The sequence below is a fragment of the Pelobates fuscus genome, chromosome 6, assembly GCF_036172605.1.
Source record: "Pelobates fuscus isolate aPelFus1 chromosome 6, aPelFus1.pri, whole genome shotgun sequence".
Classification (NCBI taxonomy): domain Eukaryota; kingdom Metazoa; phylum Chordata; class Amphibia; order Anura; family Pelobatidae; genus Pelobates; species Pelobates fuscus.
Window position 1 is genome coordinate 128,917,494 of NC_086322.1, and position 72,089 is coordinate 128,989,582.

A 72,089-nucleotide genomic window follows, 5' to 3' on the forward strand; every position below is an offset into this window, starting at 1 on the left:
AGCAGAGAGAGTTTATGATAATTTGAAGTCACATTAAATGGCATTACATCTTGTTTAATTGCTGTATGAGAACAGCTTGGATAATAAACATAACATGCATTTATGGAAAAACACAGAGATATAAATAGGATAACAATTTGCCCTCATGGAATTGCTTTTTGTGCCAAAACGACAGACAGACACACATTAATACATTGCTAAACACAAATACACACACCAGTCAAGCCAAAAGACTTGCTTTTCCCACAGAAATCCAACTTTAATAGTGCTCTCACTACTGCAAGGGATTCTTGGTAGGCATATGCAAATTAGCTCAACAAAGAACCATGAGTGGTTCACTGGCTTTGCTCCTCTTCCTGAGTTGTGTTTCAAAGCTGTTGTATACAGCAGACACATACTCCAATAATTCCATGTATAAAGTGGAATTATGAGGCATATGCCTACCCAGAATCCCTTGCCGTAGTGAGAGCACTATTAAAGATTTCTGTGGGAAAAGCAAGTCTTTTGGCTTGACTGGTGTGTGTATTTGTGTTTAGCAATGTATTAACTATCCACTTCAGGTAGAAGGGGTTTTCAACCACACTTTTTTGGTATATATAATATATATATATATATATATATATATACGCAAGGTCAGGAGGGCTGCACTCACCTAAACATGCATTTATTCATGGATTTATTACAGGGTGCTACTGGGACCAAAATACAAAATACACAAACCAGTGCACTCGCTTATTAACTAAACAGTGATTTCAAATCCTACATAGTACTATTTAAAAACACCTCACCTCACCAGCCGAGCAAGCCAGACGCACATGGCGGGAGCTCCCACATCTGACGCCTTGATCCTGGGCATAACGCCCGGCCACCGGATCGTGCAGACAGCGGACAAACACCCTCACATACAGGAGGGAATGCGGAGCCTGGAGATACCCGATTCGGGTCTCTCCGCCGCGGAAAAACCCACATTTCGACCCGCGGCCTGCACGGGTGGGAGCCGTGGAGAGACGGCCGCTCTCCCGGGTCTCAGGCTGAGGAGGGGACACACCGCTTTCCCCCCCCCCCCTCTGGACCGGTGGGGGATATCCCGGTCCCCACCAGCACGAGCAACAACAAGCAGAGACATAGCGGCAGAAGCCACTAAACTTTCAAGCAGGAGGGAAACGGCGGCGCCCAAGATGGCGGACGATCCCAGCTTCACTACACGTGGCCTGATACAGCCCCGTTACAGCAAAGACAGACACTCTGCAGAAGGGAGAAAAATGGCGAACCGAGGTACCAACAAAGCCCTTGCCACTCCACCTAGACACATCCAGGAGTTCTTTGACCGGCTCTGCTGCTACTTATGGTCACAACTCCATCATAAGGTTCGGCCTTTTCAACAAGCGGTCCACGCAATAGCAGCATGGATCCGACCAGCTACCCGGCGGCTACTGAGTAAATGCCCACAACGAGCCCCCAGGGAAACCGTCAGAAGGGGACGGAGGCAGAGAACAAAGCAACGAGAGGCGACAGATCGCCCCCCAGGCGCCAACGCTCCCCCTCTCAAGCGCCCACACTTGCCGGTGAAAGCTCCGGAACAAACTACTACCCAGCCCCAGCGAAACCACACCGCACACGGCCAAGCTGGACACCCAGCCCAAACGACTGCTCACAGCCGAAACCACACAGTAGCAGCGCAGGAGATAGCCCCCACACAGGAAGCCTCGGACTGCTTGCAGACCTATGCCAGAGGCCTGCCGACCTCAGGTATAGGGTAAAAGGGGACACTCACGACAAGATGGCGGACTGACAAGACACTATACATGATCAACCGACCACCTAGCACCCTTAATACAGCTCATACTCAAACCTGGACTTTCCCCTGCTGTCACTGCTGACCAGGTCATACCTAACACGCACCCCTCAGATGAATCTGAACTGATGCCACTTCATGTTATATTTTAATTTCCTATTTAAAGTCTGCTTTGCTTTGAATTCATGTCCAGTTAATGACAGTAGGTCGCTGACTGACTGCCTTGCCTACAGGGAACCGTGTTAAACAATCTCTTGTTAAGCAGGGTAAACCTGTGCCTAATTGCTTGTTAGAATTGAGAGCATGTTGTAAACTAGCATAGTTATATCATCAGACCTCTAGGTAGGATTGAGAGTATACAACGCTGGCATTTCTTTATAATTGTACTAGCATGTTGATTTCACCGTGTCTCCTCGCATTAGTTACACTAAAAAGCTTACAATTTACGATATAATAAGTGCATATAGTTTTGCCGTTCTCGTTACCACTATGCATGGCACCCTGCTGTCTCTTACTCTATAACACTCTTGGGCTCGGATAATTATCCTCATGATGATTAAGATTTTCTTGTTATTAAGCCTGACGCAAATTCCCAGCGTGTTTTTACCCATGTTTTACTAGACCAATTATTAGCCTGTTACTGCCAAGATTCTGCGCTATTAAGCCGTGTATATCATCTATATTGATCATCACCCTGACATCTTTACCTTAATTTGTACCACTTAAGTTAAGCTTGTCCTGTTAATCCTAAATTGAGCGTATACTGTTTAACCGGGTTTCTCCAGATGTCTGGTTATAATAATTCTGCGACTTACCAATCGGATCTTATGGTCCATAGCCTGTATTTTCAAGCTAAAGTTTAACAACAAAAATTTTAAAAAAAGAGGCATCGTAATCCTGGAAACATTATCTACTCTCTGATTGATGTAACAACTCTATGCTGTAAATCTCTTGAATGTTTCCCCCAATTTTTCTTCTGTACCCCATTCTACATGCCTTAATAAAAGAAAGATTGACAAAAAACACCTCACCTAGGTAACAAATAATGGGGGTTTGGTTACATTATATGATCATACATTGCATAAGCCTGCCAACTGCATCAAAGTACCCCATTCTTGGCAGGTCCTACTCTAGCAGCCTAATGCTTGCTCTTATAATGTATAATGTAACCAAACCCCCATTATTTGTTACCTAGGTGAGGTGTTTTTAAATAGTACTATGTAGGATTAAACATTATTCTTTAAATAATCTACAAGTGCCCCAGTAGCCAGCAAGTGAGCCAGCCCACAGGCCGACCAGCCAGCCCACAGGCCGACCAGCCAGCCCACAGGCTGGCCAGTAGCCAGCCAGCCAGCCAGCCTACAGGCCACCAGTTAGCCCACAGGCCAGTAGCCGGCCTACAGCAAGCCACAGGCTTACAGCCAGCAAGCCCACAGCCTGCTAGCCGCAGCCAGCAAGCTACAGCCTGCCAGCCAGCAAGCCCACAGCCTACCAGCCTGCCAGCCAGCAAGCCCACAGCCTACCAGCCGCAGCCAGCAAGCCCACAGCCTGCCAGCCACAGCCAGCAAGCCCACAGCCTGCCAGCAGTAGCCAGCAAGCCCACAGCCTGCCAGCAAGCCCACAGCCTGCCAGCCGCAGCCAGTAAGCCCACAGCCTTCCAGCAAGCCCACAGACTGCCAGCCAGCAACAGTAATTAAGGTAAGAGGAGCCAACTTGGCCTAGGTATCAGCGAGCTATGTTGTGTTGCTTTATTGTGAATAAGAACCAGAGTGTTGGAGAGACCCCCCTCCAGGCCCCATTAGACTCCATTGTAGTCTCTAATGGGACCTGGAGGAAATTCTTTCTAACACACTCTCTAAAGGACAATGAGATAGTCTCTGCTAGAATGACCCCCCCCCCCCCATCCATGGCCCATTAGCCCTCAATTGTAGTCTCTACTGGGGCCTGGAGGCGACTGTTTCCAGCAGGGACGCTGAGATGGCCTCTTTTAGAAAGATCCCCTTTCAAGCCTATTAGACTCCATTGTAGTCTCTAATGGGTCCTGGAGGGGATTCTTTCTAACACACTCTCTAAAGGACACTGAGATAGCCTCTGCTAGAAAGACCCCCCTCCATGGCCCATTAGCCCTCAATTGTAGCCTCTACTGGGGCCTCGAAGGGATTATTGCACTTTTGTTCCTTGTGTCTAAAGATTGTGTAGGGTGTGGCTGGAGGCGGTTCATGGAGGCGGGACATGGGTGGCGCTTGCTGCGGAGTATGGGTGGGGCCTGTAAGGGGGCCCTTGATTTATTTTGCCCGGGGGCCCTGAGGGTTCTCAGTCCGCCCCTGCTCTGAGCCACTTCAGAACTTTAAATCTAGCCTTGTGTATCCGGCATTGCCTGCAGCAATAGGGGGCTGGACTTGACCAGTGGCTCTCACCTGTCAATCTAAAACCATCTGAGGCAGATGGGTCATTATCCATGGTATCTAACACTGCCTCTCCCTGAGAGCAGTGTCACTTTGTTGTATCCTGTTTCCTTAGACTGACTTGGCTTGTGACCCTTTCTTTTTGGATTATTCATTATTGCCTGTTTGCTGCCTGCCCTGACTTTTGAAACCGTGTCTGACTACTCTACTGGATTTGCCCTTGTCTGTTTCCATGTACCCGGTTACTATTCCTGCCTAAGCCCTGTGCACGGATTCACAATCCTGGTGGTTTCTAACCGTATCACCTTGGACTGTGTATATCTGCATGGGTGAGCAAATATCTCTGCCTACCCTGACAGAAACCCCCACAAGACTTGCCATTTTGGAGGTGCTCTGACCCAACTGTTTAGCCATCACTATTTGGCCCTTGTCAGAGTCACTTAAATATTTTTGCTTGCCTATTTTTCCTGCTTCTAACACATGAAATTCAAGAACTGACTCTTCACTTGCTGCTGAATATATGTCACCCCTTGACAAGTGCCATTGTAGTGATATAATCAATGGTATTCCCTTCACTTGTCAGTACTGCTTGTATAGTTATTTTGAATTATAAGGGGTTGATATAAAAAGGGTGGTTTCTTGTTATTGTCTCTTTATTTATTATGTACACTTGTGATGTTTTTATGTATTACCTCACCAGTTGGCAGAATGATTTTAACTTCCACATATATGGAACAAGATGTTTGCTTTCATGGTCTCTTCTAGTCTTTCTATGTGTTACCACTACTTGGAGCCTCAAAGCTGAGGGTTATTCCAGCCTGAATTGCTACCTCTGCTTTTAGAAGGGGTTATTGAGCAATCAATCTGTATGTGCAGCATTTCAGTTTAGAGTTTTCATTTTAATCTGCAATCTCACCATTCCATATAAGAAATGCTCTGTCTGATTTCGCCGGAGCTCTTCAATGACTGTAGAACTCCTATATCCATTATCATCTTAAGGTTCATATAGGTCTACTGGTGCAAATAGCTACGTGCTACGCTTGTATGTCCTCTCCCCTGATAAAAGGTAAAGAGCAGAATAAATGTATATTTCCGAAACTGTTCTGTACTACTACTTTATGCTGACCAATTCAGAGGTTCTTGGCAGGGAAAGGAACTGCGAAACAATAATTGTTCTCATCAGTATTTTTAAATCCATTCTTACTGAAGTTTTAAAGTTTAACCTTTACTGAGGTAAAACAAGTGCAATTTAGAAGCAAACAGTTCAAGATGATAATCAGTATCAGCAGAACATGAACATTGAGTTACAACAACAAATAGTTGAATGTTTTTTCAGGTTTTTTTTTTTGTAGAAACATCACATTTTTATTAAATTAGAATGATTATAAAGGCAACTTTTAAAACCAATGTACCTGGAAAAGAAGTTTAACAAAATCGGCTTTGAAATTAAAGTTGATAGGAAAATGTATTTTATTTCAAGACACTGAGTCTCATATTGTGCATTAATTCTTGGTTTACTTCCCAATAGCAGCAAAGAACAACCAGATTCCATTTGTCTAATTGATTATTGTTTGGTTTGCAAATCCTTGTAAAAAGTACTTGATTTGATCCAGCACCTACCATTTACCTTTTTCCATACATTGGGTTGTGTGGTTTAGTACACAATATCTACATATTGTTTTTCAATAGCAAAATATATCAAGTACACATTGCTTAACATACTCTACCCCTTCATGATGTCACCCCCGCATTATAAAACAGACACCTATACTTTCTCTTTCGTTGATGCTCCCTGAAGTATCAGATGAGTATTGCATGTACATAGCTTTTTGTTCATTGCATTGTGTATTTCATATTATATTTGCTTCTTTTGTGATTTTTTTTCTCTCCTTGACTTCTTCTTTCTTCTATTTCTCCTAGCACATATCCCTGACTTCTCTCTTCTATTTCCCCTAGCATTTGTCCTCTTTTACGTCCTCTAGCATGTCACTGTCTTCCACGCCTTGATTTTGTGATAGACACCATCTTGGATTTGGCTGACAGTTTTTTAGGCATCCAATGGTTCTACAATGTTTCCTTTAAGGGCCACTCATTTTAGTGTTTCAGCTAGTTCTCATGTTTTTAACTGCATTTTCACCTCTGCTTGTCACGAACCTGTTCTTTCCCTATAAATATAGTTGGCTGCACCCTTGTTCTGGACTGCGTCCCCTTCTCGGTCTTGCCCCTTAAGCACATTTTCTGAGCTATTTATGTATGCTTTCCTAGATCCTGATTTTTGTGTGTGCCCTGTTCATCGCTAAGAGCATTTCTAATAAATGCAGAGAGCCTTGCCACGTCAGATTAAAAAGACACGTAAATATGATATAAAACAGAGAATAATCCCCAAGAAAAATACTGCCACTCAAAACCATCAAAAAGTTAGACAGCAGAAAATGGTTACTTGATATAATGTTGTTGCTTGTCAGATAAACATTGTGGTGCTTTCATACAGGTGCTGAACTGATCCTAAAAAAAACATATGCAGTACACCAATGTTTCCATTGATATCTGCACACGGTAGTAGCTCCAAAATAATGACACAGGTAGGTAATGAAAAAGTGAACAATTTATTAAAAAATAGATCAAGGAAAAAAACAACCAAAATGTGCACCAAAAGCCAGTGTGAAACTGATATGCACAATCAGATAGGTGGAAAAATTAATCCCCCTTTTTCCTTTTGGATACAGGGTGTTTCATTTCCACCTATCTGAATGTGCATATCAGTTGCACACTAGCTTTTAATGCACATATAGAGGTAACATCTTTTCAGGTGGACTACTAGTTGCTGCCATTTTGGTTATAATTTTTTCCTCTCTGTATTTTTTAATAAAGTTTTCACTTTTTCATTATCTACCTGTGGCATTATTTTGAAACTACTACAGTGTTCTCCAGATAAATCCATCATACTACCCATTCTCTTTTTTTGTTTTTGGTACTCATCCAGATATTGAAGTAGGGTGGTGCCAAAAACGGAGCCCATAACTCCAGGGTACCCTAGCACCTGATTAATACAATCATTATCTATCACCTAAGAGGACAGGGCTATTAATCTGCTTTTGGCACCTGTGTGTCTAGTATAAAGGTGTTTTTGATGAACAAAACACAAACTGACAAAAATCTTTTGGGACAATCAATAAGGTTATCAGGATAGTTTGATATTACAAATTCAGTAATGATAACTAACTACAATAAGCAGTCTTGTACAAAATAATACTCCTCTGCTCTAGCACAAGGGTCAGTTAAGGCACTGTTTGATGGAAGACATGAATCAGGATTTGATTAGTATAATTTTGTTGGGTTCCCTTCATGTAAGATGTAACAAGTGCTTTTTTGCATAGTCTCATATCACATAATCTTCATGAACGATCGCAAACAAGATTTTACTTTTGCCAGCTGTACAGCATTTGACCTGTTTTAAAAACACTAAAAACAAGGCTTGCATTAATGACATGCAAATATTCTTTGTTTTACTATTTAAACTCATAGACAATGGACCTAAACACATAGCAGGCCAATTCATTACAAAACATAGAAATCATGCTCAACAAACATTGCAATATATCTCTTGTTCTCGTTCCATAAAACAGAAATCAAAAGCCGTAGGGGATACCCAGCAGAGGTGGCAAACAAACACATTCATGGATGTTCAAATAAACCACAACTAATCCAAAATAAGTTAATAAAATAAGCAAATACATTTCCTACTCTGTCCTTTAGAGGAAAAAATGGAACACTACAATTAGACAACATTTAGGTTTCTATGCTTAGGGCATTTTTTTTTTCACAAAAGGTAATTAATATAGATTAATCACACTGAAACTAAAAAGAAATAGGAAATTCACCGATTTTACTATTACCATGACGTAAAATCATGATTTTATTAACGACACAGAGGCGAGTATTATGCGCTTTCTTTATTTCCCTCAGCAGCAAAGAAAATTTTTCAAAACGTAACCAGTATATAACATTATAGTCTGAGAGTAGTATCTCCTTAGCAACAGGAACAGCCAATCAGGTTCCTCTCTCCAGCATAATAGGCTCTGTCAACCAATCCTATTCCTCTTTATTTGCGATCCCGAATAACAATAACCGTCCAACCGAAAAATGATCCGAGTACAAAGGGAATATCCGTAACGACATGCAGATTAGGCTGTAAAAGAGGAGAAATATGGTAATATTCTAGTATGAAACTGGGTGTATGCATGAATCACCGGTCATTGTGGATAGAGTTTAATTATTTTAAGCTATTGTGAATAAGTATTAAGGATTGAGAAACATCACCGGAAGAAAAAAACTACTTACCCTTAATCCGTCCCTTGTGGTTAAGATCAAATAATGACAAACATAGCATGAAGAGAAAAACTCTGTAAATCAGGACTTACCATGAGATCAACTTACCCATATTCCCTCCTTCTTCGGGATGGGAGGGAGGGATAATATTTGCCTCCATGTTGTTAATAAAATCATGACTTTACGTCATGGTAATAGTAAAATCTGTGAATTTTATTAAGACACGAGGCTCCTATTATGCTGGTTTAAAGCTGGGAGACTACCGTTCCCGCAAAGTGTTGAATGGGTTTAAAATAAAAATCCCGAAAGGTAGATTCTGATGAACAATCGGCCGCTTTCATAATGTCTTCAAGTCGACAACCAATCGAAGAGGCCTTGGAAGCCATCGCTCCCCATACAGAGTGAGGTGAGAATGATGAAGTGTCAATGCCCGCTAAGGACATAATCCATTTAACCCAGCTAGGGTAGCAGTAGATACTGGAAGGTGTGGTTTTTGGAATGAAACGAAGAGTTCATGTTTCGTTATGTCTCGTAGTGCGGAGGTGCGAAATTTGTAAGTTTGTAAGCATTTGACAGGGCATAGGAGCGGCCTGTTAGGAAACACTGGGTATGATACTCTCTTTGATGACGTCTTTGTTCTTCGAGAAATATCGAAAGTGACCCCTTCGGGGGTGTAGGAACATGCGGTAATGTCCAGGGCTCTGACATCGGAAACCCTCTTGCAGGATACGAGGCAAAGGAGCATAACCAGTTTAGCAGACAGCTGTTTCAGGGACAGAGATGCATTGTCTGGCCATGATTCTAGAAAATTAAAGATGATGGAGACGTCCCACAGTACCGAATATCGTGGTAGCAGGGGACGTGCAAATTTGATGCAGCGTAAGAGTCTACATATCAGCAGATGGCGTCCTATCGGGGTTCCATATAAACCTCGGTGTGTAGCCGAAATGGACAATCGGTACAGGTTCACTGTACGGTAGGCTTTGCCATCTTCAAACAGTGAAGTTAGGAATTGGAGGATCGAAGTCAGAGGAGCCGATATGGGATCCAAATCTTGATCCAGGCACCAATCACGCCATCTGTTCCATGAAGACTTATAAGCCTCTCTCGTGCCGGGTGCCCATGCGCCCTCGAGAAGCTGGAGAGTTGCCTCCGAAACTCCCTTGATTGCCCAAGGTCCCCTGAAATCAGCCATGCTGTGAGATGGAGAAGGCCTTGTTGTATCAAGGGATGAGGGGATCCGTCCGGGTCCTGAAGGAGGTACTCGAAGTGTGGGAGAATGCGAGGTATGTCTATCGCCATCTCTAAGAGGGGGGGAAACCATGGTTGGGAGGGCCATAACGGCGTCACAATCACCAGGGTTCCCGTCTGGCGTCGCAGCTGCAATAGCCAACATGGGATCATTGCAAAAGGTGGAAAGGCATAGTTCCTTGTGGACGCCCAATCTTGGGTGAACTCATTTGTTGCTAGTGCTGATGGGTCCGGTCTCCAGCTGACAAATCTAGGTAGTTGTGCATTCAAGCGGGAGGCAAAGAGATCTTTGTCCATAGGGCCCCATAATGACCGGATATCTTCGAAGACCCTGGGGTCCAGTCGCCAGTCGCTGGGGTCCCTGAGGTGTCGTGAACACCAAACCGCCTTGGTGTTGCTGAGACCGGGGATATATTCTGCTGTGACTGAGATGCCTTGTGTCAGGCAGAATTGCCAGAAATCTCGTGCCGTGTTCGCCAGGACCCTCAATTTCGTGCCCCCTAGGTGGTTGATATATCGGACTGCTGATATATTGTCCAGCTTCAGAAGGATAGAGCATTGGGCTTGAGTTGGTGAAAAACTGTGGATTGCAAAGGATCCAGCCAGTAGCAAAAAAATGGGTCGCAAGAGAATACTGAGAACGGGCAGCAGCTGAAATAGCCTGCCCTTCGGTGGGTCCCCGCTCAATTCTCAAGCTGGTTTTTGCTCATCTTGTGCCATTACAGAGAGAACATCTCTGAAACATATCAGACTGGTCCCACCCATACGAGCAGTCCAGATCCGAAATGCCAGCAAGTTCCCTCTGTACGAGAGACACAGCAACCCCAGATGATCGTTTCAGCTTTGTTAGACCTTGTTGTAATTCGGTAACATTTCCGCCACTTTCTTCTTATACCAGGGGTCTAGTAGCGTTGACACTCAGTACAGGTCGTTCTCCTTCAGCCTTTTTATACGAGGGTCCCTCAACAGGCACGACAGCATGAAAGACCCCATTTGCACAAGGTTGGATGCCGAGCTACTCATTTCCTGTTCCTCCTCCTCAGTGATCTCAATGAAGGTATGTTCTTCCCCGCAGCCACGTACAACACCACGGGCACCAAATAGGTGACAACGAGAACCCTGGGATGTCTGTTGTGGTTGGTCTTCCTCCTCCTCCTCAAAGCCGCATTCCTCCTCTGACTCCTCTTCCTCACAATCCTCTTCCAGCATTGCCGCAGGTCCAGCAAGCGATGCTGATAAGGCTATTTCTGGTGGTGATGGTGACCACAACTCTTCCTCTTCCTCTTCACGCTCATCTACGGCCTGATCCAGCACTCTTCGCAGGGCACACTCCAGGAAGAAAACAAATGGTATGATGTCGCTGATGGTGCCTTCGGTGCGACTGACTAGGTTTGTCACCTCCTCAAAAGGACGCATGAGCCTACAGGCATTGCGCATGAGCGTCCAGTAACGTGGCAAAAAATATCCCAGCTCCCCAGAGGCTGTCCTAGCACCCCGGTCATACAAATAGTCATTAACGGCTTTTTCTTGTTGGAGCAGGCGGTCGAACATTAGCAGTGTTGAATTCCAATGTGTCAGGCTGTCGCAAATCAAGCGCCTCACTGGCATGTTGTTTCGCCACTGGATATCTGCAAAGTGCGCCATGGCCGTGTAGGAACGCCTGAAATTGCCACACACCTTCCTGGCCTGCTTCAGGACATCCTGTAAGCCTGTGTACTTATGCACAAAGCGTTGTACGATCAGATTACACACATGTGCCATGCACGGCACATGTGTCAACTTGCCCAACTTCAATGCCGCCAACAAATTTGTTCCGTTGTCACAAACCACTTTGCTGATATCCAGTTGCTGCGGAGTCAGCCACTGATCCACCTGTGCGTTCAGGGCGGACAGGAGTGCTTGTCCGGTCTGACTCTCTGCTTTCAAGCAAGTCAAACCCAAGACGGCGTGACACTGCCGTATCCGGGATGTGGAATAGTACCTGGGGAGCTGGGGGGGTGCCGTTGATGTGGAGCAAGACGCAGCAGCACAAGAGGACTCAGACGAGGAGGTTATGGAAGAGGATGGAGTAGGAGGAGTAGAGGAGGTGGCAGCAGGACTGCCTGCAATTCGTGGCGGTGTCACCAACTCCTCTGCAATGCCACGCATTCCATGCTTGGCAGCCGTCAGCAGGTTTGCCCAATGCGCAGTGTAGATGATATACCTGCCCTGACCATGCTTTGCAGACCAGGTATCAGTGGTCAGATGGACCCTTGCCCCAACACTGTGTGCCAGACATGCCATTACTTCCTTTTGCACAATCGAGTACAGGTTGGGGATTGCCTTTTGTGCAAAGAAATTTCGTCCGGGTACCTTCCACTGCGGTGTCCCAATAGCCACAAATTTTTTGAACGCCTCAGACTCCACCAGCTTGTATGGTAAAAGCTGGCGGGCTAATAGTTCAGACAAGCCAGCTGTCAGACGCTGGGCAAGGGGGTGACTTTCTGACATTGGGCTCAAACATGTCCTTGACAGACACCTGACTGTGGGCAGATGAGCAGGAACTGCTCAAGGCGAGAGACGGAGTGGCAGATGGTTGAGAGGGGGCAAGGAGGACAGCAGTGGTTGACGTGGCTGAAGATGCTGGACCAGGAGGAGGATGGCGGCTTTGAGTTTGTGTGCTGCTTGTACTCATGTGTTGATCCCATCGGCGTTTGTGATGTGCGATCATGTGCCTACGCAAAGCAGTTGTACCTAGGTGGGTGTTGGACTTCCCACGACTCAGTTTCTTTTGGCACAGGTTGCAAATGGCATCGCTGTTGTCAGAGGCAGACACACAAAAAAAATGCCACACTGCTGAGCTCTGCAATGACGGCATTCTGGTGGTGGACACAGCATGCGTTGATTGGCGTGCTGTCGGGCTGACCCCTGGTGCCGATGCATGCTGTCTGACTGTGCCACTAGCTCCTTGCGACGACCTCCCCCTGCTTCCAACTCATAGTTACATAGTTACATAGCTGAAAAGAGACTTGCGTCCATCAAGTTCAGCCTTCCTCACATATGTTTTTTGCTGTTGACTCATCTCCTCCTCCTCCTCTCTGTCTCCCCATCTGAACTTTCGCCCTGTTCTTCTTCTTGCCGAGTGGGCACCCACGTGACATCCATGGACGCATCGTCATCATCAACCGCTTCACTTGTATCTGACAACTCAGCAAAGGAAGCAGCAGCGGGTACAACATCATCATCATCACACCGTACGTCCATGTGTGTAATGCTGCCTGCCTGAGACATATCCCTGTTATCTACATCCTCTGGCAATAATGGTTGCGCATCACTCATTTCTTCAAACGGATGTGTGAATAACTCCTCTGACATACCAAGTGAAGCGGCTGTGGTGCTAGTGTTGGTGGTGGCGGCAGGCGGGTGAGTGGTATCTTGAGAGGTGCCCGAAGCTAAGCTGGAGGAGGATGGTGCGTCAAGGTTCCGAGAAGATTAGGTGCCCTGTGTTAGCCAGTCAACTATGTCCTCAGAACTTTTCAAGTTCAGGGCACGTGGCCTCTGAAAACTGGGCATTATTCTAGGGCAAAAGGGAATCACAGCACCACGACCACGATGGCCCCTGCGGGGTGGCCTGCCTCTGCCTGTCATTTATTTTTTAATTAGTGGTACTATGCGTGCAAGCTACTGTGAGGCCAGATATGAGTGGCACTGTGCAGTGGCAGAGGTTGGCAGAGTACACGCTGTAGGCCTGACACACCCGCTTCAAGACAACTAACTGCTATTCAATCTATAACAGTGTAAAAAGTTTTTTGTTTTTAAATGCACGCTGTTGTGACACCAGATATGAGTGGCAATGTGCACTGGCAGAGGTTGGCAGAGTACACGTTGTTGGCCTGACACACCCGCTTGAAGACAAGTAACTGCTATTCAATCTATAACAGTGAAAAAAGTTTTTTGATTTTAAATGCACGCTATTGTGCCACCAGATATGAGTGGCACTGTGCACTGGCAGAGTACACGCTGTTGGCCTGACACACAGACGCTTGCAGACAACTAATGGCTATTCAATCTATAACAGTGAAAAAAGTTTTTTGTTTTTAAATGCATGCTATTGTGACACCAGATATGAGTGGTGGCACTGGGCAAGTGGGCACAGTATCCACTGTGAGCCTGACACACAGACGCTTGCAGACAACTAACTGCTATTCAATCTATAACAGTGAAAAACATTTTTTTTCTCTATTTAAATGCACGCTATTGTGACACCAGATATGAGTGGCAATGTGCACTGGCAGAGGTTGGCAGAGTGCACGCTGAAGGCCTGACACCCACTTGAAGGACACTGACTGCTATTAGCTTACAGTGAAAAACTTTTTTGCTTTTTAAAGACACGCTATTGTGACACCAGATATGAGTGGCAAAGTGCACTTGCAGAGGTTGGCAGAGTACACGCTGAAGGCCTGACACCTAGACGCTTGCAGACAACTAACTGCTATTCAATCTATTACAGTGAAAAAAAAAATATTGTTTTTAAATGCAAGCTTAAGCTATTGTGATACCAGATATGAGTGGTGGCACTGGGCAAGAGGGCACAGTATCCACTGTGAGCCTGACACAGAAGCTGGCAGACAACTAACTGCTATTCAATCTATTACAGTGAAAAAAAAATGTTGTTTTTAAATGCAAGCTTAAGCTATTGTGACACCAGATATGAGTGGTGGCACTGGACAAGTGGGCAAAATGCAATTACATTACACAGAAACATTACATTACACAGAAAAAAAAGAAAAAAAAAGAAAAGAAAAAGCAGACTGATGTTTTAGCCCTAAAAATGGCTTTTTGGGGTGCTGTCCTTACAGCAGAGATCAGATGAGTCCTTCAGGACTGTAGTGGACACTGAATACCCGAGCCTAGCTATCAATTTCCCTATCAAATGAGCAGCAGCTACACTTTCCCTCCTCTATCTAAGAATGCAGCTTCAGAATGAATCGAAAATGGATGCTGTACAGGAGGTGGGAGGGTCTGGAAGGGAGGGTCTGCTGCTAATTTGCTGGAATGTGTCTGCTGACCGTGAGGCACAGGGTCAAAGTTTACTCAATGATGACGAATAGGGGGCGGGTCGAACCGCGCATGTGTTCGCCCGCCGTGGCGAACGCGAACACGCTATGTTCGCTGGGAACTATTCGCCGGCGAACAGTTCGGTACATCACTATTGTTCATGTGCCAGAAGGACATTGAGCTATATCACTGATAGCATGGTTTGTATTTGGTTAGACTTTACAGACTATTGTAAAGAAACACAATAAGTTAAGTTTTTGAAACAAGGAATGCATTGCTAGCACGTAAACACAAAAGAAAATTTTGAATACTTGACATAAAAAAAATCTAATTGTGTAAATTTTGTTGATTTGTCGTTTGTAGAAAAATGTAGCTACTCACATGTCTCCGTTTATAAAAGCAATGAGTTTCTATTGAAAAAGCTGTCCAATTTAACAACCATGAAAAAAAAAAAAGTCACTTGAAAAACCTGCTGACTTCATCTTTGGATCAATAACCTCCTCCTTCTAATCATACAATTGATAGCAAAGTATCGAACATATCTCAATACACACCGAAATTACTGTATGTAATCGCTTTTTGCTACAGAGTCACAGTTAAAATCCTGATCATTGCAAAGTAATTTCAAAACTATAGGGAAAGCAGAGACATGTCTAATCAAAAGAAGATCAAAATAATTGCCTACTCTTTTTTGAGACTTGTTATCTCAGTTAAGATGGATGTTTAACCATATCATTGATTTCAATACAGAAAAATGCTAACTTATTCAGTGTGAAATCAGCGACTTTATGAATCACTGTGTAATTTACTATATAATTTTGTCTTCATCTCGGTGGTTCTACATTTTCAATTATCCTGTTATTTGTAATGCATTTAAATATTGTTACCTGTGTCTTCCTGATTCTGTTCAGTTCTATATGTAACACTATGTATATCAAAAAATTAAATTAATTTATTTTTGAATTTGTTTTAATTTTTTTCATTATATTGTCAGTAACTTTGTAGACTCATTGTTAAAATAAATATATATATATATATATATATATATATATATATATATATATATATATATCAATAAAAATATTTGAAACAAAATATTTCAAATAATAAGTGAAAATTTTGCCCTGGTGAGTATAAATTCAACCCAGGAGGGGGTAAATAACTTTAAAGACCTGGCTAGTAGCCAGTATGTCAACCTCCCAACTCTGAAGCAATATTCTCCTTTTGCTGTAATTCAGTTCAGTTTACAATGGAAACTGTAAGGTATTGTTGATCTGAAATTTTTTTTTATCTTGCACATTTTAGGAACCATTGCAATTCATTTGTATTTTTTTTTAATCTTATCTTCTACTGGATAAACCAATATGGGACCTGAAAATTGTATACTTGAAGGACTTTGTGTAATATTAGTTTTTTTTTGCATAGTGGTATGTTATGATTCTCATGGCTACAAACTTTAGGAACACACGTACACACAGATGCATGCACACACCCTCCCCCAATCCACCACAGTCAGCCACATACTTACACACCACATATCTAGCAACACAGTCAAACCAGTCTCACCCAAGACTTGGAAACAATGTGTACGCCAACAATTCAGTTTACTTGAATTCAATAGTTGCCTAGAACGCTCACCTGGTGCTTAGATATGTTTTATACCTTAAAAACATTTCAGATTCATCCTTTTATCATTGCATGAGATGCACCAAAATCTAGCATTATTATTCTGCTCTGCCATTACCATGATGCCTCCTGGAAACCAAGCCCTCTGTAGCAAAGCATTGGAAATTCTGAACTGTTTTAACTGCCGGGCCAATGCTGCAATGTGACACTAAAATGGATACATAAAGCAAACTAAACTACAGTGTTGAAGGTCTCAATACTCCTGTGAATCAAGAGGTGGACTGAAGAATAAGTAGAACAAAAGTTGTTCTAGGACGTCCTATGAACCCACTGAGTTTTCATCTGCATTATCACTATAAACAGGTGCAGAAAAAAAACTGAAGTTGTTAGGATTCCCCTGTAACAAAAATACATGGTAAATAGTTTCCCTCTTTTTCATCCACTGTATACCTGGGTGACACCACAGTAGTTCTGATATTCCCTATGCAATGGTGCAATCTGATGAGGGATTGTGTGTACAAAAAAAAAATATGGACTAGTAAATTCACAAGGCCTCAGGCTTACACAGTTGTTCCTAATTATGCCACATTAAGTACAATGTATCATCAAACTCCTGGTCTCAATTGTCTCCCTAGTCACCAAATATAACCATTCAAGCCACAATGCTTTAAACTATGAATATGAACAAAAGCCCCAACATACAAAATGACCTATTTCCAGTCCTATGACTGGAAGAACAATATGGGGTTTGCATAAACAGAAAGGCCAATATAATGTTATAGGTAAATGGGGAGAAGGAGAGTCTGATCTCATTGCCTATAATAGGATAATGTAAACAATTTAAAAACTGAACTAGGCTTTAATCATTGGTTTAAAGATGCCAATAGAAAAAGAGACTCGGCCGTCGCTGTCTTACTAGACCACAAGTCAATAGTGGCAGCTACGGTAGAGGGCATGAAGAGAAAAAATTCAAATAGTAAAAGTATAGTAAGTGGTACAAGGGTATGTACAATACAGAGGAAGAAAGAGAGAGAAGGTTAAATAGTAACAAAACCCTCACAAATCATGAGGGATGAAACTAAAGATAGGATGCCTGGGCAATTCTCGTCAACTGACGGCGAGAAGCCCACGCAATTTCTTAGTTGGATCTAGTTGGTAGGTTCCTGTGTATTGACAGGAGTATAATCTGTCGCATGTCCCGGGTAGTTGAACAACGTTAATATAGTACACCGTACTTATGTCAATGTATCGGGGTCTAGGATACAGTGCAGTGTTAACGTCAGTGATTCAACTGAGGGGGATGCTGCTGCAGATTAGGTTTTGAAAACCCCATTTACCTCTAATTGTCTGTGGGTTACCCCCCGTCCTTTACTCTGCTCTCATATGATTAATCAACTTTGACCCCTTTTTGGCCATCTCCTATCAATATAATGTTATGGCTATTTAGTGTCCAAAGTGCAGAAGTGCAGAGTTGTATGCTCTCCCTTGCAGATAAAGAGAGCCCACGGTAACCAGGTAAGAAGCTACCTGGGCTGTGAATCTGTGCACGGGGTCTTAGGCAGGAACAGTAACTGGGTACGAAGAAACAGACAAGGTCAAATCCAGAAGAGTAGTCAGACACTGTATCAAAAAAGTCAGGGCAGGCAGCAAACCGGCAATAACGTAGATTCCACAAGCAGGGAGTCACAAGCCAAGTCAGTCTTAGGCAACAGGACACATGAAACAATGAACTGACACTGCCCTCAGGGAGAGGCAGTGTTATATACATTGGATAATGATCCATCTACCTCAGGTGGACATAGATTGACAGGTAGAAGCCACTTGTGAAGTCCAGCCCCCTATTTCTGTAGGCAATGCCGGATAAACAAAGCTTGATCCACAAGTAGAGAAGTGGCTCAGATGCAGGAATGCAGGCTTAGGATGCAGAAGTACCCAGGTTCAAAACCCCTGTCTGGCACCTGTGGGGGTGACCACGCCTGGGTGGCACGGTGAGAACCTTAACCTGATTTTAATTTAGGGCCCCCACCTGCCCCTCATGGGTGGGCCTGTTATTTAGGGCCCCCACCTGCCAAAAAATGGTGTGGTCACACTTGATAAAGCCTGTTTTGGCAAAACGCGTTGTGTTTTTATAAGAGTCCAATAAAAGTATGCACACTTACTTTTATTTGTTGCTGTTTTATCCTGGCTGATTTTTTATCATTTTAAAGATCCAGTACTACAAAAGAAATCCCTGGTGGGGATTATTCCACCTACGCCTGGTTCATCGAGCAGTGTGGCTGCTCTGAACACTGTAAGAACGTTTCATTTTACCTTTTACTGCTATTTTTTATACGGTAAACACTATGGGCCCTCTCTTGTGATTTTATTTTCATAGGACCGGCACTGCAAGCATCGCTAGAAGGATATCATACATGTGGGGAGTTTAAATACCACTGTATGCTGTTTTACTCAGAGCTGGTTATAGCTCTCCCAGTTGTAAGTTTTTCCCCCTTTTATGTATTTTATATGCTGACGCTTATCTGGAATGCTGTAAGAAGTCTTGAGGATACACCTCCAAGTGTCCAGTTATATCCTACATGTGGGGAGTATTAAATACCACTGTATGCTGTTTTACCTAGAGCTGGGCATAGCTCTTTAAATTGTGAGTTGGCACTTCTCTACTTCTATGTTGTTCGTGATCCAGCTTTCCTAAAACGGTTTTGCACTATTGGTCTCTATTTTTGCTTTTGTATTTATATTTACCACTGAGGATTCAAAGCAAGAACTGAAGAATATACACTCCAGGTCTTCGCTGTACTTTAAGAGACTCTTGACTGCTGACCCATAATCCATGTCCCCACCGTTGCCCCCCAATAACACACCAGACACCTTCTTAGTGGATAAGGGCAACGGCCACAGCTTTATTAAATGTATATCCAATCTGTCAGCTGTTGAGCGGTTGCCCAACAGACAGTTCCCCCAACATTTTTCCATGAGACTAAACAGCCGGCACTCCGCCATCAGCTCCCGTGCGGGCTGTCATCTCCCCAAAGTGACTCTTCGTCTTAACCTTTTCTTTGCGCTGTCCAGGATACTGCCAAGCTGTGACAAAACAGAAAAGCAAAGCCAGACACCAAACAACCAACAGGGTGGGTGGGAGGGAAAGTCAGTATTCTCCTCTCCCTTGTCTCTGCTGACTGGTGAGTCTCCTCCCCCAGCCTCCTACCAAACTGACCACTTTGCAACCTTGTATAATTTTATAATCCAGCCCCTTATTCATGTGCAGCAGTCATGCTCCCCCTTCCCAAGTTGTCCAGGGGGAAACTTTATATTTTTGTTTATTATCTCTTATTATCCTACTTAGCGCACCCTGTATTTGTTGTATCTTGTTCTCTAAAAAATGGTGTGACCCGCATTACAAAGAGTTCCCATTATAATTTGTGAATGATTTCATAAACACTTCAATATTATACTGTATCACTTTTTTTTTTAGAAAAAAATGCAGATATTTACTAATGTGCATAAGCATTTAGCACCTAATTTTTCACGTGACCATGACACAGCAATTGATTTGAAAATATACAGCCCAGAATTCCACATCTTGACTATTCTATCTTATTCCCTGGATATATCCATGGAAGCACTATGGATGGGTAGAGCTCCTCCCCTCCTCAATTGGATAGGAACCTCCTAATTAAATAATAAAAGAGACTCCCTCCCCTGTCCCTTCAGTCTTTTTTGCCTGTCCACTACTCAAGGACATAGGATGTTTCACCTATTCTTTTTTATTTTGTGGCTTACTCTGGTCTAATCGCACCCCTAGCCCATGAAAGTTCAGCCTCTCGCCATGGAAGCCTCAGGACACATCGCCTCACCATGGGCGACCCCCTGGAGGATTCTCCCCTCAGCGACCGGGGAGCTATGCTGCAGTGACCCTATAGGTAGCAGCTGGATGTGCCAGACGCATTGCGAATCCTGCGAATCCACCTTTCTAATTCTACAAGAAGACAGAGTGATTCTTCGTACAGTTCCAGCACTCTGTCCTAAAGTAGTAACTTGACAGCTTTTTTTTTTCCCATCCTTCATCTGAAGAAGAAGAGAAATGGCATTGTCTGGATCTGGTTCGCGGTTTGTCTGCTTACCTAAACCGAACTTCTGAAAAAAGGAAATCCTCTAATTTGCTCAATATTCCTTCAGGATACAAGAGGGGTCAAGCTGCCTCTTCTACCTCTATTGGCCGATGGATAATCTCAGGCTCAGCCATTACTCAGGCTTCCGCAGCTTCCGGTGTTCCAGTTCTACCAGGTCTTCAAGCTCATTTCACCAGATCATTGGCCTCTTTATGGGCAGCTGCAGCCAACATTTCTCCGGACTGTATTTGTTCAGCAGCAACATGGTCCTCATTTAAGACATTTATTCATCATTATCAGCTGGACGTAGTCAGGTCCTCTACAATGGAATTTGGTAAAGTGTCCTTTCCGCTGCCTTATAATTAATTTGTAAATAAAATTTTTTGGTTTGCATTGACTTTGGCGTTTTTTGGTTTGTTTTTTTCCCCTCCCTTGTACCTTTCGGCATGGTTATAACCCATCTGTAGTGCTGCCATGGATACATGTGGATATTTCTTTTCCCAGATATAGGCCATGGCAGCACTACGGTCCGACCCCTTCTAAAAAAAATATGTTTTGGGTGGTGGCTTTAAACTAAGACTGAAGGGACAGGGGAGGAAGTCTCTTTTATTATTTAATTAGGAGGTGGTTCCTGTCCAATTGAGGAGGGGAGGAGCTATACCCATGCATAGTGCTGCCATAACCTATATCAAGGGAAAAGAAAATATCAGTGAGTATGGTGTAAATTTTCTGTTTTCTATGTATTGTAATGCATTGATTGATCTGTTGCATTCATTTGCATTTTGGCAAAATCTATTTTGCATGCATTTATTAATATTTCACGTTGGACTGTTACATCTTGATACATACCAACTAAATGCCTGATTCCCAAATATCTCCATCAACTCTCTATGCTCCCTACCTCACATCTCTCTCTGTATGTGTGTATGTGTGTATGTGTGTATGTGTGTGTGTGTGTATATATATATATATATATATATATATATATATATATAATATTAACTGCGTATTACATTTAAACCTTTCTTCATTTGAAATCTTCCCTATGATGCATTACCTGCTAGCTTTCTGAATTTTTAATTCTACTAAGATTCTGTCATCTATTAATATAATTGTATTTAAAGACACATATCCAACCTTTCTCTGCTTTGGTTCATCCATCAAGGTACAACTTTATGCTATTTGACTGTATTGTTTCCTTCTTTGCATTAATTTGAATTTAGTTTGGAAACAATCCATTTATACATGCATATATTCATATTTTCAGTTTGGAATTTAAATTCTAAATTTTGGCTTCCATATCAGTAAATATACTTGTCAACAGTCAACAGTTATAGTCTAACAACTCCCCCACATGCTGTACTCTTTGCCTCTCACTCCCATGTTGAACAATAAGAATGACAATTTCCCTCTAGCATTAAAAATGCCTGCTGTTTTCTTCACCGCTATTTTTGCATTGGATCTACAATAAATTGAAAACTGTGCTATATCACTTGTGTCTTTGAAATAATTTAAACCTTAAAAGTGTATACTTGCATTCCTGTTACCTCATCCACAGTCTGTGCTCTCTGTATATCACTCCAATATACTTCCAATCCACTCTTAAACAAATCCATCAGTAAACTGCTCTTTAAACCCTTAAGGATACATGACATGTGTGACATGTCATGATTCCCTTTTATTCCAGAAGTTTGGTCCTTAAGGGATTAAACCCTTAATTTTAAAATCAATTAAAATCCAACTACTAAGCAACTTACCCACCTTTGCTTCTCTTTAAGAAACACAAACCTTGATCTTCAGTAAACTTGGAGATACACTTTGAGCAGAACTGCAATTCGCCTTAATTTGGGCCGTTCATTTGATAAGACAAAATTCCAATTCCGAGTTGCTACACGTTAGAATCTCTGCAGAACTGACTCATGCAAACCTGGACATGTTCAGTTTGGTTCTTTATTCAGAGTGGTAATCCTGGCAACAGAAAAATAGGTGGGTTAGTATGGAGGAAAGGAGATATTTTTTTGGGTGGGTCCAAGGAGCTACTAAGTTTCACATTGTAGACAAGAGGTCTGTCCAATCATGCGGGCTGCATCTCCTGTCCAACCAAGCGGTAGCAATAAAAGTTGATTCCTGTTTAAAAGACAGCTAAGACATGTTCATTTTATTCACATATCAAGTGACAACTGATCAATAGAGAGGGAAAAAGGAGGAGCAGAAACACAATCTATACTTCCAAGCAGGATTTTTCCAGATACTTTGACTGCAGTTACTGCGGGAGACAGGCCAGCAGTGATACAGTGTTTCACCTTTGTGGTGCCTGTGTGAGAGATAGCTTGGGTTATTGATTTTAGTGTAAAAGTAGGTTAGCTAGTGCAGGGGCAGTTGAACAAAAACTTAAGGTTGGAAATAGAAGATTGACATTTTGTTGTAGGTTAACATTGTACGGTTGTTATTTGGGGAGTGTGGTGTGTTAACAAACAAAAAAACATTCCCCTAACCTGGATCAATAATTCTAGTATGATAGTAGGCTTATTGTGCAGCTGTAGGTGTATCTAATAGCTGCTGCCATGGACTCTGGGTTGGCTAGAAGATGCTCAGCAAGGTGGGAGGGTGCGACCTAACGAAAGCAAAGACAAAGGGACAGAAAGAGGCATATTACTGGAACTTAGAGTGGTCGGGCTAATGTAAAGGTAGAACTAGGAAACAGGACTAGCATAAGAAGAATACTGATCAGGACAGGAAAATATACAAAAAAATACTTAAACATAAAAATACAAAATAAAAATACAAAATGCATGGTACCAGACACAGGCAGGTAACAGTACAATGGAAAACAAAGAGTATTCAAGACAGGCAAGGATGAGGAGCATAGAGAAGAAAAATTTTGGTAAACAAGCTAAGTTTTAATACACGATATGGAAAGTCATTCATGCCAGAATACTGGAACACAAAGCAGGTAGGAAAGTAAACAGGTGGGGTCAAGTGCATGAGGGCAGGAGAGTAGAAGTGTAGTCAAGGCAAGCCAGGGCAAAAATAAAGGAGACTCAAAGAACCACAAAAGGGCCAAGAGCAGCCAGAGAGCCATCTTTAAATAGGGAGATCTTGTACATGATTGACCTTTGCTTCCTGGGAGCAAGCAGCACAGAAAAGTAGTACCTGTGTTACCCAAAGGTGACCTACAAAAATAAACAATCAAAGTATTTCAGGTAAGTCAGAACCAACCAGACAACTTTCTGGAATCTGCCCAAGATAGCAAATTCCACATTGGCACAGCAAAGGTAGAAAGTGGGAACCAGGGGTTGAAGTCTCACCAGAGCTAGTCAGAAAGTACTTTCTGACACATGGGAACTTGAGACAACTTTGAGTGGGAGATTCTTTTAGGAGATTCTTTTGGAACAGCCTGCCTGCCCCATCAGTCTCTCCCCTAGTCTTCAATTATTTATTTTAAATCCACCCAGCCTCCCTTACCTGTCCAGTGAGGCTGCTGGTCGGGCAGGCAGGGGGCGCACATGCTGAGTAGGCAGCGCTTAGTGATGCCGGGAGCCGGTCTGACGTCATATTCCAGCTCCCGGCTTCATTAAGCTGAGCAGGAAGTGCTCAGGTAAGTATTCTCCCTCGCTCCCCCGCTGCCCATCGTCCGGGGGCTCAAATGGGGCCAGCCGGCCGGCTCTTGAGCCCCCCAGGACGCGAGGCAAGCAAGGGATCTGCCTGGGCGTTTGGAGGGGCGTCAAAAAAAGCTGCAAAGTGCCACCTAAGGCAGATGCCTTGTTTGCCTCGCGGAAGACACGCCCCCATTTGCACTATGAACATACCAATAATAATAATAATAAGGCTAGGTTATCAATATACAGTTGTATTTTTTTTAACTCTGTGTTATAAGAAAATTCCTCTTTTGAAGTGTATGGGATGTTCAGTAACAATGGAAAAAATTGGTCTTGCCTTGCCTTGGTCATTGATACTAGAGTGAGACTCGGCTTAGCTTACTGCTGTATCTAGCTAGATAGCTACTCCTACAAGTGAAACTTTTTTTGAGTGAGAGATTTACTTTTTTAATTGTTCCTAGTGTGAGACTCGGTTATTGATATACAGTTATTTTTTTGTTTTGTTAACTGTTTTGAGAAAGATTATTTTCAGTTTAGTGTGTGCTGTGCAAGTGTGTAAGCACTGTGCAGTATTTTGTAACACAATAAGGTTACAGTAGTAAATCCACCAAGCACTAACCCATTTTTCAACACAAGACACCTATTTTTGCTGAATAAATGCATTTTAATTTGCACAAAACTCATATACTTAATTTTTTGTAATAAGGAAAACAAACCCACCATAGATCAACGTTATGTACTAATCCCAAGACAAAATTGAGGAAGTGTAGGGGAAAGGGTCATGTTCACCAATCCACCATAGACAGTAGTGCCTTGAATAATAAAAGCTTTCCCACACTGTCCAGTCTGTAGTGTAATTGACAGTATTTCAGTGTAGGAAAAATAGAGCCTTATCATTAGCTTCTACGTGCTGTTTCTGCGGAAGAATCAGACACCGCAAGACTAAACCAAGCAGGGTGAAACCACTAGAATGAAAGGCATTTAGAAAAGGAAGAGCAGCTACAGGAGTAATTATGTTTGAAAAAATGTGATTTAAAAGAAAAAACAAGGAAAAAGTGAGTAGGCAATTGATGATCCTTTCATCCTTTCGCTGTCACCATATACTTTTTAGAACAATCACAGAAATTATTACCAGAACACATTGATTTTATCCTGGAAGGAATTCATCTAATTTTAACCAGTAACTACTTCTGGTACGATTGGGACTTTTATTTGCAGGCCTGTGGAACGGCGATGGGAACGAGGTTCACACCCAGCTATGCCAATTTATTCATGGCCCATTGAGAGCTCCAGTTCATACATCATGTTGTTGGCTGGGTCGAGGGGCCTCGTCAGTGGTGTATCCTGGTTTTGTGCTGCCCTAGGCAGGACAAAACTCAGGCGCCCCCATCCCACCCACCCACGCCACCCTCACCCAACCCTCCCCCCCCACCCGCGCCACCCCCACCGAACCCTTCCCCCGTCCCGCCTTCTAAATACACACACATTCACTGACAAATACGCATACACTAGGTAACAGAAACACACTCACTAGCAGACACACACACAGTCTAACAGACACACACACAGTCTAACAGACACACACACAGTCTAACAGACACACACTTACAGACACACACACTGACATACACACACACTAACACACACACACACAGACCCACACACATACAGACATACACACACACACACACATACAGACATACACACACACAGACCCACTAACAGACATACACACACTTACAGACATACACTTACAGACATACACACACACACACACACACTAACAGACATACACACACACACTAACAGACATACACAGACATACAAACACACTCAATCACTCACATATTTAATACATTTTTTTTTTTAATTTAACCCCCCCAGCCTCCTTACCTTTGGGAAAGCTGGGGGGGGGATATCTGTCTCCCTGGTGGTCCAGTGGCTGCAGGGAAGTGCGGGTAGGTGGGCGGCCGGCGAGGGAGCACTTCCTCTGAGCGGTCTGCTCAGCTCCCTCGCGCGCCGCAGAGTGATGCTGGGAGGCGGAGCCGGAATATGACGTCATATTCCGGCTCCCAGCCTCACTCTGCGGCGCGCGAGGGAGCTGAGCAGACCGCTCAGAGGAAGTGCTCCCTCGCCGGCCGCCCACCTACCCGCACTGCCCAGCAGCCCGCCGGCCGCCCAGCATGCCTTGTTAGCCGCAAGGCTAACAAGGCATTTGCCCTGGGCATTTGGGGGCGGCTTTTTTTGCCGCCCCCTGAAAAATGCCGCCCAAGGCAAATGCCTTGTTTGCCTCGCGGCAAATACACCCCTGGGCCTCGTTACCTATCGCCGTTACATAGATTACCTATTTTTTATTTGGGAGGGTACTGAACAATCCCTGCAAGATTTTATTAACAAATTAAACAATAATGATTGGGGTATAATTTTAACTACAAATATTACCGAATCTGAGGTTAATTTTTTAGATCTGGATATATTTATTGAAGACAATAGAATCAAACCAAGCACACATTTTAAAAAGGTCGATGTTAATAGTTTTATACATACTACTAGCTGTCATTTTATACCTTGGCTCAATGCAATTCCAAAATCACAATGTATTTGTATTAGAAGGAATTGCACAGAGGGGATCAAATTTATCGAACAGGCTCATAAATTAAAAGACAAATTATTAGAAAAGGGATACAATTACATAGTTACATAGTTACATAGTTACATAGCTGAAAAGAGACTTGCGTCCATCAAGTTCAGCCTTCCTCACATATGTTTTTTGCTATTGATCCAAAAGAAGGCAAAAAACCCAATTTGAAGCACTTCCAATTTTGTAACGAGCTAGGAAAAAAATTCCTTCTTGACCCCAGAATGGCAGTCAGATTTATCCTTGGATCAAGCAGTTATTACCCTACATTGAAAGATTATATCCTTGAATATTCTGTTTTTGCAAGTATGCATCTAGTAGCTGTTTGAACATCTGTATGGACTCTGATAGAACCACTTCTTCAGGCAGAGAATTCCACATCCTGATTGTTCTTACAGTAAAAAACCTTTCCTTTGCCTTAGACGAAATCTAAGGAAGAAGACCTAACTGACGACTGAAATCAAGTCCTAAGAATAAAAAGGGAGACTTTATTAGAAAACAGAGAAGCCAACGAAATCAAACCAGGGTTGAACAATAGTGATGTCGCGAACATAAAATTTTCCGTTCGCGAATGGCGAACGCGAACTTCCGCAAATGTTCGAGAACGGGCGAACCCGGCGAACCGCCATAGACTTTAATAGGTAGGCAAATCTTAAAACCCACAGGGACTCTTTCTAGCCACAATAGTGATGGAAAAGTTGTTTCAAGGGGACTAACACCTGGACTGTGGCAGGCCGGAGGGGGATGCATGGCAAAACTCCCATGGAAAATTACATAGTTGATGCAGAGTCTGGTTTTAATCCATAAAGGGCATAAATCACCTAACATTCCTAAATTGTTTGGAATAACGTGCTTTAAAACATCAGGTATGATGTTGTATCGATCAGGTAGTGTAAGGGTTACGCCTGCTTCAAAGTGACAGACCAAACTCCCCGTTTAACGCACCGCAAACAACCGCAAACAGTCCATTTGCACAACCGCAAACTCCCCATTTGCACAAGGTTGGATACCAAGCTAGCCATGTCCCGTTCCTTGTCCTCACTGATGTCATTGAAGGTCTCTTCCTCCACCCAGCCACGTACAACACCAAGGGTCCCCGAAAGGTGACAACAAGCCCCGTGTATTTTTTTTTTTTAAATGTACACTACTGTTACACCAGATATGAGTTGCACTGGTGTGACACTGTGCCCTGGCAGGCCCTGAAACGCACACGTGTGAAGGAAACTGACTGCTATTATTTCACAGTCAAATTTCTAGTTTTTTTTTTAATGTACCCTACTGTTACACCAGATATGAGTTGCACTGTTGTGACACTGTGCCCTGGCAGGCCCTGAAACGCACACGTGTGAAGGAAACTGACTGCTATTATATTACAGTCAAAAAAGTTTTTGGGTTTTTTTTTAAATGCAGGCTATTGTGACACCAGATATGAGTGGTGGCACTGGGCAAGTGGGCACAGTATACGCTCTGAGCCTGACACACACGCTGGCAGGCAGGCAGGCAACTGCAATTAGATTACACAGGGAAAAAAAAAGCAGACTGATGTTCTAGCCCTAAAAAGGGCTTTTTGGGGTGCTGTCCTTACAGCAGAGATCAGATGAGTCCTTCAGGACTGTAGTGGACACTGAATACACTAGCCTAGCTATCGATTTCCCTATTAAATCAGCAGCAGCTACACTGTCCCTCCTCTCACTAAGAATGCAGCTTCCGAGGGGCGGGGCCTAGCTGTCATGGAGGAAAGACGCACTTCGTGTGAGCTCCCTCAATATCTCACTTTAAGCAGCTATCAACAAGCGAATTTCACCCCAGAAGGGGATGACCCAGCAATGTTGCTCCTACCTGACTGACCCGACATGCTTAATAGCGGTCAGGTAGATGGTAATCAGTCACATGGGCAAACAAGACAGGAAACGGTTAAAGATAAATTCAGAGTCAAGAACAAACCATGGTCAATACCAAAATAAACAAAATAGATCAAGGAACGCACTAAAGGGTACTGACACAGAAACCACGATAGGACAAAGTGGATAGGGCTAGGGAAGTTTAAATATCCTTTAACATTTGATTGGCCCACGTCATGCCTACGCCCCCAAAATGTTCATGGGTGGGGGTGCTGGAATGACGTGGGCCAATGGGAGCCTGAATCAACTTTTGGCTCCCACTGCCCCTTTAAGAGCGAGCTCGTGACTCGAGCCGTGCTCTTAGTGCCAGGCGGGCCATGTGACCGATCACTGCGGTCAGTGCACGCGGCTAAGTCAGAAGAGGAGATCAAGCCGCATGCGGCTCGTGTGGAGGCAGGAGTGATCCAGCCACGCGTGGCTCAAGCTTAGGAGCCAGGTCGGTCCCAGGATAAGGTAAATACAGCCACAACCACTTATCCCATGTCTTTCCTAACGTCCTATCCCATTAAAAAAATATTACCGTTTATTTAATAAAACTGACAGACCCCCTACTTCATCCAGGTTACCGATCGATGGTTCGATATTCTGAGCCCTCTCTGATTTACTGTACACGACTATTCGATATTCCCACAAATTTTATATAGCATTTTATGTTTGTTTGAGACCACCTTAAAAATATTGGATATCGCTAAAAATCATGATCACTATATACTTTCTCTACAAACCTCTAAAACTAACCAAACTACTCATCCATCCGCTATACCACTTTATCCCACCTAGAACTAGTGCCCAGTTAAAATACTTGAATCTTACTTACCCACACTCAGTCATGCCACACACATTTCACCACTACTCTCACTGAATCCCTCTGACTACGGCTAAATTCATCTTCTGCATCAGAACACTACTCCTAAGATTGGGTTGTATCTATGTCTCGGGTCTTTCATTTAGAAAAGGGGCAGCTTCGGTCTCCTTCAACACTGACACTCCAGTGCATATTATTAAAAGATTGGGCAGATGGAAATCCTCAGTCTACAACCGATATATTCCTCATCCCGAGAAAGAAATGAGGAAAGATTTTAAAAGTTTGGCTTTGTAAATTTGATGCAATAAGTGTGTTTTTCTTTAATACCTTTTCACCCTCTTTGCATAAACCTGATTTACATATATTACTAATATGTTTCTGAACATATATATTATATTATTCACTCACTCACTCACTCACTCACTCACTCTCTGGGCTGGCCTAAGACATCATGCTGCCTAGGTCCAATGATAAATGACTATGGGGGATGATGTATAATAAGTACAGGTTACTGGCTATGGGGGGATAATGTATAATAAACACATGTTACTGGCTATGGGAGGATAATGTATAATAAACACAGGTTACTGACTATGGGAGGGATAATGTATGATAAACACAGGTTACTGGCTATGGGGGATAATGTATAATAAACAGTTTACTGGCTATGGGGGGATAATGTATAATAAACAGTTTACTGGCTATGGGGGGTAATGTATAATAAGCACAGGTTACTGGCTATGGGAGGATAATGTATAATAAACACAGGTTACTGGCTATGGGAGGGATAATGTATAATAAACACAGGTTAGTGGCTATGGGGGATAATATATAATAAACACAGGTTGCTGGCTATGGGAGGGATAATGTATAATAAACACAGGTTACTGGCTATGGGAGGGATAATGTATAATAAACACAGGTTACTTGCTATGGGGGGATAATGTATAATAAACACAGGTTACTGGCTATGGGGGATAATGTATAATAAACACAGGTTACTGGAAATGGAGGGATAATGTATAATAAACACAGGTTACTGGCTATGGGGGATAATGTATAATAAACACAGGTTACTGGCTATGGGGGGATAATGTATAATAAACACAGGTTACTGGCTATGGAGGGATAATGTATAATAAACACAGGTTACTGGCTATGGGGGGATAAAGTATAATAAACACAGGTTACTGGCTATGGGGAGGATAATGTATAATAAACACAGGTTACTGGCTATGGGAGGATAATGTATAATAAACACAGGTTACTGGCTATGGGGGGATAAGGTATAATTAACACAGGTTACTGGTTGTGGGGGGATAATGTATAATAAACACAGGTTACTGGTTGTGGGGGATAATGTATAATAAACACAGGTTACTGGCTATGGGGGGGATCATGTATAATAAGCACAGGTTACTGGCTAGGGGGTATAATGTATAATAAACACAGGCTACTGGCTATGGGAGGATAATGTATAATAAACACAGGTTACTGGCTATGGGAGGATAATGTATAATAAACACAGGTTACTGGCTATGGTGGATAATGTATAATAAACACAGGTTACTGGCTATGGGGAGGATAATGTATAATAAACACAGGTTACTGGCTATGGGGAGGATAATGTATAATAAACACAGGTTACTGGCTATGGGGGATAATGTATAATAAACAGAGGTTACTGGCTATGGGGTATAATGTATAATAAACACAGGTTACTGGCTATGGGGGGATAATGTATAATAAACACAGGTTACTGGCTATGGAGGATAATGTATAATAAACACACAAAAAAATAATACAAAACAAATAAAATAAAAATGAATGCAGCTTCAGAATTAATCTAAATTGTATGCTGTCTAGGATGTAGGAGGGTCTGGGAGGGAGGGTCTGCTGCTGATTGGCTGGAATGTGTCTGCTGACTGTGAGGTACAGGGTCAAAGTTTACTCAATGATGACGAATAGAGGGCAGACCGAACATCGCAAATGTTCGCCATCTGTGGCGAACGCGAACAAGCTATGTTCGCCAGGAACTATTCGCCTGCGAACCGTTCGGGATATCACTATTGAACAACACCATACCAATTATTTGTGATTATAGTCAGGGTAATCAACAGTTCAGGAAAATTATTAATAAACATTGGCCTATTTTAAGGGAAGACCCAATCCTGTCTAGTATCCTGCCAGACAAACCAAAGGTGATTTTTAGGGGTGCACCGAATATGATATAATAATAAAAATCACATTAAAAAAGAGTGCAATATAAAACCCATTAATACAAGAAATGGTTTCTTTGGATGTGGCATGTGTTTAGCATGCAGAAGCACTAACAACCAAAAAAGACACGTAGGGAAATTCAGCAACACACAAAATAATGAAGAATTCACCATAGATGTAACGCTCAATTATTGACAAGATGGAACACAACTGCAGATAACTGAAACTGAGAATGTTTTATTGCTTAAATAAAGAAATAATCAATTTGAACTGTCTCTTTAATTCCTGGCAGAAAATAAGCAGCAGCAGAGTTGCAGTGGGTTTAGGATAAGGCAGAATTAGTCCAACCAGAGAGGAGTTCCCAAATAGATATAATAAATGGCAGTTGATTTATTAGTAATTGTTGGAAACAAAGTTATTAGTTTAGGTGGAGGTGATAGTGAGCAAGCAGAGAAGTAAGATAGGTATTATCCAGCTTGAGCCAATTTGTTTTACTTAGCTTTTGTAGGAGTGATAGTCCAAATTGGTGAGATAGATTCCCACAGTGGATCGAGTTACAGCAGGCAAGAGAATATCCAAAAACAGTTCCGAGGTCGTAGGAGAGGAGAAGGAGGGTAAACGATTAAACAGTCCGGGTCCGATACACAGTAGAGGTAATAAGTAATTCAGTTTTGAAGTTCGCGGGAGCTTTCAAGTTGATCCAGCACTGTGGTGTTGACGCGGTCTCCCTATGTATCCTGGGAGCGACCGCGTCAGAGGAGGGGGAGTGGCCGCGCTCCGTCTACCCGGAAGTCCACGGTTAGCGAATGCCGGAAGGTCTGACAGAACCCCCCCCATAAGAAGCAGCCACCGGATGCTGTCAACGAGGTCTGGACGGGTAGCGAGCATGGAACGCGTTGATAAGTCGACGAGCATGTACCGCGGAGGACGACACCCAGGAATCTTCGTCAACTCCGTAGCCCTTCCACCGAATAAGATACTGTAAGGAACCACGATGGATTCGCGAATCCAGGATCCTCTGGACCTCGTATTCCTCTTCACCTTGTACCAGAATGGGATCAGGAGGGGTAAGAACATCCCTCAGGAAAGGGTCGGAGTGGTGTGGTTTAAGCAAGGACACATGGAAGACTGGATGAAGTTTCATGGTAGGCGGAAGTTTCAATCTGACCACGTTTTCGTTGATAATCGACAATATACGAAAAGGGCCAAGAAAGAGAGAACTCAGTTTCTTTGAGGGACGGTTGGTGACAATGTTCTTTGAAGAGAGCCATACGAGATCACCAACGTTGTAAGTAGGGGGAGGTCGTCTACCAGTATCGAAAAACTTTTTCTGAGCACATGATGCATTTTTAAGGTTATCACGTAACTTGAGGAAGAGGGCAGACATGAAAGCGTTATGGTTGGAGACGTAGGGATTAGAAGAAGGAAGCCCTTGATCAGGAAATGAAGAGGGATGGAACCCAAAATTTGAAAAGAATGGAGTCATTTTGCTACTAGCGTGTACAGAGTTGTTGTATGAGAACTCTGCCATTGGTAACCATGTGATCCAATCATCTTGTAAGTGAGAGCAGTAACACCGTAAGTATTGTTCAACGCATTGGTTAACTCTCTCTGTTTGTCCGTTGGTTTGGGGATGATAGGCTGAAGACAATTTGCGTTGAATACTGAGGGAGGAACACATCTCATTCCAGAATTTGGAGGTGAACTGTGTTCCCCTGTCTGAAATGATTTCCTCAGGAAGTCCATGGAGTTTCACTATATTGTCGATGAATATTTTGGCAAGTTCAGATGAAGAGGGTAATTTTCTCAAAGGAATAAAATGGGACATTTTGGTGAAACGGTCTACCACTACTAGAATGGTGTTATGATGTTGCGAAGGAGGGAGTTCTACCAAAAAGTCCATTGAAATGGACTGCCAAGGTCTTTCAGGAATAGGTAGGCTTAATAATTGACCGAATGGTGGATGATGGTCAGATTTTGATCTCAGACAGGTTGGACAGGTTTTGACATAAGATTCTATGGTTTTGTCCTGGCGAGGCCACCAGTAATATCTTTTAGACAGCTCCAGTGTTTTCTTTGTACCAGGATGACCAGCCAAAGGGGAATCGTGAATCAAGGAGAGTATTTTATTCCTAAATAAGGGAGGAATATATAACCTGTTCTTGAAGTAGTAGATACCGTCCTTTTTTGATAGTTTGTTTTGTTTGGGAAGCTCAAGATCTTCTTCCTTAAGATGTTTAATATCATCTATTAATGACGAAATGATACCTATGATTTTAGGTGGGGGAGTTCCATTTACAGGAAGATCTTGGTGAATTCTGGACAGGGCATCTGCCTTTTTGTTTCTGGATCCAGGTCTGTAGATAATTTGAAAATTGAACCGGGCAAAGAAAAGATTCCATCTTACTTGTCTGGCAGAGAGAGTTTTGTTAGAATGAAGATATTCAAGGTTCCTGTGGTCAGTATAAACAATTACAGGAGTGTGAGTGTCTTCAAGTATGTGTCGCCAGTTTTCGAATGCTGCTTTAATACTTAATAATTCTTTTTCTCTTATAGGATAATTTCGTTCAGCAGGAGACATAGATCGTGAGAAAAAAGCTACTGGATGGAGAGGATCTTGAGGCGTTTGGTGTTGAGAAAGGACAGCCCCGATAGCTGTGTCAGAAGCATCTGTTTCCATGACGTAGAGAAAAGCAGGATTCGGGAGTTGGAGAATGGGAGCACTTGTAAATCTCCGTTTTAATTCATCAAAGGCTGCTTGAGCCTTTTCGTTCCAAGCAAAGGAACGTTTACTGCTATTGAGCAGGTTAAGTGGATGAGCAACATTGGAGTAATTTTTAATGAACTTCCTGTAGAAGTTGGCGAATCCCAAAAAACGTTGTAAGTCCTTAGTATTATTAGGAGTAGACCAATTGACAATACAATCTATTTTGGAGGTATCCATACTTATTGAATGAGAGGGAGATAACGTATCCCAAAAAGGTGATTTCATTGACTTCAAAAATACATTTTTCTGGTTTTGCGTATAATTTGTGTGTTCTTAATCTGGATAATACCCATCTCACGTGTTTCCTGTGTTCCTCAAGGTTGTTGGAGTAGATGAGAATATCATCTAAGTAAATGATGACACAAACATCTAGGAGATCTCTGAAGATATCGTTTATGAAATGCTGAAAGGTTGCAGGGGCGTTACAGAGCCCGAAGGGCATGACAAGATACTCGTAAAGGCCATATCGGGTCCTGAACGCCGTTTTCCATTCATCATTGGCCTTGATTCTAACAAGGTTATATGCCCCACGAAGGTCAAGTTTAGTGTAGATGGTAGCTGTTCTTAATCTTTCGATCAACTCATTGATTAGGGGAAGAGGGTAACGATTCTTGATAGTTATTTTATTTAAAGACCTGTAATCGATGATGGGGCGTATAGTCTGGTCCTTGTTTCTCACAAAAAACAAGCTGGAAGCGGCTGGTGAACAGGAAGGTCTAATGAACCCCTTACGGAGGTTTTCATCCAGGTATTCCTTGAGGGTTTTTAACTCTGATTCAGAGAGAGGATAAATGTGTCCAAAAGGGATAGGAGCACCAGGAACAAGGTCAATCGGACAATCATAGGGTCGATGAGGAGGAAGTGTCTCCGCTTCCTTTTTACTGAATACATCGGCGAACTCAGAATAGATGGAAGGTATAGTGGATTCTTCAGTAACTTGTAAAATGGGGATGTGTTGTAGACATGTTCCCTTACAATATGCAGAGTTAAAGGTGAGAGAGAAAGGAGCCCATGTAATATGTGGGTTGTGAGTCCGTAACCAGTCGATTCCTAATATAATTGGATAAAGAGGAGAATTTATAACATCAAAAACAAGAAATTCAGAATGGATATAATTAGTAGTAGTTCTTAAAGGGACAGTTTCAAAGCGAATGGGCCCCGAGGATATTAAGGAGCCATCAATAACTCTGACAGAGACGGAATTACGTTTTTGAACACAAGGAATTTTATTTTTTGTAACAAAGGATGAGTCCAGGAACACCCCATTAGCACCGGAATCAATAATGGCCTCAGTCGTAATTCTTTCTTTGTCCCACTGTAATATGAGAGAAACAGAGGAGAAATGAGAGGTTGGTTTAGAAGGAAGAACACTCATTACAGTCGTGGTAGAACCATGCTTACCGCCTCTGGGACGTTTCAATAGAGGACATTCTGGGACCACATGTTCTTGTGAAGCACAGTACATGCAGAGGTTCATTTGTCTTCTTCTGGTTCTCTCTTCTGGACTAAGAGGACTTCTCAAAACCCCTATTTCCATAGGTTCTGTGGGAGTTATAGGTTTCTCAGGTGCCCTTGAAGAAGTGAAGGGTTTTTTCCATAGGGAGCTAGTGAGTGATTTCTCAGCTTTTCTTTCCCTAAGTCGTCTGTCAATGCTGATTGACAGTTGGATCAGAGTATTCAGTGTAGTAGGTAGTTCAGTTCTGGAGAGTTCATCCTTGACAGCTTCAGATAACCCAATACGGAACTGGTTACGTAGGGTTATGTCATTCCACTGAGTTTCTGGTGCCCATCGTTTGAATTCAGCAATGTAATCTTCGACAGGCCTGTTTCTTTGCTGCAGTGTTCTAATGGTTAGATCTGCAGTCGCTTGTTTATTAGGGTCCTCGTAAAGAAGAGACATGGCTTCAAAGAATTCATCCAGAGAATCCAATATGGGGTCATCATCAGGGCCGGCCTTAGGGGTGTGCGAGCTGTGCGGCCGCACAGGGCGCCATGGTGCAGGGGGCGCCCTGCGGCCGCATAGCTCACACGGCATGTCTGTTAGCCGCAATGCTAACAAGACATTTGCCTTGGGCGGCATTTTCCAGGGGGCGGCAAAAAAAGCCGCCCCCAAATGCCCAAGGCAAATGTCTTGTTAGCCTTGCGGCTAACAGACATGCCTGGCTGCTGGGCGGTCGGGCGGCGCTGGCGGGCGGCTGCGAGGGAGCACTTCCCCTGAGCTGTATGCTCAGCTCCCTCGCGCGCCGCAGAGTGAGGCTGGGAGCCGGAATATGACGTCATATTCCGGCTCCCAGCCTCACTCTGCGGCGCGCGAGGGAGCTGAGCATACAGCTCAGAGGAAGTGCTCCCTCGCCAGCCGCCCGCCAGCGCCGCCCAACCGCCCAGCAGCCACTGGACCACCAGGGAGGAAGAGACCCCCCCCCAGCATTCCCAAAGGTAAGGAGGCTGGGGGGGGGTCTAAATAAATGTTAAAAAATTTGTTAATGTGGGTGAGTGTGTGTGTCTGTTAGTGTGTGTGTCTGTTAGTGTGTGTGTGTGTATGTTAGTGTGTGTCTGTGTCTGTTAGTGTGTATGTTAGTGTGTGTCTGTGTCTGTTAGTGTGTGTCTGTGTCTGTTAGTGTGTGTGTGTGTCTGTTAGTGTGTGTGTATGTTAGTGTGTGTCTGTGTATGTTAGTGTGTATGTTAGTGTGTGTCTGTGTCTGTTAGTGTGTGTGTGTGTATGTTAGTGTGTGTATGTTAGTGTGTGTGTCTGTTAGTGTGTGTCTGTGTGTGTGTGTGTGTGTGTGTGTTAGTGTGTGTCTGTGTATGTTAGTGTGTGTCTGTGTCTGTTAGTGTGTGTCTGTCTGTTAGTGTGTGTCTGTGTCTGTTAGTGTGTGTCTGTGAGTGTGTTTGTCTGTTAGTGAGTGTGTGTGTGGCTGTCTGCCTGTGTGTGTCTGTTTGCCTGTGTGTGTGTGTGATTGAGACTGTCTGCGCGTGTGTGTGTGTGACTGTCTGCGCGCGTGTGTGTGTGTGACTGTCTGCGCGTGTGTGTGTGACTGTCTGCACGTGTGTGTGTGTGTGACTGTCTGCGTGTGTGTGTGACAGGGTGTGTTGGAAGGGGTAAGGAGTGGGGGAGGGGGGGACGGGAAGGGGGGGCGCTGTGAAGATTTTTTGCACAGGGCGCCCAAATGCCTAAGGCCGGCCCTGGTCATCATTCTCCAGAAAGGAATGAGCCCAGGCCATGGGTTCACCTCTTAAAAATGAAATAACAGAACAAACCTTAGATCTTTCGGTGGGATATGATCTAGGTTTTAAGGCAATCAACAATTTGCAGGAATTGATAAATTCTCTGTATTGGGACCTGTCTCCAGAAAACTTTTCGGGGTTGGAGACAGCAGGGTCACTAGCCGAGTGTGTAACTGTATGAGGAGTATGTGTTTGCAAGTCCCTTACATAAGTAAGGATTCGTTCATTGGTGATCTGTAGATCTTGCATGCCTTGAGTAAGCGTATCCACTCTTTGGTTCAATCTAGTGATTTCAGAAGTGAGATCTGCTGGATCCATTAGAGGGCTGGATCAATCTGTAACGCTCAATTATTGACAAGATGGAACACAACTGCAGATAACTGAAACTGAGAATGTTTTATTGCTTAAATAAAGAAATAATCAATTTGAACTGTCTCTTTAATTCCTGGCAGAAAATAAGCAGCAGCAGAGTTGCAGTGGGTTTAGGATAAGGCAGAATTAGTCCAACCAGAGAGGAGTTCCCAAATAGATATAATAAATGGCAGTTGATTGATTAGTAATTGTTGGAAACAAAGTTATTAGTTTAGGTGGAGGTGATAGTGAGCAAGCAGAGAAGTAAGATAGGTATTATCCAGCTTGAGCCAATTTGTTTTACTTAGCTTTTGTAGGAGTGATAGTCCAAATTGGTGAGATAGATTCCCACAGTGGATCGAGTTACAGCAGGCAAGAGAATATCCAAAAACAGTTCCGAGGTCGTAGGAGAGGAGAAGGAGGGTAAACGATTAAACAGTCCGGGTCCGATACACAGTAGAGGTAATAAGTAATTCAGTTTTGAAGTTCGCGGGAGCTTTCAAGTTGATCCAGCACTGTGGTGTTGACGCGGTCTCCCTATGTATCCTGGGAGCGACCGCGTCAGAGGAGGGGGAGTGGCCGCGCTCCGTCTACCCGGAAGTCCACGGTTAGCGAATGCCGGAAGGTCTGACAATAGAAAGCCTCATCACCTGTCATTCAATTAATCTAATCTATTTGTTGGAATATCCATGCGGCCTAAAATATGTAGGCCACACGAAAGAAACTTAGATACGAGGGTGGAGGAACACGTAAGGAACATTAAAAAAGTATATGAGGGGCATAGTGTATCGCACCATTTTAAAATCGCACATACTAGTAATCCCAAAGGACTCAGTTTTATAGGCATTCAAAAAGTATTGGGAAATTGGAGAGGAGGGGACTTTAATAAAATTTTAGGTCAGAATGAAATGAGGTGGATTTTCAACCTTGGTACTCTACAACCCCATGGTTTGAATATCGATTTTGAATTATGCCACCTTTAATGCTATTTTATCCCACTCTTTTGTGCTTTTTTATCTAGATTTATTTTAATTCATTAACCATCACCTCGATCCAATTTGAATCTCACTTCTTTATGCTAAATTACATTACTATAGCAGTTTTTAACATCATACTGCATACAGGATACTTTTAGTATGGTTTTGCTTGTTCATTTTATTTTTCTGTATTCTATTTCCTTTGGATCTCCATGCTAAGGATAAATCACCAGAGTTTTCACTGTGTATTCTATTGTATTCTAAAGGGTTTACCAAGGGATTACAATTCATGCATATTTTAAATTTACGTTTTAATTTTTTCTTTCCCATGTCTGTTTTTCTTCCTTTTTCTCCCCCTCTCCTCTATGGGTTATGTGTTCATTACTCTATCTGGAGCTGTATGGCCCCATGTGGGGTGCCATTCAGATAACACCCCTAGATATACTTCCCCCCGCTCACTTCCAAAATGTTTTGTTTAGGTGAGGGTGCCGCTGGAGGGGTTTGGGCTGACGCACATCATTTTGTGACGTCATTGTGGCCACCCCCGACCGGTGCCAGGACCTCCCCCTAAGCACGAAGAGGAGGTTACACTACCTAGTACTGGTGAAAGTGACGTGCGGTTTGGAACGCCGCATCACTTCTGCCAGTCATGGGAGGGGAAATGGAGGGTGTATGATTGACACCCCTGATCATCAATGATACTTATTGAAAAGTTTTTTCTGTACGGAACAACCCTTTCCGGCGGTGGAGGGCGGATTTGACGAATGGTGCTATCCGTGATGTCATTTCCGCCAACCATGAACCGGGTCTTAATACCTCTGAACCACCAATGATTGTTAATTAAACAAGTAGGAGTGGTGAACCCAATTATACAACAGGGGCTCCCAAATCCCAGGTGCTTCTAGGTCATACAAGTAACTTCAGCAAACCAGTACTTATGATCGGTTAATCACACTGTATTCTTTATTTTTGTATCAACTCATGTTATGCGTTACTGTGGCAACAGTATACATGCGATAGTATACACAGGCAGTAGTCAGAGAAAGTAGTATAACACATGCATTTTTAGATATTAAAGAACAAACAAGATGCATCGTACATATTAAGGCCTTATTGAGAATTGGCTGGTATGTGCTAGTTTATGAGTTGAGCTATGCATAAGGTTTGTGCTACCCGCCTGTGTTGGTGTAAGGTTACCGAAGATCTGGTAAACAAAAATGGTAGATCCAAGTAAGGGCAGTAGTGACAAGGCATTATATGTGAGATTATTGAAAAGGTTTTTTGCGCCTCTCTTGTCTGTGGAGTGGGCATCATTTCTGGCTATGTGGCCTTGAGGCGGAGAGGGAGGGAAGTATGTAGAAGCTGTACTTGCCGGTATGCACTTGATGTAAGGTAAGGTAACTGTTAAAATGTTAACAATAAAAATAATGAAATTAAACATAACAGTGGAATTTGAGATTCCAGAAACTTGCACATTTTAGGACCCTTTGAGGGATCGAGTGGTGGCTGCCACTTAATTATTTTAGAGCTAAACTGGTCTCAATTAACATGAGACATGCAACAGGTAAATTCACTCCATAAACTTTACTATATAATGTTGTTTTAGCATAAAAAATTCACAGATTTTACTATTATCATGACGTAAAGTCATGATTTTATTAACGACACGGAGGCGAGTATTATGCTGCACTCTTTCTTTATTTCCCTCAGCAGCAAAGAATTTTTTTTAAAACATAACCAGTACATAACATTAACAGTCTGAGAGTAGTATCTCCTTAGCAACAGGAACAGCCAATCAGGTTCCTCTCTCCAGCATAATAGGCTCTGTCAACCAATCCTATTCCTCTTTATTTGCGATCCCGAAGAATGATAACCGTTCAACTGAGAAAATTAATCCGGGTACAAATGTAATATCCGTAACGAGAGGTTAGGCTGTAGAAAAAGGAGAAATATGGTAATATTCTAGTATAAAACTGATTGTATGCATGAAATACCAGGCATTGTGGATAGAGTGTCATTATTTTAAGCTATCGAGAATAAGTAGTAATGACTGTGACACTTACCGTGAATCAACTTACCGTAATTTGACCCTTGTGGTTAAGGTCAAGCAAAAACATAGATAACATTACGAGAAAAACTCCACAAATCAGGACTTACCTTGACATCGACTTACCCATATTCCCTCCTTCCTCGGGTTGGGCGGGAGGGATAATACTCGCCTCTGTGTCGTTAATAAAATCATGACCTTACGTCATGATAATAGTAAAATCTGTGAATTTTATTAAGACACGGAGGCTCCTATTATGCTGGTTTAAAGCTGGGAGACTACCGTTCCCGCAAAGTGTTGAATGGGTTTAAAATAAAGATCACGAAGGTGGATTCTGATGACCAATCGGCCGCTTTCATAATGTCTTCAAGTCAACAGCCAATCGAGGCAGCCTTGGAGGCCATCGCTCCCCGAACAGAGTGGGGTGAGAATAATGAAGTGTCAATGCCCGCTAAGGATATAATCCATTTAACCCAGCGAGCTAGTGTAAGAGTGGAAACTGGAAGGTGTGGTTTTTGGAATGAAACGAAGAGTTCATGTTTCGTTATGTCCCGTATTTTGGAGGTACGAGATTCGTAAGTTTGTAAGCATTTGACCGGGCATAGGAGTGGCCTGTCTGGAAATGCTGGGTATGACACACTCTTTGATGATGTCTTTGTTCTTCGAGAAATATCGAAAGTGACCCCTTCGCGGGTGTAGGAGCGTGTGGTGAGGTCCAGAGCCCGGACATCGGAGACCCTCTTACAGGAAATAAGGCAAAGGAGCATCACTAGTTTAGCAGACAGCTGTTTCAGTGACAGAACTGCATTGTCTGGCCATGCTACTAGAAAAGTGAGAATGATGGAGACATCCCACAATACTGAATATCGTGGTAGCGGGGGGTGTGCAAATTTTATGCCTAGTAAAAGTCTACATATCATCGGCTGGTGTCCTATCGGGATTCCATCGAAACCTCGATATGTAGCCGAAATGGCCGAGCGATACAGGTTTACTGTACAGTAGGCCTTGCCATCTTCAAACAGAGAAGTCAGCAATTGAAGGATCGAAGTCAAAGGAGCCGATATGGGATCCAAATCTCGTTCCAGGCACCAATCATGCCATCTGTTCCATGCAGACTTCTAAGCCTGTCTCGTACCGGGTGCCCATGCGCCCTCGAGAAGCTGGAGAGTTGCCTCCGAAACTCCCTTGATTGCCCAAGGTCCCCTGAAATCAGCCATGCTGTGAGATGGAGAAGGCCTTGTTGTATCAAGGGGTGAGGGGATCCGTCCGGGTCCTGGAGAAAGTACTCGAAATGTGGGAGAATGCGGGGTACATCTATCGCCATCTCTAAGAGGGGGGGAAACCATGGTTGGGAGGGCCATAACGGCATCACAATCACCAGTGTTCCCGTCTGGCGACGGAGTTGCAGTAGGCAACATGGGATCATTGCAAACGGTGGAAAGACATAATTCCTTGTGGACGCCCAATCTTGGGTAAATGCATCTGTTGCCAGTGCTGATGGATCCGGTCTCCAGCTGACAGATCTGGCTATTTGTGCATTCAAGCGGGAGGCAAAGAGATCTTTGTCCATGGGGCCCCATAGTGACCGGATCTCTTTGAAGACCCTGGGGCTCAGTCGCCAGTCGCTGGGGTCTCTGAGGTGTCGTGAGCACCAATCCGCAGTGGTGTTGCATAGACCGGGAATGTATTCTGCTGTGACTGAGATGCCTTGTGACAGGCAGAATTGCCATAAATCTCGTGCCATGTTCGCCAGAATCCTCGATTTCGTGCCCCCTAGGTGGTTGATATACCGGACTGCTGATATATTGTCCATCTTCAAAAGAATGGAGCACTGGGCATGAGTTGGCGAAAAGCTGTGGATCGCAAAGGATCCAGCGAGAAGTTCCAGGCAATTGATGTGGAGGCATGATTCCATGTAGGACCATCTGCCACCTGTAGATTTCCACAGCGTGCACCCCAACCGAGTAAACTCGCGTCGGATTCTATAATGAGATCTGGTGTGGTGCCAAAGATGGCGCGACCATTCCAGGCTTCCATATGGAGGAGCCACCATTTTAGTTCCTCTTTTGCTTTTAGGGTGATCCAGTCCGTGTAGGCTACCCCGTCTCTCAAGTGGGAAGCTTGTAGGCGTTGTAGCACCCGATAATGGAGAGGGCCCGGAAAAATGGCTTGTATGGAGGCTGCCAGAGGACCTATCACTCTTGCCAATTGTTTGAGAGTGAGCTGGGGAGTTACAGCTTGCGTTTGATTTCCTTCTTTATACCATTCAGTTTTGTTATTGGTAGATGTAAGGTTTGCGACGTAGAGTCCACGATGAGGCCCAAAAACTCTATGTGTTGTGTTGTAACTAGTATGGATTTCTCCCAATTGATGAGAAAACCTAGGTTTTGTAAAAGAGTCTGAGTCAAGTGTAGATGGGTCTTGGTAAGTTGCGAAGATTGGCCCATAACGAGGATGTCGTCTAAGTAGATTATGAGACGTACTCCTCGACTGCGTAATAAGGCGACCACGGGCTCCATAAGTTTGGTGAAGCACCACGGGGCTGAAGATAGGGCAATCGGTACCGTAACGTACGCATCTTGTAGGTCTAACTTTACCATCCAATCAGATGGTTGGAGGAGGTCTCTTAGACAATGTTTTCCCTCCATTTTGAAATGGTTGTATGATACATAAGTGTTGAGGTGTTTCAAATTGATCACTCGGCGAACACCGCCACCTTTTTTGGCAACTAGGAATAGGTTGCTCACATACCCTGGTGTGGTCATAGGGATTTCTGTAATGGCTTGTTTTCTTACCAAATCTCAGATCTCCTTGGTGACAAGGGTTGCGTCTTGTTGGGAAAAACGGATTTCCCTTGGGGGGTAATGTTGTATTGGTAAGGACAGGAAATCTATGCCATATCCTTTTACAGTGTTCAATACCCAGACATCTGATGTAATGTGTGCCCATACATGGAAAAAATGATGGAGTCTGCCCCCCACTGCCCCTAGGGAAGAATGAAACATAAGAGGACTTACCATAAGGTCGTCGTCCTGAGTGGGCACTTCATGGTCCACGAGCAACCCATGGCCGCCCACGTTGTGGGAAGAAGGCCGGGGCATTGCGATGTTCCTGGAAGCTAGCTTAGGGTGGAATACTTTGCGCATGTTAGATTGCGCTTTATCAAGGGCAGTAAATGTATGGACGAAGGAGCCGAGCTCCTTAACGAAGTTGTCTCCAAACAGGAGACCTTTGGCTTGTGTGCGCGGCTCATTCAGAGCCATATTAATTAATTTGGGTTCAATTTTTAACAATATTGATTTGCGACGCTCCGTGGCCATCGCAGTGTTGGCATTGCCAATTAAACAAATCAGTCTTTGGATCCACCCGCTTATGGCGGCCCGGTCCAAATCTTGGTCGTCTTCGACCATCTCAAAAATCTTGGTCGCTGGACCCAGTATGTCTAATACTTTATCCTGGCAATTGCGCAGGGAAAAATACAAGCCTTTGTTAGGCTTCCAACCTGTCTTACTCAGGAATTGTATAATTTTTGGGTCCACTGCAGGTGTTCTGCAAGCATCATCAGGGACCGTGGGTCATGGGAATTCTGCCCGGAGTTTATTGCGTGTCGCCTTATCCAAAGGCTTGGGCACTCTAGACGCAATATATCTCGCCACATGGTCCGAGGGGGACCATTCCGCTAATCGCGGGTGGCGTAGATCAACAGGGTCAAACAGGGGTTCCCCGTGGGGGTCCAGGATCGTATCCGTGTCCCCTGGGGCTTTTTGCTCCACCTGATATATATCGGTTTGAGACGCAGTGCGGTCTCGGTCAGGGTCGTAACCTTCGGCCAGACTATCTGATTCCAGATCCGAGGGATCTTCCAAATCCAGATAAGTCTCCTCCTCAATATCGCTGAGATCCGACTCAGAGTCTATTTGGGCTTCTGCCCTTTTCCATAATCTAGCCGATTTTGCCCGGCTAGTGGCTCTTTTGCACGGTGATGGAATAGGCGCGCCATCTGTGACAGGTGTATAGCTGTCCATCTGAGATAGAGAGGAGTGTTTTGTTTTGGTCAAGGCCTTGCGGCCAGCCTGAGGCAGAACAGGGGCCTGGGTAGTGGCTGGTTGAGACGATTTCTGTGCCTGAATGAAGGCATGTGTCAGTGTCTGTGACAGTGAGTCAGACATAAGTCCCATAGCTGAGGTAAAGGCTTTAGTCATAGCCTGTGACATAGTTTTGTCAAATAGAGTCTGCATATCAGCAGAGGTATCAAACTCAGCTGAAGGATTATTTGAAATCCCTTGAATGGGGACATGAGACCCAGAGGGATTTTGGTTATCCTTGTCAGTAGGCATAATGATTATGTTAAGGGACTGACAGGTGTAGAAAAGAACAGGTTAAATTGTTGAACCTAGAGAAATAAACAACCTAGAAGGAGGTTTGATTAACCCAAAGAAAGGGATAGGAAATCAGGGCACAAACAAGTACTCACAATATGAATATATGTAAAATCAAACCGGAGACACAGTGAGCCGTCCGACCACCACTAACACTAAACCCCAACTCTGAGTTCCGGCCGCTGGGGGCGGTATCAGTTTCTGAGCGCGGGAATTCAATAAAATGGCCGCCGCGTGTGGTGAAAATCCCGAACAAGGCAGGAGCGTTCTTCTAATTGGCCGCGAATGGTGAAATTAGACAGACAATCATGTCAGGAAATAAACTACCGAACGCGTAAGTTCATGGACTTACGCGTTCGTGAGAAAATACACGAATGCCGCGATCCGACAATCGGCTATTCGTGTAAACCAAGTGAATTGCGGTCGGATCTGACAGGCTCGCAAAGCAACGCTGACAGGACCAAATTCCGTCAGACTTCCCTGCGCCCGATCAATAAAGATTGGGCTCAGGTTGTCAATGTTGGAATTAAGATTCAGAGGGTATTACAATGTAATAACAATTAGGCACACCAAAAAAATAAAGTATAAGGAAAAGAACTGTATATGACAGGGGGAATCAATTAAAGAGATATATAAATCACCCAGGTATTTGTACATAGACAACACTAATCAGTAATACATTAAAGATTACAACCATGAATTACAATTATATTAATACAATTATAGTAATACAAAATATGATCCCCACAGTTAAGGAACCGTGGGGACCTGATGTTACTTAACTGAGGGAGCAGCAAAGAAAGAGGAATAGGATTGGTTGACAGAGCCTATTATGCTGGAGAGAGGAACCTGATTGGCTGTTCCTGTTGCTAAGGAGATACTACTCTCAGACTGTTAATGTTATGTACTGGTTATGTTTTTTTTTTTTTAATTCTTTGCTGCTGAGGGAAGTAAAGAAAGAGTAATAATAGGAGCCTCCGTGTCTTAATAAAATCCTAGGTCTATGGTGTGTGGCGTTCGGCCTTATACATGTTATTTCTTATATGTCGCTCTTCAGGTTGGCATTCCATATTTCTTACTTTACTTTACTTTACTTGCTCTAAATAACGTTTATACAGCAGTGTCATAAAAACACAGAAACATAGAATGTGACGGCAGATAAGAACTATTTAGCCCATCTAGCCTGCCCAAATTTTTTAAACACTTTAATTAGTCCTTGGCCTTATCTTAAGTCTAGCATAGCCTTTTGCCTATCCCAGGCATGCTTAAACTCCCTCACTGTGTTAACCTCTACCACTTCAGCTGGAATGCTATTTTATGTGTCCACTACCCTCTCTGTAAAGTAATACTTCCTGAAATTATGTTTAAACCTTTGTCCCTATAATTTAAGACTATGATCTCTTGTTGTGGTTTAAATAAAGGCAAGTGGCAATGTAATCATTAGCCCCTTAACGCTGCATGAGTTTCGGGGTGCGCAGTAGATACTTTCCTGCACCTTGGGCCTTGCCTAGTGTGGTATATTCCAACTTCTATTGATCTGCATCCTCTATCTTTTGAAGTTCATCTTTGGGAGCCATCTTCATGATGTACAGTCTCTGGGTTCAATACTGCAGTCATAGTAGGTTCCAGGTCTTGACCTGATTATTAGCTGGGTATGTAGGGTATATGTGTTGATGGCTGGGATCTTGTTCCATTGAGCTGGGAATTCAGGATCTGTCTGACTCTTTGGAGGTACTTGTTGCCAGTAAAATCATAAAAACAGTTGTTGCTGTCCCAATGACCATATTTTTTTGGCAATGAAAAATGGGCGATCCGAATAGCGGCATTATGCAGACCTGAAAATAAAAATTCTATTATGGTTCAGAAGAACTAAAACTACACAAGTCTACACAAGTCTAATTTTCAATCTGTCTGAATTAATCAATAATCATTCTTGATCTGTTTAATCATTTGACATATTTCTCAGTGTTTTATAATGTCCTTTAAATTTATTAGGTATTATCTTTAAATTCCTCCTTGCTACACTTGATCTCAACACACTTGCCTTTTTCAAATAGTAAGTGTATGGACCATGTTATTTGGTACTGTGTATAACACAGTTCTATACAGCAGAGGAACTACAGCTGGTGCAGCCACACTGGGGCCCACACACATCATGAGTACTGAGAGGAAGTAAGTGCAGGTCCTCTGGTCTGCACCTCTGCTGGATGTTAGGAGTTAGGGAGGTTAGTGTAGATATCAATACCACTGTTTATGTTCTTTTAGGAATCACACAAGATGACTGGAGAAATGCAGATGTGGGGCTTATTTAAAGAGGGATTAAAAGCTCATCCCGAAACTGCAGACCTGTCAGCTTGTGGTTGGGAAATTATTTGAAGAGCTGTTAAGAGATAATGTTGAAGGATTCATTTTAAATAAAAATATCTTTAGAACATATAAATATGTATTGACACTCTACCATCCCTAATGGTGCTGTGGTCGTGGTGGCCCTAAAAAACCCCTCTAATATATAACAAATTTATAAAAATGATACCGTACTCGAAAATAGATGCAAAAAATTCAGAAGTATTTAATAAACACTGCAACCTTTTTACTCTGTAATTATGATATACCACAAATACTTTGCTCCATCAAATATAGTAACCAAAAAAGTCTACCGGACTGATGTTACTAATTACACTGTCTATAACTTTATTTACAGTGACAGTTTCATATTATTCAAATATACATCATGTTTAGTTTTAGTTATTCAGGAATACGTCCCTCCTTATTCTAGGACACACCAGGGAAAGAAGATATAAAAGGGGCATCCGGTGTATAAGGTATAGGCAAAAGAATCTTAAAAAATAAAAAAAAATTAAATCATTCTTATTTTATTTTTAAACGTTTACTCAAAGGGACTTTTTATAGCCATCCTGATATTGTGGAAATACTACCTTCACTGCATGTTGGAGGTATTCGGTAGATCTTAATCTACTACATGGAAAAGAAGTCCAAACAATATACAAAACTAAAGAACTGAATAAAAAAGATGTACATAAAATAAGAAAAAAAGTTTAAAGAAACCCACTGCTTTAATTTACTAACTAATCCAAGTAAGTGGGTTAATCTCATAAGAGCAGACATTAGCTGTTAGAGTAGGGCCTGCCAAAGATGGGGCACATTGATGTTGTGGCAGGCTTATGCAATGTATGATCATATAATGTCACTAAACCCCCATTATTTTTGCCTAGAGTAGGTGTTTAAAAAAATTCAAAAAAAAATCAAAAAAACTAATAAATTCTGTCAACATTGAAGTTGCTGTTTAGTGGATAAGTGAGTGCACTGGATCTTGTGTGATATATATATATGTATATATAAAACGAAAATAATCTTGCACTCCACCTATAAAGGATCAAATTGCCCGGTGCTTGTCAGCCAAAAATATAGAAAAATATCAGAGAGAGCACTCCAAGGACTTAATAAAAATTAACTTTTATTACCGTCACTAAAACAGCAAAATTATCAACGTTTCAGCTTGATCCCCTCAAACGTTCGTCAAGAAAGCTTGAGGGGATCAAGCTGAAACGTTGATAAGTTAAATATAAATATTTTACATAATAATTTAATTTTATTATAATTTGAGGGACCTGCCAGACAGCCCAGAGAATTGTATTGGCAAGCATTATATTTAACCCCATAACTTTACAAAACACCATAAAACCTTTACATGGGGGATAGTGTTATACTCATTAGACTTCGCTGAACACAAATATGAGTGTTTTAAAAAGTAAAAAGTAACACGACGATGATATCACCAGTAAAAGTGCATTTTTTATTTTTGTACTACAAAAGACTGAAAACACCCAATTTTGAATACCCTGAGTTATCTATGTTTGCAAATGGTATGCCATGATGGGGTTAATTAAGATTCCTGGGCTACCATATGGTCTCAAAAGGCAACCCAGCAAACCAAGCGGGCAAATTGAAATGGGCAAGCACTATATTGACCCTGTAATTTTCCAAAACACCATAAAACCTGTACATGGAGGGTATTGTTATACTTGGGAGACTTTGTTGAACATACATATGAATCTTTCAAAACCGTAAAACATATCACAGTGATGATATCGTCAGTGAAAGTTGAAGTTTGTTTTCACACACAAACTGCACTTTCACTGATATCATTGTTGTGATATGTTTTACTGTTATGAAACACAAATATTTTTGTTCAGCATAGTCTCCCGAATATAAAAGTACCCCCCATGTACAGGTTTAATAGTGTTTATAAAAGTTACAGGGTCAAATATAAGGCTTGATTTTCCATTTTTTCACATTAAAATTTGCAAGATTGGTTATGTTGCCTTTTAGAGTGTATGTTAGCCCAGGAATGAGAATTGCCCCCATGATGGCATACCATTTGCAAAAGGAGACAATCCAAGGTAGCGCAAATGGGGTATGTTCAGTCTTTTTTAGTAGCAACTTAGTCACTGGCCACAGTTAGCGTTCATATTTTTTTTGTGCTTTTTTTTAAACACACAAATATCAATGCTAACTTTGGCCAGTGTTTGTGACTAAGTGGCTACTAAAAAAGACTGGACATACCCCATATTGAATACCCTGGGTTGTCCTTTAAAAAAATATGTACATGTGAGGTGTGATTCAGAGATTTATGACAGATGACAGTGTTGCAACTTGTACTTATAGCCCTATAACTTGTTGCTCCTACCTGACCGACCCGACATGCTTAATAGCAGCAACTCGACAGAGTCTTATTTACCTCCGCGTGGCAAGTGTGGCCTGGTGCTCACCGGGCGGGAGAGGCGGACGATCTCCCAATCCTGGGATGCCCAGGAGCAGCTACTTCCCGGCAGGAGCTCCGTTACCCCCCCCCTCGGACTGGTGGGGGTTATCCCGGTCCACCCCTGAGAGGCTGTCTGGAGCTAATGGACGCACAGAGCACAGCCGCCCAGGCTGACATACTCATCTGCGACTCTCCCAATATGGCGGCAGACGCGTGTCCTCCTGGTACCAGCAAAGCATGGCAGGATATTGAGTCTAAGCTGGAGAGACTCTTTAATCAATTTTGGAAGCAAATGACAAGCAGGAAGCCCCAACAAGCTCCACCACAGCCCCAACAAGCTCCACCACAGCTAAGCGAAGCAGTCCCCGTTAAAATCCACCAACGCAAAAGGCGTCGAAGACGGGACCGGAGGCACAAACAGAAATGCAGAACCTGCCCCACGTCAAGCACTCACCTCCACCTTAAGCCACCACAATCCTGCACCGGACGTGAAGCACCACCGGGACAGATCCGACCACCCGACAAAACAAGCTTCCACCACCTCAAGCCGCGAACCCGGCACTCAGCCAGAGACTTGCCTTTGTTGTTCCAGGTATCAGGGACTCCCAGGGTCTGCACCTGGCGCCCAGAAGGGATCGGATGAACACAAGCAGTAAACAGCAGCCTGCCAAGCATGTCCCACTAGTAAACAGCAGCCTGCCAAGCATGTCCCACTATAGCCGATCCTCCCCACCATGCCTTTGATCACATGAACTGCTCTCTGCACATTAACTAATCGTAAAGTAGCAAGCGTTTAAACATGTCATTATTTCACCTCCTAAAGAGTTTATTGTCGTAGTTCCTTACATGCCTTTACCTTAACCGTTCATGTATTATGTTATTCACTAGTCTCATCTCATGAGGCGACTCACACTTGATTTATAACTAGTGGTGGAGCTGCTGATATAAATACACAGTTGATAACGTGCAAGCTACACCCTAAACATGACAGCCATCTTTCACAACAATGTACTGCTATATACTCATACCCTCAGTGCAACTAGCCATGATATACGCACGTTCAGCCTAGCATGCTCAAATATAACACACCTCTGTCTAAAAAAAAAAAAATAAAAATAATAAAAAAAAAAAAAAGAATGCAGCTTCAGAATTAATCTAAATTGTATGCTGTCTAGGAGGTGGGAGGATCTGGGAGGGAGGGTCTGCAGCTGCTTGGCTGGAATGTGTCTGCTGACTGTGAGGTACAGGGTCAAAGTTTACTCAATGATGATGAATAGGGATGGACCGAACATCGCATATGTTCGCCATCCATGGCGAACGCGAACAATCAATGTTCGCCGGGAACTATTCGCCAGCGAACCGTTCCGGACATCACTACTCTTAATTATTTTTATGTTATAAGAATAGATACTTGCAAATTTACCATTCTCAATGGCTACATGTGAGATAAATAATCATGTGGCCTTTTTTGTGTGTGTTCTGAACCATTACTACAAAACTACTGAGCTTAGTAAACAATTATTACCCCGCCATGTTTACAAGCAAATTCTGTAAGTTTGTTCAGATGCTATCTGACACATTTCAAAACATTGTGAATATTTGTAGTAAAGCATTTTTGTTCTTTTGCACAGCAATACATATAATGCATCCTAACTATTACTATCTTTAAAAGCTCTATAAGAACTGAGTGAGTAAAATAAGTTGTGAAATGGAATAGATTCAGATATTGTAAAACATCAAAATGGAATACAGGGAAAACCTTCTAAAAACTTGAAGAAGTAAGCTTTTATCCAGCGCTAGGAGATAATAGCACATGGCAAAACTGACAGTTGAATGAAGGGCCTTTAGATGAAGAAGGGATTTGTAGAAAGTAATATAAAATAATTGGGTCATGGGAAGCTTATATGTTTTTATACTTTTTAGGCTTTAGGAAATATAGCATGTCTTTCATTATCTGAAACATTATATTCAAAGTATCCAGATATGAAGAATATAGGCTGTGTTCAATGTTGTTGGTAGCCTTACTCTTTGTAGTGTGGTATGGATATTTCAGAATTATGACAGAGCTATCATAAAGGAGACAAGGGGATTGATCAACATGAATGACCACTAATCATAGAAAGGTTGTTGCATGCTCAGTCCTTCCCCACGCCATTTATAGAAGGCAATTAGTAATGCTCAACTATTGAAAATGAATAGCTATGGAATTGGTAAGTAGTGATGTCCCGAACTATTCGCCAGCGAATAGTTCCTGGCGAACATAGCATGCTCGCGTTCGCCACCGCGTGCGAACACATGCGATGTTCGGTCCGCCCGCTATTCATCATCATTGAGTAAACTTTGACCCTGTACCTCACAGTCAGCAGACACATTACAGCCAATCAGCAGCAGACCCTCCCTAGCAGACCCTCCCACCTACTGGACAGCATACAATTTAGATTCATTCGGAAGCTGCAATCATTTTTTTTTTTTGTATTCTAAATGCAAAACATTGGTATATAGGGGAATATTCACTAAATGCCAAACATTGTTATATAGGGGAATATTCACTAAATGCCAAACATTGTTATATAGGGGAATATAACAATGTTTGGCATTTAGTGAATATTCTCCTATATAACAATGCTTTGCATTTCGTGAATATTCCCCTGTATAACAATGTTTGGTATTTAGTGAATATTCCCCTATATAACAATGTTTTGCATTTAGTGAATATTCCCCTATATAACAATGTTTTGCATTTAGTGAATATTCCCCTATATAACAATGTTTTGCATTTAGTGAATATTCCCCTGCATAACAATGTTTTGCATTTAGTGAATATTCCCCTGCATAACAATGTTGGGCATTTAGTGAATATTCTCCTATATAACAATGTTTTGCATTTAGTGAATATTCCTCTGTATAACAATGTTTGGCATTTAATGAATATTCCCCTGTATAACAATGTTTTGCATTTAGTGAATATTCCCCTATATAACAATGTTTGGCATTTAGTGAATATTCCCCTATATAACAATGTTTTGCATTTAGTGAATATTCCCCTATATAACAATGTTTTGCATATAGTGAATATTCCCCTAACCAACAATGTTTGGCATTTAGTGAATATTCCCCTATATAACTGTTTTGCATTGAGTGAATATTCCCCTATATAACAATGTTTTGCATTTAGTGAATATTCCCCTATATAACAATGTTTTGCATTTAGTGAATATTCCCCTATATTCACTAAATGCAAAAAATTTTATATAGGGGAATATTCACTAAATGCAAAACATTGTTATAAAGGGAATATTCACTAAATGCCAAACATTGTTATATAGGGGAATATTCACTAAATGCCCCTGCGTGGTGTCATTTTACACAAAGAACTTTCCCACGCTGTGTAAAATGATACAGAGCACTGTGATTGGATGGATTTCAAGCCATCCAATCACAGTGCTCTGTGTCATTTTACACAGTGTGGGAAAGTTCTTTGGAATTTTCTCATGCTGTGTAAAATGACAAAGAGCACTCTGATTGGCTTAAACCAGCCAATCAGAGTGTTCTTAGCCTAATTGCAGGGTGTGGCAAGGCTTTATAAGCCTTCCCCCGCCCTGCAGAGGTCAGTCTGCGCGGAGGCCTCCATGGGTGAAGATGGATTTTTTTTTTTGCGCTTGTTTTTTTTTTTTTTTTTTTTTTTTTTTTAATTACGTCGGTTATTATAATTTTTTATTTGGCCTTTTTTTGGGGCTGAAAAAAGAAGATTTTAGAAGAAAGAAAACATCGAATGGAAGTTGTTTTTTATTCAAAATTTTTTTTCAGGTTCTTAGTTAAAGGTGTCCCCTCATTATTTTTAGGGTGAGGGGGGTAGGTAGGGGGATAATTTTTGTTGGGGGGGGAAGGGGGTGACTAGGGTCCCCCCATTTGTATTTAGGGCCCCCACCCACCGCTCAGGGGTGGGGGCCGGGGGAGGACATTAGGTCTCCCCCCTATTAGTATTTAGGGCCCCCACCCACCGCTCAGGGGTGGGGGCCAGGGTGGGAAAGTAGGTCCCCCGTTATTGTTTTTTTTAGGGCCCCCACCCACCGCTCAGGGGTGGAGGCCGGGGATGGGGCAGTAGGTCCCCCCCTTATTGTTTTTTTTAGGGCCCTCACCCTAAAAAAGACTGGACATACCCCATTTGCAATACCTTGGGTTGTCTACTATTGCAAATGGTATGCCATTATGGGTGTAAATTTCATTCCTGGGCTACTATACAGTCTCAAAGGCAACATAACCAATCTGGCGAATTTCAATTTCAAATGTAACATGCTATATTTGACCCTGTAACTTCCCAAAACACCATAAAACCTGTACATAGGGGGTACTGTTTTACACGTGAGACTTTGCTGAATACAAATATGTGTATTTTTGTACAGTAAAAGTAAACAGTATTATGACATTGACAGTTAAAATGTCATGTAGAACTAAAAAAATAACAACATTTCTTACTTTCTCCCATTCTTTTCATATTAAATTATGTTTCATAGCTAAATATTTGATATTAAATGAAAGCCCTGTTTCCCCTGAATAAAATGATATATAGTAAGGGTGGGTGCATTTAATATGAAAGAGGTGAATTACGGTTGGACAGACATGTAGCGCAAATGCCAGGTTTTGTTTACATTTTGTTTTGTTCACATGTACATTTGGCTTTTGTTTTGTTTTGTTCACATGTACATTTGGGTTAATAAAATAATGTAATCATCCTCAAAAGAATAACAAAAACATCTTTAAAATTAAATAATTGATCACATGTCACTCCACTGGGGTAATTTATATAATAACATGCCCATGTGGTCTAGCCTACATTGGCAGAACGACTAGGGCATTACGAATCAGAATTCAGGAACATGTAGGAAATGTAAAAAAGGGATTAGAAAAGCATAGTGTTCCTTTACATCTTAAGCTTTACCACAATAGTGATCCTCGCCACATGCAATTCTGGGGTATTTAGAAAATAAATATGAGTTTGAGAGGAGGTGATTTGATAAAAAAAAAATGGTCAAATAGAGATGTAGTGGATTTTTAATCTAAACACTGTGCAACCATATGAACTTAACAAGTTTGAAATTTGCAATTTTTAATAAAATTTATCACTATTCTCATTTTTATATGTACTACATGTATTTTTTTATTATATATAGACAAAGTCCATCAGTGTATTTTTGTTAACCACTGCATCATCAAAGTTTTTGAATATTTGCATATATCTATACCTCTATCTCTCTTATTGTCATTTGTACATAGATTTTATATATTTCTTTTTTCCCTCTTCCATTTGATTTATGAGCACTTTAATCATGTATTCATAGTGGGACTTTGTTACCAGCAACAAAGATGGATTCTTACAAAACAGACTGGCAAATAAAGACACTCTCTATTTCATCAACACTTCTGAAGGAAATTAAATAAACAAAACTCAATACGCATCACACTTGATTATTACTGTTTCCAATTAGCGCTTACCACTTGTCACTATTAGTTCACTCTGAACATATAGTCACATGTTTTCTATGTTATTATAATAGGGTGGAGAGTACCTATAATTGTGGTTAAGCAGCTGAAATATATATTGCACACTTTGTCGCACGTTGCATTTTTTTTATTATAAGCACCTTAAGCACAGATCATTTTTGTATTTTTAGCTGTAGTTGGGTATGCGGTGTTGTAAATCAGTCCCGGTGATGATAGGAAGGTGGGCGCCTCAGCTTCCGAGGTGAGTGTGCACGTGGTTCCCTTGTGTGAGGCAACCAGAGTCCCAGTTGATCCCCATCTGTAGGTTATCCCCGCGGCTCGTAATTTCAAAGTAGTCTGTCCAATGGACTTGCGCCACTGGAGGATAGCTCATGTGAGGTCTTGAAAGAAGGATAATGATGCCTTTTCAAATGTGAGTGGCATCCTACCTATCACGGTAGACATTATCTGACTCTTATCCTGGTAAGTCAGGCAGCGCAGTATGATGTCCCTACTCAGGTTAGGTGCTGATGTGGGGGATCCTGCAACTATGTAGACTCCGTCGATGGACACCCATTTTGCCACTGAGTGAGGTAAGATTGCACCTAGTAGCCTCCAAATGTAGTGTGGTAGCTCTTCGGCAGTAATAGTAGATGGGATGCCACGAATTTTAACATGGTTTCACCGCTGTCTGTCCTCCATGGTTGTCATTTGGAGTGACAAGGAGATATGGTGATTGTGGAGTTGTTGGATAGTCTTTTAAATAGGTGATATCAGTTTGCACTACTGTTATGGTAGCTTCCGAAGCTTGTATGCGGTTTGTGACCAACTGGATCTTTTGATGAGATTTTGGTCCGCTGCCCAGACTCTTTGTGTGTCCACCAAAACATGTACATGTTAAAGTTACTTTACTGTGTTTTTGTAAGTTTTTTTTAAACTTTATTATGTTATGTGTTCACCGTGGTACATGGAATTGTAAATTGTTAATTAGAACCATTTACATTTTCACTGTAACAATGAAACATTGATCAAAATTTTAACCAGGAAAGCAAATATAGTAGAAAAAACGAGGCACTTTTTTTAAACTTTATTTGTGCTGTGCAGTGACTGACAAATAAGCGTGTAATGGCATATCCACAAGATGAGGAAAAACATGAGAAATTGCAATTACAATATAGGACTTGTCAAGAATGTTTCACTTTTTAAAGAAAGAAAAGAAAAATCTATAAAAACAAGATGTATACTGTACAGTGAGGGAAAAACGTATTTGATCCCCTGCTAATTTTGAACATTTACCCACTGACAAAGAAATGATCAGTCTATAATTTTCATGGTAGGTGTATTTTAACATTGAGAGACAGAATAACAAAAAAAAAAAATCCAGAAAAACGCATTTCAAAAAAGTTATAAATTGATTTACATGTCAATGAGTGAAATAAGTATTTGCCCCTTCGACTTAGTACTTGGTGTCAAAACCCTTGTTGGCAATCACAGAGGTCAGATGTTTCTTGTAGTTGGCCACCAGGTTTGCACACATCTCAATAGGGATTTTGTTCTACTCCTCTTTGCAGATCCTCTCCAAGTCATTAAGGTTTCGCGGCTGATCTTTGGCAAATCGAACCTTCAGCTCCCTCCACAGATTTTCTATGGGATTAAGGTCCTGGACACTGGCTAGGCCACTCCAGGACCTAATGTGCTTCTTCTTGAGCCACTCATTTGTTGCCTTGGCTGTGTGTTTTGGGTCATTGTCATGCTGGAATACCCATCCACAACCCATTTTTAATGCCCTGGCTGAGTGAAGGAGGTTCTAACCCAAGATTTGACGGTACATAGCCCTGTCCATCGTCCCTTTAATGCTGAGCAGTTGTCCTGTCCCCCTTAGCAGAAAAACACCCTCAAAGTATAATGTTTCCACCTCCATGTTTGCTGGTCCCAGCTGCCTTGAGATCATTAACAAAGTTCTCCTTTGTAGTTGTGGGCTGATTCCTCACTGTCCTCATGATCATTGAAACTCCACGAGGTGAGATCTTGCATGGAGCACCAGACGGAGGGAGACTGACAGTTATTTTGTGTTTCTTCTATTTGCAAATAATCGCACCAACTGTTGTCACCTTCTCACCAAGTTGCTTGGCAATGGTCTTTTAGCCCATATCAGCCTTGTATAGGTCTAAAATCTTGTCCCTGACATCTCTTTGGTCTTGGCCAGGGTGGAGAGTTTGGAATCTGATTGCTTCTGTGGACAGATGTCTTTTATACAGGTAACGATCTGAGATTAGGAGCACTCGCCTTAAGAGAGTGCTCCTAATATGAGCTCGTTACCTGTATAAAATACATCTGGGAGCCAGAGCTTATTGACAAGGGATCAAATGCTTATTTTACTCATTGACATGCAAACCAGTTTAAGACTTTTTTGACATGTATTTTCTGGATTTTTTTTTTGCGATTCTGTCTCTCACTGTTAAAACACATCTACCATTAAAACGATAGACTGATCATTTCTTTGTCAGTGGGCAAACGTTCAAAATCAGCAGGGGATCAAATACTTATTTCCCTCACTGTACCTGCTGATGCTGTTAAGCAAAACATGAAATTTTAGTCTAAGCCATGCACTGGAGTTAATTCTGGCATAAAGGAAACATGGAAAAACATATATTGCAAAACAAGAAAAAGTAAACAGCGCATAAATAGCAAATGTGAGTATTAAATCTGCTATACCCACACTTGTGGTATTATATATCATATACTATAGGTGGATGGTATAGAATAAAAAGAATAATAAATATACCCTAAAAGGATTCTTAGGATGATGTTCCTAAAATAGTACTGTACATTCTGTCCTCTGAAATTAAAGCTTTAAATGCATGCCTTTGTATGAACAATTTCATGATACAGTCATTCATTGGTGAATATTAAGCAAATTAACCTCCTGTTCTCTGAAGGAGTGGAATGTGTGTATAGAAATTGCATGTGAGATCATTGTAATGAAATGAATGTGACAATGATCCCACATGCGATTTCTATACAAACACTCCAATCCTTCAGAGAACAGGAGGTTAATTTGCTTAATTGACCACTCTAGGCACCCAGACCACTTCAGCTTAATGAAGTGGCCTGGGTGCCTGGCCCAGCTAGGGTTAACTTTTTTTTTTAATAAACATAGCAGTTTCAGAGACGCTTGCGTGCTTCTCACTGTGAAAATCCTATGCGACCGACTAAATGCGCGCGCGGCTCCTGCTGCGCATGCGCATTCAGCCAATGACGTCGCGAGGAAGGAGGAGAGGAGGAGGAAAGCTCCCCGTCTGGCGCTGGAGAAAGGCAAGTGTTTAACCCCTTCCTCTCCCCAGAGCCCGGCGGGAGGGGGGCCCTGAGGGTGGGAGCACCCTCAGGGCACTATAGTGCCAGGAAAACGAGTATGTTTTCCTGGCACTATAGTGGTCCTTTAATATTCACCAATACTTGACTGTATCATGAAATTGTTCATACAACGGCATGAAATCAAAGCTTCAATTTCAGAGGAAATAATGTACAGTACTTTTTTAAGAACATCATCATAAGAATCCTTTTAGGGTATATATATTTTTTTCATTCTATACCACTCACCTATGATATATGGTATATAGTATCACAAGTGTGGGTATAGCAGATTCAATATTTACATTTGCTATTTTTGCGCTGTTCACTTTACCTTGTTCTGCTGCAATTGTTAACAAGCTGCATGCTCTAAACAGCACTATAGATTGCTTTTTAATTTTGTATCTTATTCTGAAAAACATATATCGCCTAGAAGTGCATGAATGCTAGATATTAGCAACAAAAGTAAACAGTTCACACTGACTCATGAAATGAGACACGTGTTAATCATGGGTGAAAAGTAAAATTTTTCACCTAGAACTATCAAGTAACCTTGTTTTGTAATCTAATTTTTTATTGTAGCTTTGCCTTGTCTGAACTGGATTATGATATAAGTTGCTAAATATTTAAATGTAAAAGAAAACGTAACATCTAATGAAAATACAACAGAATAGCTATGTCCTAGAGCAGGGTTCTCCAAACTTTGCCCATCCGGTAGTTGCTGAACTACAACTTCCAAGATTATCTAGTGTCAGGATCGGGACAGGGATCCAAAACGCAGAGTACAAACAGTAGCCAGATACGTATACCGGACCTTAGAATGGCCGGACTAACGTAAGTAGTACAGTATAGAATGGACAAAGACAAGCCGAGGTCGAGGGTAACAGAAGACAGGTAAGCGAGAGACAAGCCGAATCAAGGGTAACAGAGATAAGCAGAGTAAGGTAAACAAGCCGGGTCAAAACCAAAAGGGATAATAGAATACACAAGCACTGAGTGACTAGAACAAGCTAGAACCACGACAGGGCAATGAGCTAATGAAAGAAGCTCTGTTAAATACCCTGTTCAGAGCAGTAACCACGCCTTCAAGGCGTCCTGATTGGTCCTGCAGCCATTGACTGACAGGTTGTTCCGGGGGAGTGTCCTGATGACTACTTCCTGCCTAGATGCTGTAAAAGTCAGTCACTCCCTCGCGGCCGGCCTAGCATGACCGGATAGACCGCGGGGAAGGGAGCCATCAGACCATCTGGATGGAGGAACAGCTAAGTCTCTACCTCTTTCGAAGGTAGAGACCACAGGTACCCTGACAGTACCCCCCCTCTCAGATATGCCCACCGGGCGGAATGAACCGGGACGAGATGGGAAGCGAGAGTGATACGCCCTGCGGAGACGGGGAGCATGAACATCCTCCTGAGGTACCCAACTCCTCTCCTCAGGACCATATCCCTTCCAATCAACCAGATATTGTACTCTCCCCCGGGAGATTCGAGAATCAATAATAGAGTTAACCTCATACTCCTCCTGACCCTCCACCTGAACGGGGCGAGGAGGGGCTATTGTGGAGGAAAATCTGTTACATATGAGTGGTTTCAGCAATGAAACGTGAAACGAGTTCGGTATGCGTAAGGTATTAGGAAGAGCTAAACGATACGCAACTGGATTGATACGGGTCAGCACCCTGTAGGGTCCAATATAACGAGGAGCGAACTTCATGGAGGGCACTTTTAAACGGATGTTCCTCGTGCTCAGCCATACCCTATCACCTGGAACAAAGACCGGAGCCGCCCTTCTACGTTTATCAGCGTGTTTCTTGACCAACATAGAGTTGTGCACAAGGATTTGTCGAGTTTGATCCCACAACTTCCTCAAATTGGCAACATGAACATCAACCGACGGCACCCCCTGGGAAGGGGAATCCGAAGGAAGAATAGACGGATGAAAACCATAATTCATGAAGAAGGGGCTTGAATGAGTAGAATCGCAAACGAGATTGTTGTGTGCAAACTCCGCCCAAGGAATCAAACCGACCCAATCATCCTGGTGTTCAGAAACAAAGCATCGTAAATATTGTTCGATTTTCTGGTTGGTACGTTCAGCAGCTCCGTTAGACTGAGGATGATAGGCAGAAGAAAAGTTTAATTTAATACCAAGTTGAGAGCAGAAGGACCTCCAAAAGCGGGAAACAAATTGGGAGCCTCTGTCCGATACAATTTGAGAGGGTATCCCATGTAGGCGAAAAATCTCCTTAGCAAATATCTCTGCCAATTCGGGAGAAGACGGGAGTTTAGGCAGGGGAATGAAGTGTGCCATCTTAGTAAACCTGTCAACCACGGTGAGGATAACAGTCTGTCTTTTAGAGATAGGTAGATCGACAATAAAGTCCATGGCCAAACAGGACCATGGTTTTTCTGGAACCTCCAAGGGGTGCAGGAATCCACATGGAAGCGTATGGGGTTGTTTGGTTTTAGTACAAACTTCACATGCAGCGATGAACTCCTCAATATCCCTCCGTAAAGCAGGCCACCAGAAGTCCTTAGAGATCAACGCGTAAGTTTTGCGAATACCAGGATGTCCCGCCATCTTGCTATTATGTAAACACTGTAAAAGTTCCAGTTGAAGAGCAGGAGGAACAAAATGACGGCCCGCAGGAGTCTGTTTAGGTGCTAGATGTTGCAACTTAATGATCTCGGCCAGTAATGGAGAATGAATCCTGAGATTCGTATTAGCAATGATATTGCATTTCGGAACTATAGAAGAAAGAACTGGTTCAGGTACAGTAGAAGGTTCATATTGGCGAGATAATGCATCGGCTTTAGAGTTTTTAGAACCAGGTCTGTAAGTCAGTACATAATTGAAGTGAGTCAGGAATAAGGACCAACGAGCTTGTCTAGAGGATAAGCGCTTAGCCTCCCCAATATAGGACAAGTTTTTGTGGTCCCTCAAAATCGTAATAGGGTGTAGGGTCCCCTCCAACAAATGTCTCCACTCCTTTAAGGCTTTAATGACTGCTAACAGTTCCCTTTCCCCGATGTCATATCTGCTCTCAGGCCCAGAAAATTTCTTAGAGAAAAAACCACAAGGGTGTAACGGTTTATCCACCCCTAACCTTTGAGACAGAACAGCCCCAACTGCTGTCTCAGAGGCATCGACCTCGAGCAAGAAAGGCAGAGTCGTATCAGGATGGACTAGAATGGGAGCCGAGGCAAAAAGTTCCTTGAGAGTCTTGAAAGCACCAAGAGCTTCCTTAGACCAGAACTTAGTATCAGCCCCTTGTTTGGTCATATTGGTAATAGGCGCAATGATAGAGGAGTATCCTTTAATGAAGCGCCTATAGTAGTTGGAAAAAACAATAAACCTTTGGATAGCCTTGAGTCCTTTGGGCAAGGGCCAGTCTAAAATAGATTGGAGTTTTACAGGATCCATTTTAAAACCCTCCCCAGAAATCACGTATCCAAGAAAGTCTACCTGAGACTGATCAAAACTGCACTTTTCCAATTTGCAATATAGACCATGTTGCAGCAGCTTGTGTAATACCTTTCTGACCTGTCTATGGTGAGTCTCAATCTCCTTAGAGTGTATTAGTATGTCGTCCAGGTAAACAATAACACAATCATGCTGAAACTCCCTAAGTACCTCATTAATCAAATCTTGAAATACTGCAGGAGCATTGCATAGTCCAAATGGCATAACAGTGTATTCGTAATGGCCATACCGGGTATTGAATGCCGTCATCCACTCGTGACCTTGCTGGATTCTCACCAAATTGTAAGCCCCTCTGAGATCTAACTTGGTGAAGATTTTGGAGCCCTTAAGACGATCAAATAACTCGGTAATCAGTGGGATAGGATAGGCATTTCTGACAGTTATTTTATTCAAGCCTCGGTAATCGATACAAGGTCTCAGCGTGCCATCCTTCTTCTTAATGAAAAAGAACCCAGCCCCAGCCGGAGAAGAAGACCTCCTGATGAATCCCTTTTCTAAATTCTCCCGAATATACTCCTCTAGAACCGAGTTTTCCTGAACAGACAAAGGATATACATGACCCCTCGGAGGCATAGTGCCGGGTAGCAGCTTAATCTTACAGTCAAATGACCTGTGTGGAGGCAAAGAATCGGCATTCTTCTTGTCAAACACTGCCCTTAAGTCTAGGTAAAGGTCTGGTATTTGTCTTTCTGTGGACTGAGTAGGATTCTCCGGTATGTTAATATTAGCTAATGGAGAAACCTTGCACAAACACCGATCCTGGCAGCCCTGGCCCCACGAGAGTATCTCTCCTAACTCCCAATCGATAATAGGGTTATGTTTTTTCAACCATGGGTACCCCAGAACTATGGGAACGGAAGGAGACGAAATGAGCAGAAGAGATAAATTCTCCACGTGTAGGATACCAACATTTAAATCAATGGGTACGGTCTCACGAAAGATAACAGGGTCTAGTAGTGGTCTACCATCTATGGCCTCAACGGCCTTAGCTGGGATGGAAAATTGTTCTTACTAGCAAAGGCTTGGTCGATAAAATTCTCAGCAGCACCGGAATCTATCAATGCCATAGCCCTTACTACTTCCTTCCCCCAAGTTAAGGAAACTGGTAGCAGAAGCCTGTGATCCTTATAATTAGGAGTAGAGGACAAAATAGAAACACCCAAGGCCTGTCCTCTAGAGGGACTTAGGTGCGAGCGTTTCCTGGGCGGTTAGAACAGTTCGAGAGTAAATGACCCTTGGCTCCACAATACATACACAAACCCTCTCTTCTCCTGTGCTGTCTTTCCTCCTCAGAGAGGCGGGTATACCCTATCTGCATAGGTTCAGTAAGCAAAGATATCGTGGAGTCAGGACTTGGAAAAGCAGGAGCTAACCTAAAAGAAGGTCTCTGGTTCCTCTCTCGAGTGTTCTGTCTCTCTCTTAGACGTTCATCTATGCGAGAGATGAACGAAATTAAATCCTCTAAATTCTCAGGGAGTTCTCTGGTAGCAACCTCATCAAGGATTACATCAGATAGGCCATTCAAAAATACATCCATATACGCCTGCTCATTCCACTTGATTTCTGCCGCCAGAGACCTGAACTCTAGTGCATAATCCACCAGTGTTCGGTTCTCCTGTCTCAGGCGCAACAGTAATCTGGCTGCATTAACCTTTCTACCTGGAGGGTCAAATGTTCTTCTAAAAGCAGCTACAAATGCGTTATAGTTATAAACTAATGGGTTATCGTTCTCCCATAGTGGGAGGGCCCATATCAGAGCTTTCTCAATGAGTAGGGTGATAATAAATCCTACTTTTGCCCTATCTGTAGGATAAGAGCGAGGTTGCAATTCAAAGTGGATACTAATTTGGTTTAAAAAACCACGACACTTCTCAGGAGCCCCACCATAGCGTACTGGGGGGGTAATGCGAGAAGAAGCACCCACTGTGGCTACCTCTAAGACCTGAACAGACATGAGAAACAGGGGTATTACGTATCTCCTCTGGTGGGTTATTGGCACAAGCTAATAGAGCCTGTAGCGCAAGCGCCATCTGATCCATTCTGTGATCCATGGCTTCAAACCTAGGATCAGGAGCAGCCAGCTGACTGTTTGTACTTGCAGGATCCATTGGCCCTGTCGTAATGTCAGGATCGGGACAGGGATCCAACACGCAGAGTACAAACAGTAGCCAGATACGTATACCGGACCTTAGAATGGCCGGACTAACGTAAGTAGTACAGTATAGAATGGACAAAGACAAGCCGAGGTCGAGGGTAACAGAAGACAGGTAAGCGAGAGACAAGCCGAATCAAGGGTAACAGAGATAAGCAGAGTAAGGTAAACAAGCCGGGTCAAAACCAAAAGGGATAATAGAATACACAAGCACTGAGTGACTAGAACAAGCTAGAACCACGACAGGGCAATGAGCTAATGAAAGAAGCTCTGTTAAATACCCTGTTCAGAGCAGTAACCACGCCTCCAAGGCGTCCTGATTGGTCCTGCAGCCATTGACTGACAGGTTGTTCCGGGGGAGTGTCCTGATGACTACTTCCTGCCTAGATGCTGTAAAAGTCAGTCACTCCCTCGCGGCCGGCCTAGCATGACCGGATAGACCGCGGGGAAGGGAGCCATCAGACCGTCTGGATGGAGGAACAGCTAAGTCTCTACCTCTTTCGGAGGTAGAGACCACAGGTACCCTGACATCTAGCTCTCATTCAAAGAATCATTGGAGTTGCAATTCAACAACATCTGGAGGGCCAGTGCTTTGGGAACCCTGTTCTCAGGACTAGTTTTGAACATTATCTCTGATCTTAGTATGGTTGTTATTAGAGAAGAAATCCAATCCAATCACTTTTGCTCAAAGTTGAGTGATAAATCGCTTTTCATCAGAGCTTTGTACTTCGTGCACGAGATCCGAATTTTAAGAAGTAATCTCTTTATAGATTTACTACTGGTCAGCCATCTTACGTCATTTTCTATCAAGATTCCAATGCTGAAGAAACAAATCAATCTCTAGGCTCGTCTTGTAATATAGCAATTTTAAGTGACACCCATATAGAATGAGCTGCTGTCAAAGGTATTATCTGCTTCAATGATATAAAAAACTCAATCTGGCTATATGTGTGGGGTCATTGATCCCAGCAACTGTAATAAATCACAATCACTTTCTCTGAAAAAGAATGCCAACTAAGTCAGAATGTATTGTACTAAAAGTAAACTGCTTCACTAAAATCAAAGGACCGCAAAATAATCAATGTCACTTTTCTTTTTTTTTTCTTTTTTGTACTTCTATAGCTAACTCTTTAAATATACAAATTGATAGAAACAATCCCTGAATATATGGTCTGGACACATAAGAGCAGAGCTCTGAGTTAGCTCTGGTAAATGTGAGTGTAATCCCTAAAACGAGTTGGATAAATCATTTCTACACTTTTTATACTGTTTTGCAATATTATTTGTTTTGTTCTGTTTTTTTATTGTGAGGTCAATACAATCGGAATACTTCAGTGACCTATGTATAAAAGCACACATTGAGGTTAGGCACTGTGTATCTTTGTCTTCACTATTAATAAACTAGAAATGCTGGGTCCCCTGACCTTGACATTTATGTAAATTAAATGCCCCCCTCTATAAATTGCATGCTGGGGTTATTAGAGTTAAATAAGTGAGCAAGCAATGTACATACATATTTAAGATGCAATTGTCACATTCATTCCTGTAATTAGCTAGGCTACATTTCCTTTTCTATGTTATAGTTTAGAAGTTGTATCTACTGTCGAACCTTTTCTAAAGGATAAAATAAAACATCAAACAACAAAACAAATTATTCTAGTTCAATGACTCACTGTGGGTAATGACTTGAATGCTAAAATGTTTTATTCAGACATTTCAAAAATAGTACCCAGAATAATAGAAATACATGTATTTATTAATAACACAGCTATTAAATAGCTTTATGCCTTGATTTTGTAATACCACGTTTTGTATTGTGCATGCTATTAACTATTAAATTCCAATGAATGTCTTGTATAACAATGAACATACACAGGAAAGTGTATACTATAAAGTAAATATATTTTTGGAATTTTTGTAAAGACCCTACATTTGAGGCGTTTGTTTTTGTGGACGCTGCCTTTTGCTCTTAATGAAATGTTTCAGCAGTAAAATAAGGCTCCTGTCGCTGCACTTTGCCCTAAATAGACGTTTAATACTATCCGGAAAGGTCTGCTGACTGAACAGCGCAAATTAATTGTTCTGTGTTCCATATTAACCTTGGGTATGATCAGGGACAATGACAGTGCAATAGCAATAGAATGAAATGTATTTTCTGCCGGCAAATGACACGTAGATTGCTGTATCTTCCATTTTTCAGGATTTGATTAATTCCCACTTATTGTTGTCTTCCGTTCTTGTTAAGCCAATGCTTTTCTTAGAGCCATGCTTATGAAAAAAAAAGGACATGAATCTAGTTTTAGAGGGATAATAACACTCATGATGTAACTTAATAAGGAGAGATTTAATTATTGGGAGAAAATCTGAACAATACCTATTGCCTGCGAGTGTTATCTCTGTCAGTTTCAGGAACTATATGATGTAGTAATTTACCAGCAATTTCTGACAAAGTGTATTTTTTTTCCATGTACTTTTCCTACATGTATTGTGACTGTGACGTTTGTGTACAAAGTATGTGCCAATATAAGACAACATCCCTCTACCACCTCAAACTACATTAATTCCACAAGTATATGCAATATAGCTTTCAAATATTGGAGAATAAAATGTTATGTATAGTCCCCTATCAACGGTTAATACCCACAATTTTAAATTACCTGCACAAAAGACTATATTTTTAAAATATACTGTCTACATATTCTCTGTGCCTTAGGGGAATTCATTGAAGGCATGCATCATTTTTCACACAATCGCTTTACTACTGAAATCTGATGGTACAAAATAAAACTTGATTACCTTTCCAACCAAACAACAATATTCAGTACGATATTCTGTAGAATACGGTGGTCAAGGAGTAGTACCATTAACAGTGGTCAGTGGACGTGCTGATGCTTAATGTGAAGACCTTCGAATTGTTTTTCAGTCTGACAGCCATTAGAGGCATGGTGTAAGCAAAACGTAATCATTGCCATTTCATAGAAACAGCAATATTTTATGTTGTCTGACAAAAATGGGACAGGATGTATACCTCAAAACCACTTCATTAAAATTATGTGGTTTGGGGAATCAAAATCTTTCTTGAACAGCCAATGCCATTTATAACAGGCCTGTCATAATTTTTGTAACAGCATGGTTAACTTTTTTGGAAGGTGGAAAAAAAAGGGGCTTTGGTTTTTGGTCATCATTGCGTTTACAAGCTTCCAACAGACTTTATTAGCTTCTGATCAATTATACAGCTATCTGCATTAGGACACTGACAACTAGAGTATCATGTTTGTGATCAGTATGCATTTTAGTACAGTAGTAGACCACTTATGCTCTATCTTTGTAACATTTATCGTTTGCAGCCCTTCCTGATTCCTGCAGTAGTTCTAAGTGTTCACAATTCAGAGTGTTACCCTTGGAAACCAAGAAGTAACTGCTTCTATGTTTCTGCAGCTGCTGAAGAGATCAAAGGAAATGTAGATTCAAGCTGTGAAACGATAAGAGAACCAATTCACATATGAGAGGAGATCAAGGTGTATTTTAGCAGATTCCTATAGCTGTCAAATCTCATGTAAACAGCAATGCAACTAATTAAGTTAATAAAAAAAAAATCCACTCTGACAGATTGTCAGGGTGATGATAAAATCTCACAATCCCTAGTACTAAGGCAAAAACTAAGAGGGGAGCACATGTAAGTACAACACATGTGACTCATAGTCAAGCCGACTTTTCTGGCTACGTACATCTTGTGTGTTAGGTTTAAAGATGCCACTCGCATGGACCACGATGTGTAGTGTTTCCTTTTCCGTCTATTTATCCTTTCTGCACCACTTTTTATAGCCTGCCAACTATTTTAGATATTACATATATTTAGCTATATGTATATTCCTTTTCTTCAGTATGACAAAGGAAAATGTAAAAATCACACATAAAGAGTTTAAAAAACCCAAGAAAAAAAACCCAATATGATTAACCCTTACAATGTGGCTTTAATTTCAAATAAGATTAGCATTTTCCAAACAATTATTTGCTCCTGGCTCAAATTTTTTATTTTTTATTAATCTGTATTTTCTAGCTTTATTTAAGTAACATTAAACATGAACTCTTTTCTTAATTACAATATGTTAACTGAGCTATAGAGATGTCCCGAACGGTTCGCTGGCGAATAGTTCCTGGCGAACATAGCTTGTTCGCGTTCGCCCCGGATGGCGAACATATGCAATGTTAGGTCCGCCCCCTATTCGTCATCATTGAGTAAACTTTGACCCTGTACCTCACAGTCAGCAGACACATTCCAGCCATTCAGCAGCAGACGCTCCCTCCCAAATCATCCCACCTCCTGGACAGCATCCATTTTAGATTCATTCTGAAGATGCATTTTTTTTTTTTATTCTTTTTTTTTTTTAGACAGAAGTGTGTTATATTTGAGCATGCTAGGCTGAACGTGCGTATATCATGGCTAGTTGCACTGAGGGTATGAGTATATAGCAGTACATTGTTGTGAAAGATGGCTGTCATGTTTAGGGTGTAACTTGCACGTTATCAACTGTGTATTTATATCAGCAGCTCCACCACTAGTTATAAATCAAGTGTGAGTCGCCCCATGAGATGAGACTAGTGAATAACATAATACATGAACGGTTAAGGTAAAGGCATGTAAGGAACTACGACAATAAACTCTTTAGGAGGTGAAATAATGACATGTTTAAACGCTTGCTACTTTACGACTAGTTAATGTGCAGAGAGCAGTTCATGTGATCAAAGGCATGGTGAGGAGGATCGGCTATAGTGGGACATGCTTGGCAGGCTGCTGTTTACTGCTTGTGCTCATCCGATCCCTTCTGGGCACCAGGTGCAGGCCCTGGGAGTCCCTGATACCTGGAACAACAAAGGCAAGTCTCTGGCTGAGTGCCGGGTTCGTGGCTTGAGGTGGTGGAAGCTTGTTTTGTCGGGTGGTCGGATCTGTCCCGGTGGTGCTTCACGTCCGGTGCGGGATTGTGGTGGCTTAAGGTGGAGGCGAGTGCTTGACATAGGGCAGTCTCTGCATTTCTGTTTGTGCCTCCGGTCCCGTCTTCGACGCCTTTTGCTTTTCGTGGATTTTAACGGGGACTGCTTCGCTTAGCTGTGGTGGAGCTTGTTGGGGCTGTGGTGGAGCTTGTTGGGGCTTCCTGCTTGTTATTTGTTTCCAAAATTGATTAAAGAGTCTGTCCAGCTTAGACTCAATATCCTGCCATGCTTTGCTGGTACCAGGAGGACACGCGGCTGCCGCCATATTGGGAGAGTCGCAGATGAGTATGTCAGCCTGGGCAGCTGTGCTCTGTGCATCCATTAGCTCCAGACAGCCTCTCAGGGGTGGACCGGGATAACCCCCACCGGTCCGATAGGGGGTAACGGAGCTCCTGCCGGGAAGTAGCTGCTCCTGGGCATCCCAGGATCGGGAGATCGGCCGCCTCTCCCGCCCGGTGAGCACCAGGCCACACTTGCCGCGCGGAGGTAAGTAAGACTCTGTTGAGTTGCTGACCGCTATTAAGCATGTCGGGTCAGTCAGGTAGGAGCAACATTGCTGGGTCATCCCCTTCTGGGGTGAAATTCGCTTGTTGATAGCTGCTTAAAGTGAGATATTGAGGGAGCTCACATGAAGTGCGTCTTTCCTCCATGACAGCTAGGCCCCGCCCCCCGGAAGCTGCATTCTTAGTGAGAGGGGGGACAGTGTAGCTGCTGCTGATTTAATAGGGAAATCGATAGCTAGGCTAGTGTATTCAGTGTCCACTACAGTCCTGAAGGACTCATCTGATCTCTGCTGTAAGGACAGCACCCCAAAATGCCCTTTTTAGGGCTAGAACATCAGTCTGCTTTTTTTTTTTCCTGTGTAATCTAATTGCAGTTGCCTGCCTGCCAGCGTGTGTGTCAGGCTCACAACGTATACTGTGCCCACTTGCCCAGTGCCACCATTCATATCTGGTGTCACAATAGCTTGCATTTAAAAAAAACAAAAACCTTTTTTGACTGTAATATAATAGCAGTCAGTTTCCTTCACACGTGTGCATTTCAGGGCCTGCCAGTGCACAGTGTCAAACCAGTGCAACTCATATCTGGTGTAACAGTAGTGTACATTAAAAAAAAAACTAGAAATTTGACTGTGAACTAATAGCAGTCAGTTTCCTTCACACGTGTGCATTTCAGGGCCTGCCAGGGCACAGTGTCAAACCAGTGCAACTCATATCTGGTGTAACAGTAGTGTACATTTAAAAAAACAAAACAGGAGGATTGTTGTCACCTTTCGGGGACCCTTGGTGTTGTACGTGGCTGGGTGGAGGAAGAGACCTTCAATGACATCAGTGAGGACAAGGAACGGGACATGGCTAGCTTGGTATCCAACCTTGTGCAAATGGGGAGTTTGCGGTTGTGCAAATGGACTGTGTGCGGTTGTTTGCGGTGCGTTAAACGAGGAGTTTGGTCTGTCACTGTGAAGCGGGCGTAACCCTTACACTACCTGATCGATACAACATCATACCTGATGTTTTAAAGCACGGTATTCCAAACAATTTAGGAATGTTAGGTGATTTATGCCCTTTATGGATTAAAACCAGACTCTGCATCAACTATGTAATTTTCCATGGGAGTTTTGCCATGCACCCCCCTCCGGCATGCCACAGTCCAGGTGTTAGTCCCCTTGAAACAACTTTTCCATCACTATTGTGGCCAGAAAGAGTCCCTGTGGGTTTTAAATTCGCCTGCCGATTGAAGTCTACGGCGGTTCGCCCGGTTCGCCCGTTGGCGAACATTTGCGGAAGTTCGCGTTCGCCGTTTGCGAACGGAAAATTTTATGTTCGCGACATCTCTACTGAGGTACCATCATATATTAACTGGGTGTTTGCATGTTCGGGGCATCCAACTTGATAACGGGTCTGCTCGGACCAGTGAAACTCGGTTGATAAGGCGGGTAGAGTATGCTGGGTTAGGGTAGACTATATTATTCCATCATGCTTACATGGGAATATGTCATGTGAGAGAGGTCATGTCAAGTGGTGACTGTATGCACAGTTGGGCAGAGAACCTAATATGCAGGCGGTGTGTTGAGCAGGATGTGTTTCGTTTGTGTGAACGGAATGCTGTTTTCTACTGGTAGTCTGTGAGGTGATACGCTAGCTCTTAATGCCAGTTTTCTATAAAATCTTTTTTTTCCTTCCAGGGAAACTGATATCAATAGGTTGTATGTGATGGGGAGGGTTTTTCTTGGGGGGGAATATCGAGAGGCAGAGTTTCTCAAAGGTAGACAATTTGTCTGCGTCAGCATGTAGGTTGCAGTTGTTGGTTATATAGGATTTTAATTGAAGGTACGAGAAAATTGTTCTCAGTGTGAGGTGGGATTTGGCTTGTAAGTTCAGGAATG